Raw genomic sequence first — 72,089 nt, 5'->3', positions numbered from 1 at the left:
CATAGTGCAACTTTTATTATCGACATTAGAAATCCCCAATATAACGGTTATTTTTCGAGATACTGACCGTGAATGGTGAATGGTTAATTTTGGTCTTAGATTATGTTTTTAACGTTGCTGAAAACGAAAATGAAATTTATTTTAAATTTTAGATAGGAGAATATTGTCAAAATCGCAATTTTACCATAAATATAGAAAAAAGTGAAATTACGTTTTTTTTTTGCGTTTAACTCGCCACAACTCTGGTCGATTTTAATATTTTTGTCTAAAGTTCGTACACTATAGGTTGCTTACCTTTTTGAAGACAATGGTATCTGCTTTAAGATTTTAGTCTTATTCTAGTAAAAGTTATGAAATTTTTAAAGTACAAGGTGCAGATTCGTGAATTGCAAAGTTTAATCGCAAAAGTTAAAAGGCAAAATTTAAAATTTATCTTATTAATCACTTTTATGTTAAAACATAGAGCACAAAGAAGTTTTCTGGGAATATTTAGTTACAAATGTTTAATAGAAAAAAAATGGCGCAACTTTTAATATAGACGTTATACATCCATAAAATAACGCTTATTTTTCGAGATACTGACCATGGGAGGTGAATGGCTTTTGAAGAATTTTGGTCTTATTTTATGTTTTCGATGGTGCTGACAATTAAAAGAGGTTTATTTTGAATTTTATGTGACGGAACATTGTCAAAATCGCAATTTTAACCTAAAAATGAAAAAAAAAGTGATGTCACGAATTTTTACTTTTAACTCGCTACAACTCTGTTCCATTTTAATGTTTTTTTATAAAATTTCTACGGCATATATTTCTTACCTTTGTGAAGGCTATGAAAGTAACTGTAGTCTTTCAGTCTTTTTTTTTACAAAAGTTAAGAATAAAGGTTCAGATTCGTGAATTGCAGAGTTAAATCGCAAAAATTAAGTGACAAAATTTAAAATTTATATATTTGATTACGTTTATGTGAAACCATAGAGTTCATAGAAGTTTTATGGGGAGTTTTAGGTCTAGACGTGTTATAAAAAAAATATGGTGCAACTTTTAATTTTAAGAAAAACGTGGTTTAACTTTTTTTTATATTTTTAGGGCAAAATTGCGATTTTGACACTTTTCTCCCACCTAAAATTCAAAATAAACTTGATTTTCGTTTTCAGCACCATCAAAAACATAAAGTGAGACCAAAATTAGCCATTCACCACCAATGATCAATATCTCGAAAAATTAGCGTTATTTTGGGGATTTATAACGTAGATGTTAAACGTTGCACCATTTGTTTTCTATAAAACATTTTGATCCAAAACTTCCCAGAAAACTTCTTTGTACCCATGTTTTATTTTTGAATTTGATTTAAAATCTATATTTCAAATTCTGTCAGTCAAACTTTGCGGTTAAATTTTGCAATTCACAAATCTGCACCTTGTACTTTAAAAGATTTATAACTTTTACTAGAATCAGACTAAAAGCTTAAAGCAGAAACCATTGTCTTCAAAAAAGTGAGCGATATATATTGTACAAACTTTAGAAAAAAATATTAAAACTGACCAGAGTTGTAGCGAACTAAACGCAAAAAAACGTGATTTAATTTTTTTTATTTACAGGGTACAATTGCAATTTTGAAATATTACCCCACCTAAAATTTACAATAAATTTTATTTTCGTTTTCATCACGGTCAAAAACATAATCTAAGACCAAAATTAGCCATTCTCCACCCATGGTCAGTATCTCGAAAAATAAGCGTTATATTGGGGATTTCTAATGTCGACATTAAAAGTTGCACTATTTTTTTTTTTCTATAAAACATTTTGATCTAAAACTTACCAGAAGACTTTTTTGTACTCTCTACTTTAACTTAAACGTAATTAAGAAGATAAATTTTAAACTTCGTCACACGACTTTTGCGATTAAACTTTGCAATGCACAAATCCGCACCTTTTCCTTTGAAAAATTCATAACCTTTATCAGGATAAGAATAAAAGCTTGAAACAGGTACCGTTATCTTCAGAAATATTAGAGCTATATAGTGTAAACATTACAGAAAAAATATTAAAATCGAACAGAGTTGTAGCGAAGTAAACGCAAAAAAATGTGATTTCTTTTTTTTTATTTTTAGGATAAAATTGCGATTTTGACAATGTTCCCCCTGTTTATGCCCTCTTATTCTTTTATTTTTGCCTTTTTTATGACGTGGCAACGTGGTAGTTTTATACCAATATATCCACATGTCATCATATGATGGAGCAGTCGCCAAGCACAGGCGCCCAAGAAAAGCTTCGTAAAAGCGTTCGTCTTCAAAACCACGGCCGAGTCATATGGTGAAACAATCCATCTTAGCGTGCATATCTCTTCAAAATGGTCGTGTTTATCAAAACTTTAGACAGTTCAAAAGTGTAACGGATCTTATATTTTACTGTTTAGTTTTAGTGTCATAGAGCTAATAAAGTCAATATCTTTCACACGTTGTAATCACTTAACCAGCATCTTATCTAAGTTATTTATCGCGTTAACTCAGTCAAAGTCATGGTCCTATCGAGTCAGATTAGGTGTTCAACGTGCAAGAAGAAGATAAAGGACTTTTCGAACCGGCCTTTTAAGTGCGACAAGAACAATATAGAACTGGGCTAGTGCAGATCTTTAACTTTGCTAGCGGCTAAGACGCGGTCCAGATGTTTAAGTGTCTAGTATTTCGTATCTCAAAAAGTCGGGTGTGTAAATAAAGACTTGTTTTGTTTATCTGTTGCGGTTTTGACGAGAATTGAGCCAAAAACTGGTGAGAATTCTTTAATTTATGACCATATTTTTTCTTGCTTTGTTTGAATAGTCAACGAAGGGATTTGAATGAACGTTTGGTGGGCAATTTTGAATAAATTGCAAACATTTCATTTATTAATAATTTGCGGATTTATTTTGAATAAATTGTATTGTCATTTTGTCGAATAATCATTTTTGCGGGTTATTTTGAACAAATTACATTTAGCATTTCATTTATTAATCATTTACGGATTTATTTTGAATAAATTATATTGTCATTCTATCGAATAATCATTTTTGTGTTTTTATTTTGAATAAATTACTTTAGCAATTATTTAAATAATCATTTGCGATATGGAAGGTCTTAATCGTAGAAGAGGTTCTCAGAAGGCCAAGGTTACAATTTTTAGCAAACATAGTTCTCCATTACATGATAAAATAAAAAAGGTAACGTCATTTCCGAATTAGAAGTTTTACAGACAATAGAAATGTTAAATAGTATTGAGAGCTTAGTTGAATTTGATGAAATTCAGGATCAGATCGAAACCTCCGTCCAGGCAGATCAATTAGCTACGGAAATTCTTGAGCAGGAAGAATTTTATAACAAACATTCTTCTTTAGTAGCGATTGCGCGGAAAATCATCCGCAACTATGGAGGCGATAAAGCTAGTGAGCGCTCTAAAAATTCATATGCGAGTCACTGTATCGAGCTCAAACCGATAGAAGTCCCAAGATATAATGGAGATATGAATAATTGGCTAGAGTATGCAAATATTTTTGAGTCATTGGTCAACAAGAATGAGTACTTAGATGATGTTAGGTGCTTTCATTATTTACGAAGTTCTCTACAAGGCGGCGCGGCTCAAGTTATACGAACTTTAGAATGATAGACTATTAATATTTAATCACGTTAATGCACTATCCAATATAGAACCGATAAATAAAGAGTCATCTAGTTAAATCTAGTAGATTGCAGCAACTAGTTGACATTTTCTTAAAACATTTATACGCATTAAAGCAACTAGGCCTACCTACAGAATCTTGGGATGTTCTCCTCATTCATGTTATTTCGAGCAAATTTGACACATCTACTTTACGCGCGTGGGAGAACAGCAAAACCAGCAACGAAATACCTAGTTTCGACGATTCTAAGACGTTTTTAAAATCAAGAGCGGACCTCTTAGAATCAATTGAGGCAAATCAAGCGGAAAAACAGAATACGCGAAATGGTTCGCAAGCGGGCGCATATCCGTGGAATACAAAACATTCGCAGAATACTCGCGGTCTATACTCATCGCAGGGCACTCCAAACAATACAGATAGTGCGAGATGTTGCCCTATGTGCAAAGGGGAACATGCTATCTATCAATGCGGCGAATTTTTAAGGCTTTCATCGACGGAAAGATTCGATAAAGTACAAAAGATGAACCTTTGCACGAATTGTCTCAAGGTGGGACACTACTACAGGCGGTGTAAACAATCAACATGTAAGCGGTGCTCTTCTAAGCTCACACGTATTTGCACCCCGATAGGTCAAGCGAGCGAAACACACCTTTAATGCAACAACCTGTAATAAACGCGAGCGAAAATCAAGCGGTAGATGATATACAACGCCCTCTAAACACTACCAATTTGACGGATTTTGCTGTTAACCACAAGACCAGCCCGGAACAAAGCATATTATCTACAGTATTGGTCAATATTGTCGATGGCCAAGGCAACTCATACGCGGTACGAGCGCTGCTGGACTTCGGCTCGCAGAGTTCATTCATCACGGAAAATTTATGCGATAGACTTCAAATTAAACGAAGCAGAGTAGACATCTCTCTCTTAGGAATAAACAACGCGTCATCTCCCGTTCGTTTCAGGTGCGCAATAAACGTACAATCCCGTAGCAACACGAACTTTTGTACAATGCTAAATTGCTTCATAATTCCGGAAATTACAGGCTTCATACCAGCGGTTAAAATAGATATTAGACCTAGGAATACCCAGCCATTTGCAGTTAGCGGATGATTACTTCTATGAACCACAACGGGTCGAATTATTAATAGGAAGTGATCTGTTCTGGAAAATACTTGGTACGAACAGAATCAGTTTAGGTAAGAATAAACCATCTATGCAGGAAACTTCATTTGGTTGGATCATAGCAGGGCCGTACTCTACCCGAAATAACTCAATAGGAAACAGAACAATCAAGTGTAATTTTGCCATTACTATGGAAGTCACAGAGCAGTTAAGTAAGTTCTGGGAGCTAGAAGAGGTTTTTAGCGAAAAACCGGCCCTCTCAAGCGACGAAGTTGCGTGCGAGAAACATTTCGAGAATACCGTAAGACGCGATGCGGCGGGAAAATTCATAGTATTCTTACCGTTCAAGGAACCGATAAGTTCACTCGGATATCCTTTTCGGCAAGCGAAACATCGTTTTTTAAATCTCGAGCGAAAATTAAGTAAAGACGATTTAAGAACTCTTTATAGCACATTTATTGAGGAATATAAAGAATTAGGTCATATGAAAAATTTGTGTAAAGTTTCGGAAGCAGTAACAGACTGTAGCGAAAAGGGCACATTTTATTTTATGCCACATTATCCAGTTCTTAAGGAAAGTTCCCTGAGCACACGTTTGCGCGTCTTGTTCGATTGTAGCGCTCCAACAACAAGCGGCGTCTCATTAAATCATATTCAAATGGCTGGGCCAACCATGCAAAATGACACTCTCCATTTTATTGCGGTTCCGAACCTATCTATATATGGTGATGCCGACATAGAAAATATGTACCGCCAGGTGTTGGTTGAAGACGAGCAGAAATCTTTGCAATGCATTTTGTGGCGAAATCGTCCAGAAGAGGCTATTTCCAATTGCAAACAGTGACGTATGGGACGAAATGCTCTTCATATTTGGCGATAAAGTGTCTAATGACATTAGGTGAGGAGCTAGAAGCTAAGAATCCGGACCTTGCTAACATTATAAGGACCGATTTTTACGTGGACGATCTACTAACGGGTTTTAATTCAAAACAAAAGGCGCGCGAAACCTGTAAGCAACTTTTTGAGGTCCTCAAGAGAGGAGGATTCACATTGCGTAAATTTTATTCAAATGAACCGGAGGTATTAAGAGATATTCAGGATACTACTGCCACAGGCGAGGTTATTCAATTCGGCAAAAACGAAAACGCGAAAACTTTAGGTTTGTTATATTTACCTCAATTGGATACTTTATGGTCTAAGAGCTAGCAAGGTTTTCGAGAAACTATTTAAGACTGATTCTTTAATATATTATTCCCTATGCATCCTCGAACACATTACCGGCCATGTGGCTACTTAGATAGGTTGCGTTCATTACTGCGCAGCCCACCTGTACAGGTATATCGAATTTAAAATTATTTTAAGATGAAATTTTTTTTTCATTACTTTTTAAACATTATTAGAAACATGAATTATAATTGCCAGACATTTCGGTGGTTGCTAAATGCGCGCCAGACGCTATTTATTATAAATTAGCTCATTTCATCGTTCCCCGTTAGAGGACAGTCTAACCACACTCCGCTGCAAATATTTTATTATCTGCAGTTCCTCTTCTTTTCGTTATGGTTCAATTCAGTCTACTTGTAAAGCCTCTTTGACAAGGAATAGATTCCGAAACATCAGGTGTCAGAGGATGGCAAGAGACTCGAATTTTTTTTTTATGTAAAATTATGTGTCTCGGCAGCAATGGCCATTGACACAAACAATATTGGTTATACAATAATTAATTACAGTAAGGACTTAAAACTAATTATTATAACAGTTAATTTCTAAATCTTAAATAACATTAGGTAAAAATTATGAAGAAAAAAAATTGGATATACAATCATTGGATACTATAGAGACATACAACTAATTATAAAATTTATAAAATTGCTTCGGTCTTCCTGGGATAATTCGGACGTTGTTTAGTCATAGTAGCAGTTGCATATGAACTAGTAAGATTACTGAAAGAATTGGGTCCAGACATGGTGTTGCTAACAGTGGGGGAACATTGATTTAAATTGTTACTCCTGTAGTCAAAAGTACCTTGAATTTGTTTATATTAACGCTTTGGATGTCTGAACTAAAGTTACAGCTTCTTCTTGATGATTAACACGTAACACAATTGTTATTAGTCACTATTTGAGCGAAAACTAATTTTAATAACTTGTATTTACAGTAATAATTACAAATTTCGGCACCAATTTACAGATCGATACATACACGTTCTGACGTTAGTTTGACAGTCAGACTCGAATTGAATCAAAACGAAAACGATTATTTTCTTTTTTGAAATATGTTGGTTTGACGACTCTCAAAAATTTATTACTAACTGGTTGTTTTTTGATAATTTTCAAGACGATTATTTAAATTAGACGAAAAAATACTTGTCCTACAAAATTCAAGATTGTATCAAAGAGTTGATAGTAATCATTTTTATATCAGGTATTTTTACTACAACTTTTGAACCAGGGCCAGGATAACGTGCCATGCAATTTGTAGGACAATAAGACAATGTGGGTGTTAAATTATATAAATATTAACTACTAATCAACGGAAAAAAAATCAGATGGTTAGTATATAATTATGTATTCTTCATGACCTCGTTAATAATACATGTTGGAAATGGGAGACTCTTTGATAAGACCCAGTTAGTATTAAATTTTTGAGAATTGCCATATCAACATATTTCACCTCTGCTACCCCTGTTAGCTACCACAAACAAAAATTGTTGTAAGGACAAAAGTTAAGCGTCTCGTCATAATGAAGCTCCTCATGAAAAATTAGCTTTTTAGTAATAAATGGTAAAAATGTGCCTGGGATCCCGGACTACTTGCTTTTCAGCTTGTTTGTTTAATCTTCTTCTTCAAGTGACATCTCCGCAACGAAGGTCGGCAATCATCATAGCTATTTGGACTTTGGAGACAGCTGCTCTGTAGGTACATCCTTGCCATTCTCTCACTTTGCGCAGCCACGATATTCTGCGTCTCCATATGCTTATTTTTCCTTGAATCTTTCCCCGCATAATGAGTTGGAGCAAGTTGTATCTCTCTCCATGTGTAATATGTCCGAGATATTCGAATTTTCTGGTTTTGATTCTATTTAAGACTTCCATTTCTTTATTCATCTTTCTCAGAACCTCTTTGTTTGTGACGTGTTCTGTCACAAACAAAGCGACACTCTGACAGCGATTCGTTAACACGTACTTTTGTTCGCTGCTTATAGTATAAATTAGATCGGTGGCGCCCAAAATCCCGACAGCCAAAATCCCGACAGCCAAAATCCCGACAACCAAAATCCCGACGGCCAAAACACCGACACGCCAGAATCCCGACACGCCAGAATCCCGACAGGCCAAAATTCCGACAAGCAACAATCCTCGCATAAGTAAAAATTCCGACCACCACATTTTGAATATTTATTGTTTCCTTTTTAAATGCAATACCAAATCATATTATAGAGTATTGGAATTGAAAAATTATTACTTACTGATAAGTACGAGTACTAATTGTTATGTATTTTAAAAGAAAAAATTATTTAAATACTTCATTTTATAATATAAAAGCTATACTTACTGAAATGGAAGGTTGTAAGTGACATGATAATATCTATTATATGAAAGTAAACTTGAATGCAGGATTTGATTATACATATATTATTGGACTAATATATTGGCAAAAAAATAATAGAATAGAATAGAAATATGCTTTATTGTCATTGAAAATTTTTACAATTTTATGGACAAAGCTTACATACAGTCAAAAGAAAAACATAATATAAATAACAAATAACAACTACAATTTATTAAAATTAGAATTAGATTCATTAGATTTAATTCATATACCCATGTTAGAAATTCTATTTAGAAAATTAGTTCATATTAAATGGTAAATACTTTTGTTTAGTAACAAAAAATAAAAAACAGATGGCCATAAACAAAAAACAAGAAATAAATGTAATTATATGTTAAAAATAAACTTATCAAACCTGTCGAGATTTTGGCCTGTCGGGATTCTGGCGTGTCGAGATTTTGGCCGTCGGGATTGTGGCTGTCGGGATTTTGGGGTAGACCCAAATTAGATATGATCCTGAGGTCATTGTAGTATATCTTCTTTAATTTCAGGACATTTATTAATAATTGTTCATGTCGTACTTTATCGAAAGCTTTATTATAGTCAATAAAACAGATAGTTTGTTTAAGGGGGAAGTCTACTGTGACAAGGGAAAAAACAGGCCGATTTTCCGGATTTTTTTTCTAACAAAATATGACTTGTACATTAAATTAAATTAAACCGGTATCTTTATTATATATTCAGTATTTGTAAAAAAAATTTCAAGTCGAAATATTCAAAATTACCGTCGTGGCACTCTTCCAACCGCAGGTTCTTTTTTTTTAGGTGCCCAAACAATGTACATGAAATCTCACGTCTGGGTGATCTGAAACAAAAAACAAAATATGTTTATCATCTACAGAGTATTGACTCCCGTCTGACGGAGGATTTTGTCGATAAAAAATTTTGGCACCGAAAAAAAAATTCTTGAAATTATTTTCTATTCTTTGCCCAAATTTGATGTTGTTATTGTTTATAACAATTAAACAAAAAAACGATATCAAAAAAATTCTCCGTCAGACGAGGGTCAATACTATGTAGATCAGTGGTTCCCAACCTTTTATATCTGGCGACCCACCTTCTGATGTTTTTTCAAATTCGCGACCCATCCCTCACCTCCATCAGTTGTAAGCCCGATACATTTGGACCAATTAATTCCATTTTCGAGAAAAAAACTGTCCAAGGAATAGAAAATGTCTTGGCAAGTTGCAGTGCTGTTTAGTGTGTGACAAAATAACATTTCTTCTTCAACTGATCCATTGAAACTAAACCTTACTAAGCATAACAAATTAACTTTTTCAGCAATATCTGTACTTTCGTCTAATTGTACAGAATAAGTGATGAAATTATTTCTGCCCCAGGCAAAATCAGGTTCTCGCCTGCTGTGCGTGGAGCGCTATTTTTTGCTATTAGCAAAGATAGCTGGTAAGAGGCCATGGTAATTTTATTTATTACCTTTTCACGATGCCACATTCTCCATATTCAACCGAGTCGAAATCAGTTCTTTGAAGAACATCAAACGTTTATTTAAGGTTTCTAGATGTTTGGTTGAAATGTAGTTTTGAAGGCTTCATACTTTCGGAAGAATGAAGGTTTAGCCAAGACATTGGGTATAGGTTCTTCTTCCGTACCTATGAACGTGAAACCTTCTTTCTTCCCTTTCGTAACATTTGACAATACCTACTGGAGGCACTTTAGCGTCATTGCTAGAATATGGATCATCTTGGTCAGTAGATTGCAGTTTTCTGTTAACACAAGACCAACTTTTCAGCCAGTTTTATATCGTTAAATAGTATCAAAAGTAGTGAAAATTTCACTACTTTTAAACGAAAACAACTCTAGAAAGAGTATCAAGTCACTGTCGTATGTTATTACTCGGGCAAATACCAGAGCCAGACTGAGACTGAGTTGACTGAGAACAAGAATCAAGTGTTTGGGTCTGAGTAAGAGAGCCAGTGGGAGAAAACCGGTCTGTATGCTACTCAGCTACTGTAAGAGCCACGTCGCGACCCACCTGAAATCCGCCCGCGACCCACTAGTGGGTCGCGACCCACCGGTTGGGAAACGCTGATGTAGATGATAACCATATTTTGTTTTTTGTTTCAGATCACCCAGACGTGAGATTTCATGTACACCGTTTGGGCACCTAAAAAAACGGACCTGCGCTTGAAGGAGTGCCACGACGGCAATTTTGAATATTTCGACTTGAAATTTTTTTTGCAAATACTGAAATAAAGATGACGGTTTAATTTAATTTAATGTACCAGTCATATTTTGTTAGAAAAAAAAATCCGGAAAATCGGCCTGTTTCTTCCTTTGTCACAGTAGACTTCTCCCTGAATAGCAATATCATAATAGTATCTAAGAGCCGAATACATTATAGAATAGAATTCATTATAATTACATAGACACAAGTATTTTTTCTTGACTTTTCGTTAGTCTGAACATTTTAAAAGTGTAGCCAAGGCAAATATGCAATCTGCTTCCGTCTGCCGCCTGCCTGCTGCCGCCTCTCTGTGAGCGCCCGAAGGGTTTCAATTGATTTGCATCAATTTAGTCGCGAGTCGTATTCAAATGAATTCGTTGTAGTAAACGACGCCCGTAAAGTGAGGCAATTTTGTGGGACAGCACGCCAGAGCCGTCGTGCGGCTATGAACTCTTGTTCTAAAATGTCACTACGATTTTTCCTAGATATTTAGATTGTATTTGGTTCTTAAAATATATTGGAATATTACACAACTACAAAAATAGCAATAGAGTCAATGAATCCACTTTACCGTTAGTGTTCTGTGGGTCTTTTGTCGATATGTCTTACAGTCTATTTACTCTAAAGACTACTTCTTATCGCTTGTGATGTCTGTATATTTTTGCACGGGCCCGAAAGAATATCACCCGTCACGAGACGGTTGTAAAAAATATACATAATAAACATAAATATATACACTGCTTTTCAGATAAAACTATCCACCTTAAATAACTATTGAACCACTGATTTTTAGAAAAAACTCAAAAACACGTTAAATAATACTTGAAGGGGGAGACATTATGCCATAATTTAATCCTGCTGGGAAAGGCACCCTCTCACTCACGTATCATCCCATAATTTTTTTTTAATTAGTTCCACCTCTTTTATTTTATATTTGGATTCTCCTCTTTGTACTGATTTCAAAAATGTACACCTGATGCTTAAAGTGATTAGTTTATGAGAAAACTAAATACAAAATCAAGAAAACTGGTTTTAAAAAATTATTTTTTTACAATTTTATCACATCCAAACATTTACAATGAACATTTCACTACCAAAAATTTTAACAATAATAATTATTCAAAATGACTTTTGAAATTTTTTAATATTTTTAAAATTTTGAAAAACCATTGTTAAAATTTTTGGTAGTGATCCTAAATGTTATAAAATTGTTAAATAAATAATTTTATCTACTCTATCTCATATTATGTATAAGTTTTTAGTTTGTGAAAACTGTCACTATAGATAGCAGTGCGTGAAGGATTTAAAGTGTGCGTGAAGTAACAATGTATTTTAAATGGGATTTACTTTTTCGCACTGTTTTTGGCACACTTTCATATAATCAAATATCCTTAACTTTCGCGTGGTCATGGTGATGACATTGTCAGCAATAAATTATGACAAAAGTTTTGACAGTTTTGTGGTCTGTAAGAATTTAGAATTTTTAAATCTCAAAGTTCTAAAAATTGTAGAATAGAAATGAATTCCAGTGAACATCGCGTGCGTTCGCAAAAAGCTTACTTCACGAACTGTTTCATAAATAACTATTTATTCAATTCAGTTTTCTAGCTTTTTTATTTAGTTTTCTCATCAATTAATCACTTTAAGCATCAAGTTTTATACATTTTTGAAATCAGTACAAAGAAGACAATCCAAATATCAAATAAAAAAGGTGGAAGTAAAAAAAAGGGGTGATACGGGGGTGAGAGGGTGCCTTTGCGTTTTTTATAAAATCAGTGGTTCAAACGTTACTTAAAGTGGATAGTTTTATCTGAAAAGCACATACAGTGCACAGATTTTAAAGGTGCCAGTGGGGATGGCATCTATGGGCAGTATTATAGTAGGTGTATGAGAGATAAAGTATTCTAAATAATGAAATAACAAATAATGTAACATTTGTTCGAGGAGAGAGAGTTTGTGTTCAGAGGAGTTGCAATGTAAACAGAATAGTAATTTAGTATATGCTTTATTATTATCGTGTGTTTGACTACAATTTTTGCAACGATTTGTGGTTAATTTGCATTTCCGAGCAGTATGTCCGAACTGAAAGCAAGTAAAGCACTGAACAAGCGGGTATATATACTGTTTAACATTAAATCTAACCAATTCCAATTTAACAGTCTTAGGAATGCTATTTCCTTCACAAGTCAATATTACCATCTGGTGAGGAACAGAACTGTTTCGTTATCAGAATCGATTATTTTCCGTTTTAACCTTTTTACTTCGATAACTTTTTTATCCGAAACAATATTTTCCAAAATATACTTTTCTTCAAAAAACGTATCACATTCCCTGACTATTCCCTTTTTCTGAACAAAAAATGGTGGAATATACGCAACAAGTTTATTGCTCTTTTAATAAGCTCGTGTTCGATTACAAAATTTGCTCAAGTATAAGTTTTAAAAATTACTTTCACCTTATTCCTACCAAGAGATTTAATGTCTAGTACATCATGTTTAAAAAACTGGTTCCAAAAAAGATGATGCCCGACACAAAGTGCTGTTAAACGAGTAAGCTGTTTGTCTACCGATTCAACGAAAACGTAGTAAGGGCCTGAATCAGTTGGTTTATATATGATTTACATTGATATATGTTTTTTCTTCCGTTTCCATTGAGGATGTATTATTCTGGGGTGGTTCAGCACCACCCCCCGGGTCGCTCATAATAGTAAATAATTAGATCCTTCCTTTTATTTGAAGACTGGTTAATTTCTATATTCAAATAAAATACCCATAAATTTGTTAATGGAACTTAGTCAAGAACACTGGCACAGATATCGATATCGACACACACCTGTTCACTGTCTAACGAATACTGTGGGAATTTACTTTGTTAAAAGTAGTTGTAAGTAAAATAAGCAAAAAGTAAGCCATAACCTATTTAAACATCATTCGACTTTTCAAAATCATTTTTTCCATATTTGTAACTAAATGAATTTTGCATAAAAATTGTATTCAGATTTTTAATATATTGTGCTTAAAGAACTGATGTAGTTTTTAATTATACAGTAATCAGCCACAAGAAGTTTGGGGGTTGCATCCCTCACTCGCTGCATTCTGCTAGGACTTTCATTTTTTAAAGATCCATTGTGACGATTTAGCACAATTCCGCATTCGGGATTTTGTGCCTCGTCTTGTCCCACTTCTTATTTAATACCGTAACACCGTACCAACACCAGCTCTCTGCTGAGTCGAAGAATTAGCCACTCGTGCACGCTTACTCCGTTTTCTGCTTACACCGCTTATTTTGGCTTTCGAAAAACTCGACCTTTTTTCACGGCGGACTTGATATTCATAGACGTTGACGTAGCACATTCAAAGTATCGGAAAAAGTATTGATAAAACGACAATATGAGTGTCACGAGTTGTTACGATATTGTGATACAAAGGACGAATATACTACAGTGCGTCCATAAAGTAACGCATAAATTCGTTATTTCGTAAACCGGAGACCTTAAGGAAAAATCTAGAAACAGGTAGAAAGATTTTTATTTTTAAATTACAATTTTTTGGCATATATATCATACGAGTGACGTCATCTATCTGGACATGATGACGTAATCGATGATATTTTAAAAATGAGAGTAGATGTCACGTGATAGCTCATTTGAAAGGGTATTCAATTCTCTATTCACTAATATAAACATTATTATAATTATTTATACAAAAATATGTTAAAAAATATTTTTTTAATTAAATTAATTGACACAGAAAGATAATGTCGGAATGTATGTAATTTATTTAATTCTAAATACATTTTGCTGCTGTCATAAAACAGAAAAAAGAATGGGTGTGTACTTTGTATGCACGTAAGAAGTTATACTTCTATCATAATATAATCTTCATATATTGATATGATAAAATATTGATAATAACTTCATATTTATGATTTCAACTAAATCAATATACCTATCTACTTTAAACAGTTTTTTTTGTATTGTATATAAATATTCAACTAATTTAGAAAAACAAAAAGAATACCAAAAATTAAAATAAAAAAAAAGTATATGACTTTGTCAGGATTTGAACAGGGGACCTCTAGATCCCTAGACGAATGCTCTACCGATCAGCTACCACGGCTTTTGTATTCAGTGGATCATTTCTCGGACATAATTACAATCTCGGTGGCAGATACTTTAAATGAAAATAAACATTTTCAATAATACTTATTAGGAGGAAGACAAATCCACAGACATAAAAATTATAATAAATATATTTACTAAAAACACTAATAATATATTATTTTCACGCACACCTTATTTGCCATACATAACTTATAGAGGGAGAGGCAGCGCTGAAAAATCTATTTGAAATTACTAAAGCTAAATTTTTCACAGTTGATTACTGTGAGTGTGTAGAGAAACATACTGCGGTCGGTCAAGCAAAACGTAGAACAGGGGTTACTGAGAGGGTATTAAAGTTGCTTTCCTACGAAGGTAATTATTTCCATTTACTAAGGCTGAAAATCAGTACACACATTCTAAATTAAATATAAATAAAAGTTATTATAGTCGGTCAGCTGTACGACGCAACAGAGCCGGTCGGTCGGCCCCAATAGTCGATTGAGGAAATGAAGCATTTTGGCTCGCAATTTTTTCGTCCAGCATGGATTTACTTGAAATTTTCACAGAAGGTAGGGAATAGTCCAAGGATCATTTTCTATATCATGCCGCTATCATACGCTAAAACCTTAGGGGTGGTTGCCGCCCCATCTCGGGGGTGGGAATTTTTTTATTACATGACGGATAACGTCACTAGTACGATATATATGTCAAAAAATCATAATTTAAAAATTTAATAAGTTTTGTATTTTAAATTTTTTTTTAATTATGTAAATAAAGCAGTTTAGAGGGGAGTCAAAATATAGTGAATAACCCTGTACATTCATTGGGGCCGACCGACGGGCTCTGTCCCGTCATACAGCTGACCGACTATAATAACTTTTATTTATATTTAATTTAGAATGTGTGTACTGATTTTCAGCCTTAGTAAATGGAAATAATTAGCTTCGTAGGAAAGCAAGTTTGATACCCTCTCAGTAACCCCTGTTCTACGTTTCGCTTGACCGACCGCAGTATGTTTCTCTACACACTCACAGTAATCAACTGTGAAAAATCTAGCTTTAGTAAACTCTAAAGAGATTTTTCAGCGCTGCCTCTTGGTCTATTAAAAGATGTAGCGACTATTTAATACCATACTGTCCGTGTGTGCATGCGCCGGGGAATGTAAAAATTCACCATCGTGCCTAAAGAAGTATAACTTCAAAAAAAAAATATTTTACAAATAAACATTGATTTTCACTTAAACGAAATGTTCAAACTGCGAAGAGGCAGGTGGGTGACAGTTTTAACATTGAATTTAAGCGAAAAACAATATTTATTTGTCAAATATAATCACTTTTTTCCTGTTTTCTGACAACAGTAAGATGTATTTTGCATTAAATAAATTACATACATTCTTCTTTTTGTCTCAATTATTTTAATTAAAAAAATGTTTTATCTACTCTATTTCATATTATGTATAAGTTTTTAGTTTGTGAAAACTGTCATTATAGATAGCAGTGCGTGAAGTGTTTAAAGTGTGCGTGAAGTAACAATGTATTTTAAATGGGACTTACTTTTTCGCACTGTTTTTGATACACTTTCATATAATCGAATATCCTTAACATTCGCGTTGTCACGGTGATGACATAATGAGCAATAAATTACGACAAAAGTTTTGAGAGTTTTGTGGTTTGAAAAAAGTTAGAATTTTTAAATGTCAAAGTTCTAATTATTGTAGAATAGAAATAAATTCCAGTGACGAAGAATTACAGTTTTTTATTTGTTCATCATAGATAAAATATTGTATGAAACTGTGTGTGAAGTACTTTTTGCGAACTTACGCGATGTATAGCACTCGCTCCGTTGTCGCTCGTGCTCTAAACATCACGTGCATTCGTAAAAAGCGTACTTCACGAACTGTTTCATAAATAACTATTTTCATATATTAAAAAAAATGTTTCGACCCGGGTAGATATTATTCCAGATTTTCAGATTTCAGCACAGTGTTAGATGGTTGGGGCATATATGGAGAGCAGGTAGCGTAACAACTATAAACTCAATTTTACAATGGAAACCCGGAGTTAGAAGGAGACGCGGAGGAACTAGAATAAATGGTTACAGGAAGTAAGTACTTTTTGCGTGCATTCGCAAAAAGCATACTTCACGAACTGTTTCATAAATAACTATTTTGAACATCCTGCATAAATAATTATGTTAATGTTTATATTAGTGAATAGAGAATTGAGTACCCTTTCAAATCAGCTATCACATGTAGCCCAATCGGGATAGCATTTGACCTTACATTAGGAGCTGCCCCAAATTTTATTTTTCTAATCTTTAGGGAGAGTCAATATTAGTATAAATTTAAAATCTCGACTGAATTCCGTCGTTGCGTTAGCCGCCATCTTGATTTAAAACGAGAACGGTTTTTGCTCAATATCTCCGCCATTTTCAATGTTTTGACAAAAAGTGTAGAAACTAAAATTGTTGAAAATGCGATTTTCTATGGTTTCATTTATTATAATTTTTTTCGTGCGGTCGATATTTTCCGAGTTATGAGAAGAAAATAGTGACAGTTGTAGCATAATTATTGAATTATTGAATTATCTCGTTTATTATTAGTTTTACAACAAATATATACCTATAGAAAAATGAAGAGAATTAAATTTTGTACAATTTTGATGCCGTACTTTTTTTTGATAAAATCAATATTTAAGGTAGTACGTATGTGGTAAAGGTGAGAGCGTAAGACCTGATTGATTTTGTAGCGATTGTTTTTGTTCAATATCTCCGCCATTTTCAATTTTTCGACAAAAAGTGTAAGAACTGAAATTGTTGCAATTACGATTTACTACAATTTTTCGAGAGAACCAGTGACCGGTCTACAAGGGGGGAAATGAGAAAATTCCCCCCAACAGGGTCCAAAATTTAAAAAAAAATTGTTGAAACATCACGATATATTAGCTGACATAAAACTTAAAATATCGACAGACAAATTCAACCAATCAAACCCGCTAGTTAATAAAATTAAGTGAACTTAATGCATATAATGTGTTTTTATGTCTTTTATATACTTAGTTTGGTTCATGTTTCATTGGAAGTTTCAAAAATTGTATAAAATATAATTCTCTTTATTTTTGTTTATGTACAATTATGTCGTAAAGTTAATAATAAATGAGACAATTCAATAATTATGCTTCCCGTCCGGTTCCATTATTTTCCCCCTTAACTCGGAGAATATTGATCGTATAAAAAAATTGTGCCAAAGAAATTGTAGGAAATTGCATTTCCAACAATTTTCTTTCCCACCATTTATGTTGAAAAGTTGAAAATGGCGAAGATATTAAGCAACAACAGTTCTCATTTAAAATCAATATGGCAGCTAATGCAACCGCGGAATTCAGTCGAGATTTTAAATTTACACTACTATTGATCTCTCCTAAAGGATAGAATTATAAAATTTGGGGCAGCTCGGAAACAAAGTTCAATTCAATAATTATGCTTCCCCCACCACTTTTTACTATTTTCCCATGTAACTCGGAAAATATCAACCGCATGAAAAAAATTGTTAAAAAGAAATTGTAGGAAATTTTATTTTGAACAATTTTAGTTGAAAATGGCGTAGATATTGAACAAAAACAATTGCTATAAAATCAATCCGGTCTTACGCTCGCGCCATTACCGCATACGTACTACCTTAAATATTAATTTTAGTAAAAAAATTAAAGAGATCAAAATTGTGTAGAATTTAATTCTCTTCATTTTGGTATAGGTACATATTTGTTGTAAAACTAATAATAAACGAGATAATTCAATAATTCAATAATTATGCTCCAACTCTCACTATTTTCCCCTCATAACTCGGAAAATATCGACCGCACGAAAAAAATTATAATAAATGAAATTATAGAAAATCGCATTTTCAATCATTTCAGTTTCTACACTTTTTGTCAAAAAATTGAAAATGGCGGAGATATTGAGCAAAAACGGTTCTCGTTTAAAATCAAGATGGCGGCTAACGCAACGGTGGAATTCAGTCGAGATTTTAAATTTTTACTGATATTGACCCTCCCTAAAGATTAGAAAAATAAAATTTGGGGCAGCTCCTAATGCAGCAGCTCCTAATGCAAGGTTAGGTCTGTTATTCGTCTAACCCGACTGGACTAATGGCCCCTATTCTCATTTAAAAAAATCATCGATTACTTCATCACGCCTAGATGGATGACGTCATTAGTATGTGGTGATGTCTTGCCATCGAGAAACACGTGTTTCTAGGTCCACCCGTTATCAAAGAGGCTTTGCAAGAAGATTTAAAATCCTTTTTGAAACTGATTATTTTTATATTTTTTCTGGTCTATGGAAGATTGTTACTCCATCTACTGCCCAGTTTTTAACGACTCTTGTGTCTGCCATTCCGTTGATGTGATTGGTCCATTCTTTTTTTTATTTAGTATCCACTCGTTTATACCCTGTACATAACATTCTGTTATGAACTAAACCCAGTTTTTAAACTAGGAGGAGTAATTCAAATTTACCGAGCTGTAATGCTTCCTCAGGCAAGTTTATGAAATTTTGACACTATTGACATTTATGAAATTTATGAAATTAGCATTTCATATGTTAATTAAGTTTTAGGCGATTTTTTGTGTTTTCTTCGTTATTATCTTTAATTTTTAGATTTTTAGTCTCCTCGTCCTCTCTCTTCTCCCCTTCGTAAGGATGTAGTAAGGAGGATGTAGGTCGTTTGACTATTTCTGTCCAATTCTCTCTCTCTCCTGTGCGTGTTGTTGTGCTTCGGAGAATGAGTAACCAGTCATGTCCTTTATTTGATCCGACCATCGTAATGGAGATCTTCCTCTGGATCTTCTGCCCTTTACGTTGCCTTCAACTATCATTCGTTCCATGCCTGCTCTTCTTCTACTTATATGTCCAAAATATCTCAGTATATTTTGGTTGATAGTTGTGGCGAGTCTAGTTTTTATGTTAAGTTCGGCTAATATTGAATTATTTGTGCGATATGCGGTCCATGGTATGCGCAATATTCTCCGGTAGACCCACATTTTAAATGCCATTATACGTTTTGAATCTGCTTTTTTGATGGTCCAAGTCTCTGTAGCGTAGGTGGCGATAGGAAATATTAACGCTCGAACAAGGCGTAATTTTGTGTTTTTTGTAATGTCAGTGTTCTTCCATATTTTTGTGAGTTTGGCTGTTGCCGATCTGGCCATTATGATGCGTCTACGGATCTCGTCTTCGCATCCTCCACTGTTAGTAATAACGGAACCAAGTAATTATTAAATTCTCTGACCACTTCGTAACCTGACAAGTTTCTTATCTCCGTTTGGTTGTCTAAATTTAGTCTACTTTTATATAAAAAAGAGTTGTTTTTAGAACTCTTTAGCGACGTATTAGTAGCTGTAATATAATATTTATGAGTTACCGTCGAAGGCCGATATAATCAACCAAAAAAGAATATGTATTTGGTGATTGTTCTAGTAACATTTTTGGGTGTGAGTTTACTGTCGTCTGGGTGTGACATCTGTTTTTTAAGTTTATTTCCCCTGGTTTAAAAACAGGGTATAGTCACTCCTTATTCAGTATTTCAGCGTGTTTCCTGGTATCCTTGAATATTTTCATTTCTGCTGTTTCCAGCACTCTCTGTGTTCTGGCTGTGTCAGTTCTTGCTTCTGATGCGTACGTCATTATTGGTCCTAACTGGCCTTATAGATTACTGATTTCATAGTTAATGTGTCAGTTACGCCATACAGTATTATTAAGGCATCCTGCTAATCTATTTGCTATTTGTTCTTGACGTCTTATTTCTTTCAAACTTCTCCATAACTAGGCAGTGTAATCCCTAGGTACTTTGTTGCCATTACTTTGTCTTATACTAGCCTTATAGATTCTTGATTTCACCTCACAGTTAATGTGTCGGTTACGCCACAAAGTGTTATTAAAGCATCCTGCTAATCTGTTTGTTCTTTGTACTTGATCTCTTCTTTTTCAACGTTTCTATAGCTGGAGAGTGTAATCCCTACGTTATTTATTTACATTACTTATCCAATCCTAACTGACTTACTTTTCTGGGTTGAAATCGACTTGCAGTGGATATTCTTATTTCCACTTCCGATGACTGAGAGAGGAAACAAGTACATAATGGTCGCAAGATATTATTTTTGAGAATAGACTGAAATTGCACTCATTTCTAATCAATAAAAGACTACAGTAACATAACCATTCATAAAATCCCTCGTATTAAGACATGGACTTCCTTTAGAGTTACATGTCCCTTTCAGACCTGGTGTACCAGGTGTACCAATAAGAATGGCTCTCGGCCATATCTCTGGAACCGTCTATAGTACAGCTTTGAGAAAAAAATATTTATGACAAAAGCTGCCTCGGGAAAAGCCTGAAAATTATTTTCATTTTTGTAGGTCCTCCGCTAGAGGGCGTAATTGAATATAAAAAATTATAAAATCAAGATTTTACAAAATTTATCTAATGAAAGGGCACTGGAAATCCAATCATCGTATTCTTCATAAAATTCTGCGCATATTTAATTTCACAACTGTAAGTCTACCTTTGCAAATAAGAGGTGGGGGTGAGTGGAAACCTTCTTATGACAAAATGGCTGAAGTCCGGTTCTGCTAAATATCGAATTTTGCATACTTGGTCTTGTTGAAAACAGTTCTTTTTCATCAATGTAAGAGTCTTATTTTCGAAATAGCCTAATAAGTAATGTGCCAGCTAGGAGGCGTTATTTAATTATTTTTGAAAATCTAGTTTTCTTGGAGAATATTAAATACAAGTATGCATTTTTAATCGTGTATTACAAAATTAGACCAAATTAGCAACATAATACCGAAAACCGCATATCGATACCCTTTTTCTATCTCGACATATCTTAAGAAACGTGTAAATTTTAAACAACTGTTAATGTCACCGGTAAACGAAGTTATGGAAAGGTAGTGTGCTATGGAAAAAACAAAGAAACATTTTCCAGATGTTTTTTTTTTCTCTGATTCTGGCCTTGGTTTAGAACTAGAACCTTGAGCCACGTAATTGTATAACTTATCACTAACTCAGGTGTAATGTGTAGTGTGTGTGTTGAGTAAGTGTCTTGTTACTTTGCAAAGTCGACGTCATTGTCTTTGCAAAGAGACGGTAATTGTATCCGAACGTCTGCGGTCCCTCCGGTGAGTTTATAAACGTATATAAATAATTAAAACAACAATAAGACAAACAACACTATAAAATATATCAAAGAAATAAAAGCAATTTGTTCGACGACCTAAATGTTCAAATTGTTGCCCATCATTTTCGATGCAAGCATTTACTCTTTCAAGAGTAGATTGAACAGCAGTCTCAATTTCTGTTTTCGCAATGCTTTAAATGGCGTTTGGTATTCTCTAGATTCTAGATCATGTGGGCCTGACGGCAAAAACAAGGTCTTTAATCCGTCCCCCTAATTAAAAGTCTAAAACAGTTAAATCTGCTGCTATTCAATCTACTCTTGAAAGAGTAAATGTTTGCATCGAAAATTATGGACAACAATTTGAACATTTAGGCAATCACAAAGACTAAGTAAGTAGTTGCTTTTATTTCGTTGTTATATTTTATAATGTTGTTTGTCTTATTGTTGTTTTAATTAATTATGTACGTTTACATCTGGAAAATGTTTATTTATTTTTTTCATAGCATACTACTTTTCCGTTTACCAGTGACAGTAACAATTATGAACTTCATTCTGGTGGGGTGAAGAATAGCATTATGTTGTTTTATATGCCATTAGAGTGAAAACTTAGTCTTTTTGGTAGCAGTTGCCGCTAGGGCATCTATGCCATTTCGTTCGTTGCAATCCGGGACTGCACGCTGGGGTTTGTTTTGGTTGGATCAGGGAGAGCAGCATATGTGCCTCTTGATGAGAGACTAATAAGTTTCGAAACTGGTAGAGGTGCTCGCAGCACTCTCTGATTGGACTAGAATATGGTTCGGCTCTATTTTCGTTTTGCGACGAAATTGAAAATGGTTATTCATTTTTGATTTACATTTACTCTGTGTGGAGTATGAAGGGAACCATTCTCGTTGGAACTTTACCGCGCTGAGCAGATGGGACGTGAATTGTAAATTGTAGAATTCCCTCATCTTCCTTAGTCTCAGCATCCGTATGGCTTGCAAATTGTAGAAGCCTCGGAGGTGTAACCAGAGAAGGTTCCCATTGTTTTCATTCTGGTGGGGTGTAGAATAGCATTATGTTGTTTTATATGCCATTAGAGTGAAAACTTAGTCTTTTTAGTAACAATTATGTTTAAAATTTACACATTCCTTAAGATATCTCGAGATAGAAAAAAGGTATCAACATGCGGTTTTCGGTATTATGTTGCTAATCTAGTTTTGTAATACATGATTAAAAATGCATACTTAAATTTAATATTTTCCAAAAAAAAAACAGATTTCTGAAAATAATTAAATAACGCCTCCCAATTTGCATATTACTCATTAGGCTATTTCGAAAATAAGACACTTACATTGACGAAAAAGAGCTGTTTTTACAAGACTAATTAGCAGAACCGGACAGCCATTTTTTCATAACAAGGTTCCCACTTACCCCCACCTCTTATTTGCAAAGGTAGACTTAAACTTGTGAAATCAAATATGCGCAGAATTTTAGGAAGAATACGATGATTGGATTTCCAGTGCCCTTTCATTAGGTAAATTTTGTAAAATTTTGGTTTTTTTTTTTGATATTCAATTACGACCTCTAGCGGTGGACCTACAATTATGAAAATAATTTCCAGGCTTTTCCCGAGGCAACTTTTGTTATAAATATTTTTTTCTCAAATCTGTAATATAAACGGTTCCTGAGATATGGCCGAGAGCCATTCTTATTGGGACACCCGGTACATTGCAATGTACATTAAGTTTAGGTAATCCTATCGACTAAAATATATATTAAAAATTGTATTAATTACAATATTTGCTCATTTAAACAATTATTCAAATGTCATAATATGGACACATTATAGAAAATATGCACATATGTCAATTTTGGCTTTTATTATGACCCTTTTCTACAAATAAACTTGCGTGCATAGAAATCGGCCCACTTCTAACTTTTGAATTTAAATTATTACACGGATCAAAAAAATGGATATCCTGTTTGAAAGATAATTAAATACGCTTTAATATGAGCATAAATTTGTTGTAAATAAATGCGTAGCAACCGATAAATGTAGAAAAGTGTGTATTTGATGTTTTTAGCGATAATAATAAATTTGCTCAAATTTGTTATTATTGCCTTTACAACTAAAAATGGCATATTGTTCGTTTTCATAATTAATTAGTGTTCAAGTGTAGCTAAGTTTAACGAATACTACACCAGAGAAAGCTGCCCATGTTATAACATTAATAGAAAATGGACTTAGCCAGCGAGCTATTGCTGTACACCAGGATATGACACGCGCAGTGGTTTGAAGAATGTTCCAACGTTATGAGGAGACTGGATCCTTACGTAGATGACCTGGAACAGGTAGAAAGCGATTTACAACTGCAAGTGATCGCTGTATTGTGTCAACAATATTAAGAAATCGTCACCTTATTGTCATTCAAGTGCAATAATAGTTTCGTAAAGTAAGAGGAGTGGTTATTAGTCAGTGGAAAGGAAGACGAACACTGGAGGAAAATAATCTGACTCCTCGAGTATCTGCGATTGGTCAAAAATTTACTGCAGCTCATCATCAACCATGCTTCCGTTTTACACGGGATCATCTGAACTGGACGTTGGAACAATAGAGATCTGTCCTGTTCTCAGTGAGACCAGAATATTGCTTCATGGTAGCGATCGAAGGAAAGTGTGCCGAAGACGAGGGGAGCGATTTTCAGAATGCTGCATGAAAGAGGGTAGTCCTTATAGAGGTGGTTCCTGCATGATCTGGGCTGAAATTTCTGTGGGGCACAAACCGACTTTGTTTTCATTCGTAGGGGTAAACATATTTACGAGCGAGGAGGTTTAACGGGTGCTAGATACATCGAGGAAATTTTAGCAATGCATGTAGTATCTTACGTTGACTACATTGGAGACAAATTTATTTTTAGGCAGGACAATGCAAGAAAGCATACGTCAAGAATCGTGCAAGATTACATTACCGATGCCGGTTTTCGGGATTGAAAGTCCAGGGTGCAGTTGAGACCTCAATGTCATAGAAAATGTATGGGACGAGCTATAACAAAGAATTCGAGCTAAGCTGCATACCTCAAACTTGATCCCGCAGCTTATTGTCGTAGTAGAAGAAGAGTGGCTTAACATCTCACAAGAAACAATAGCAAAGTTAAGTAGATCTATGCCTAATTGTACAAAAGAAATTATTAATGCAAGAAGAGGTCATAGCCATTATTAAAACATTAATTGTTAAATTTTTAATTGTTAAATACCTTTTTGTGTTAGTAAGAAAAAAGTTAATTTGCTTGATGCATTAATTTTACAATGTTAAATATAAGAAGTCGAAATAAATTTTCATAAACGTATACACTCATATTTAAATTATCTTTCAAACAGTATAATATGTATCTCTTTTTTTTTATTCGAATGATAGTTTCTGAAAAAATATAGTTCAAGTCAAAAGTTTAAAGTGGGCCGATTTCTATGCACTTTAGTGTATATTACCAAATAATTTTTTGTAGCCAAATTAAAATTAAGGTCTGAACGGGATATAGCAAGAATTAATAAAAATGTGTACCTATTGAAAAACTCGCACTACGCCTTTCTATTCGTAATCAAACGTAATACAGTAGACTCCGTCTATAACGATAACTGAAATGGCGGACTAATTACCTCGTTATAAGCGGATCTCGTTATATTAGATAACAATAACATTGAAATGTTTTGATACGTAGTTTATTAGGTGTCGATGGTCGATCTGAACAATGAAACTTCGTACCATCGTAAATTGTAACTTTCCTACAATATATATTCAATATCGGTCGATAGATAAACAGAAAGAAGTTTATTGCAGGCCGTGTTTATTACACCACTGGCCTCGATAATAACAAAGATGTTGGGAATTTCTATATACAAGCAGTTGGGGTATTTATTTATAGTCATTACTTCGCTAAAAACAGGTAAAAAAACATATTCTTCGATTTCATTTTTCCTCGCTATACCCAATTATGCCTCGTTATAGAGGTGTTATAGTTCAATAGGAATTTCATGGGAAATCTAGCGTACCTCGTTATAAACGAAACCTCGTAATATCCGTGTTTGTTATAGAGGGAGTCCACTGTAGTAGAAAGATATTAAAAAATTGTTTGTCAATACATTTTAATGTTTTTCGTTGATAATCAAGAATATTGGGATACTTTAATTCCACTAGTTCTGCTAGCCTATATAGTCCAAGAGGCAGCGCTGAAAAATTTCTCTGAATTTACTAAAGCTAGTTATTTCACAGTTGATTACTGTGATTGTGTAGAGAAACATACTGCGGTCGGTCAAGAGAAACGTAGAACAGATGGTACTGACAGCTTGTCAAAGTTGCTTACCTGCGGAGAATTAAATCCTTTTACTAAGGCGGAAAATCATTACAAACATTCTAAATTGAATATAAAGAAAAGTTATTATAGTCGGTCAGCTGTATGACGGGACAGAGCCGGTCGGCCGGCCCCAATGAATGTACAGGGTGATTCACTATATTTTGACTCCCCTCTAAACTGCTTTATTTACAGAATTAGAAAAAAATTTAAAATACAAAACTTATTAAATTTTTAAATTATGATTTTTTGACATATATATCGTACTAGTGACGTTATCCATCTGGGCGTGATGACGTAATCGACTATTTTTTTAAATGAGAATAGGGGTCGTGTTCTAGCTCATTTGAAAGGTTATTCAATTCCCTATTCAGTAATATAAACATTAACATGATTGTTTATACAGGGTGTCCAAAAAATTCTTTTTTAATTAAATTAATTGTTTAATTAATAATTCAAAAAAAATTTTGGACACCCTGTATAAATCATGATATTAATGTTTATATTACTGCATAGAGAATTGAATAACCTTTAAAATGAGCTAGCACACGACCCCTATTCTCATTTAAAAAATAGTCGATTATGTCATCACGCCCAGATGGATGACGTTACTACTACGATATTTATGTCAAAAAATCATAATTTAAAAATTTTGTATTTTACATTTTTTTCTAATTCTGTAAATAAAGCAGTTTAGAGGGGGGTCAAAATATAGTGAATAACCCTGTACATTCATTGGGGCCGACCGACCGGCTCTGTCCCGTCATACAGCTGACCGACTATAATAACTTTTATTTATATTCAATTTAGAATGTGTGTACTGATTTTCAGCCTTAGTAAATGGATTTAATTACCTCCGCAGGTAAGCAACTTTGACAAGCTGTCAGTACCATCTGTTCTACGTTTCGCTTAACCGACCGCAGTATGTTTCTCTACACAATCACGGTAATCAACTGTGAAAAAACTAGTTTTAGTAAATTCAGAGAGATTTTTCGGCGCTGCCTCTCCGTCTAATAGAAGATCTGAACATGAAGCGGCCGATTATTCTCCATCGATGATTATCACAAGAAGAGAAACGAAGTTTCCTCAAAATCTGAGTTTTTGGGAGATTGCTTCCTTGCGAAGGAGATCGTTAATTCTTGACGTAGATCGAAAATTTTGAAGAAAATTTGGAAAATGCTACGAATTTGCTCAAAAAGGTTGAAGCCTCAAAGTGATAAGGCCAAGACCAGTCTCGCGAGACGATTTTCAAAAGAGATGACCCAGTATTCTTATATAATATAATCCCGAACGTAAGAAAGGACTCTGTCCGAAACTTCACCGAAACAAAGAAAACATAAGATAGTTCATATCTAAAGATTAGTTCCTTACCATGGAACTGATTCACCCTATTGGCTTCAGTCGGTCCCTGATAGATAAGTTATTCGAGGCGAATAACTATAAAGAAAGGAACAATGTTACGACAGTTCGATATCAAAAATTTCTAGATGTCATCGAAATATCTCGAAATGAAACAAAGTAAACTCAAGATAGTTCGTATCAAAAGATTAGTTCCTTACCATGGAACTGATTCAAACTATTGGCTTCAGTCGGTCCCTGATAGATCAGTCATTCGAGGCGAATAACTATAAAGAAACGAACAATGTTACGACAGTTCGATATCAAAAATTTCTAGATGTCATCGAAATGTCCTGAAATGTGTCGTAAGATCTGGTAAGCCTCAAATATGTCTGCAAATGCTGAAATTTGCTGACAGTTCAATAGTAGTAGTAATTGCCTTTTAAATATTTTTGTCAGTCAGTTAGTTTTTATCAAATAAAGTATTTTTCCGCTAATCCGAACTTCGGTAATTCGAAAATCCGCTTAATCCGAAACAGAATTTGGCAACAGATTTGAAGAAAATAAATATGCAGCTACGCTAAAAACCACTACTTTATAAAATATCTAAAAATGACAATAAAATATTAATTCAAGTACTTAGGTAATTGTAGTAAACCTTACAAATTTTATTTTTTTTTTTGAAAAATCAGTTAAATTTCTTTGCCTTAATGAAGAATTCCTCTCCCTCGAAGCTAAATTACGGCAGCGTCTCAAAAACGTGGTATCCACTGGCATGGGGGCGGAGTGTTGCTCTACGTAGCGTTCGTAGGGCTAGATCAAACGCAGCCGCAGTGTCTGTGTGAGTTACCCGCTGTTCGCTGTTGACATCTTCTTCCTCGTCACTTTCATCACAGGGTTCTGAAGTTTCTTCTGTAATCACTTCAATGACATGTTGTTCATCATATTATATCTCGTGGACAACATCATCAGCTTGCACCCACTCTTCTACATCATTATTATTCGCCTCTTCACAGCCCTTATTACAAATTGGATTTTTCAGCCTCTATATCTGGCTTTTCTTTGTAAGTTAGTAAGGCTTGGCCAAATTTTTCCCAGGAGTTTCTTATAACTTTCTCATTCACAGACTCCCAAAGCCCAAATTGTCTTTTATATTTATTTTATTGAGTTTTTCTAATAATGGCAGTAAGTTATCTTCATCACTGATTAGTCGCCTCAACTTTTCGTCCGTTTTTCCGCTATTGACTCTAACTTTTTGTCTTGAAAAACGGTGTTTGATCATACGTCTCAGCTGAATGTACATATTCTTCTATTAAAAGGTTCATTACTTACATCTTATTATCATAGGCTCTTATTGCTTTCAAAACGAAAGTACTGTACTTAATGATAGGCATATTATTTATGTCATTTTTTATTAAAAGAGTGTTTTAAGCAAATCCGAAAACTTTGGTAATCCGAAATGGGTTGGGTCCCAATTATTTCGGATTGCCGGGACTCCACGTAATGTTTAATATTGTGTGCTGTTTTCAATAAGAGTAATTTTAAAGAAGTTTAACAATACTTTATTATTTTTGAGCAGATTTGATATAATTTACACATATATGAATAAAGACCATTATTAACAAACCAAACATTATGTTGTATATGTATGTGCCACTGATTAACTCTTAAAAGACTTTACTTTTTTAGTATGTTTTTAGTATATGTATGTGCCACTGATTAACGACGTTCTACACCTTCGTTGCGGGGTATGCCTCTCAGAGGAAAGGGGGGAAACTTATATGCAAGCGAAAGTTGGTAACAATGAATTTATAGCAGAATACTCAAATCATATGTTTCAGTATTGAATACTTTATAAAAATAAATTATAATAAATTACGGAAATTACGGAACAAATTACGGAATTAATTATAATAAATAAATTAAAAATAAATGGTACGGTTAACAATCCTCATTTTTTAATATGTTATTCATTAAAAAAAACTTTAATTTAAGCACAAATAATTAAAAATCGTAAATTTGGGTCAAAAGTTATTAACTTTTTAATGTTAAAACTTAACTTTGACCCTTAATAGTAATTAAACGGCACGGTAAAACAATTTTTTAAAAATCAAGTCTTAGTTTTTTGAAGTAAACCATAACATACTAAAATTTCATGCAAATCCTTAATTCTTTGCCGAAGGTGTAGAACGTCGTTAACTCTTAAAAGACTATACAGAAGAGAATCTTTTGCATATTCTTATCGCCTTTTTCTAAGCAAATTTCTTAGACATAATTTTGTAGTAGTAAAAGTTTGTCATTCTAGTGCACAGTAATATTTTTTTGAGAAAATTTAACATACTTTAAATAAAAAAAAAATAAAAGGACCAAATACCTACCAACACTTATTTAGGAAAACCAAGATCTAAATTCATAAAAATTAAACTACACAATAACGCTCATCTAACTTGACTAACTTCACAGGATTGTCAGCTAAAGCCTTGTGATGGTCTAGACTAAATTTAAGATTGTTCAAAGCCCTTCTCTCAATCGAAGCTATTTCGTTACGTTGCAAAAGAATGATACTCATTTGTGGCAACATCCCGTTTTTTATTTTAGTAAGTTTATTGCCTTTCAAACTTAGAGTCACAAGTCCACTGATCTTTTCAAAAGCGTCTTCGTCAATATCCACGATATCATTATCATCTAGAATTAATTTGTTGATATCAGAGTCATTGAAAATATTGTTGGCGATTCTAGTTAACTTGTTGTGACTTAAATCTAATTTTAAAGCTTGTACGTCTTCAAATGCGCCTTCTTGTAGCGTAGATATTAAGTTGTAGGAAAGATCAATCTCAGGTATTGGTAAATTTATAAAAGTGCCTGCGTTTATTCGTGTAAGACTGTTGTTTTTGAGGTATAAATAGTCCAAGCAGGTACCGTTGAAGCTACCAGGTCTCAAGAGTTTGATAAAATTGTGGTTTAAATTGAGCGATCTGAGTGATGTTAAGTTGCAAAACACTTCTCCGATATTGTGGATGTGGTTACCTTCCAGATTTATGCCGTACAGGCCAGAAACATTACGGAAGGTATCTGCCTCAATGTCGTTGATAGTACCATCACCAAACCAAAAGTTGGAGATATAAGAACCGTTGAACATCTTGGAAGTGAGATTACTCAATCTATTTTCTATGATAACTAGGCTAAAAATTGAGGAGTTTTCAAAGGCACCATCTTCTATTTGGAATATGGGGTTGTTTGCAAAGTTAACAGTAATAAATTTAAGGTTATTTAAAACACCCGTTCTAATTATTCTAATTTTGTTGTTCACCAATTTCAATTCTGATATATAAGAATCTTCGAATGCTCCAGGTTCAACTTCTTTTAGTTGATTGAAACTCATGTGGAATTTCTCGATTTTATGACCAGCTAGAAATCCTTTCGGTAGAGTCTCTACTATCTGATTTTCTATTGAAACACAAGTGATGTGTTCTAAACCATTTAAAACGTACCTTAATTCTGAGATAGAATCAACAGCTGCGTGCATAATACTTTCACCATCTTCTACTTTTTTACTATGCACTATTACATTTATTGGATCACATTTTGAGTGTATAAAAATTGAAAAAAATAAGAGGAAACACAAATGATACTGCATCATGGAACAAACTTGACTAAAGCAATGATTTTTTTTAATAAGAAAATGTGTTTGAAATATATGTTACGCTACAGTGAAGGCTTGAGATATTTTCATAATACATACTTTACGTACTTTACAATTATTATAAATGAATCAAATGGAGCAGTAACGAGTTAAGTGAACCACAGACTAGGTTATACAAGTTCACCAATTTAATATTAGTTCCAGAATATAATCCAGAGTTCCAGAGTATAAGCAAATTCCAGAAAGATTATGGATCATTTTTAGTATGGCATATAAAAAATATCATCATCATCAATCAGCCCTGATTTGGTCATTGTTGAACATAGGTCTCCTCCAGACATTTCCATCTTCTTCTGTTCTGCGCCTCTGCCATCCAATTGGTCACAATTCTTTTGAGGTCGTCAGTCCATCGCGTTGGGGAGTCTTTCCTGGCATTCCTTGTCTACCCTAGGTCTCCACTCAAGCTACTTTATTGTTTTTCATTCTTGAAACATGTTCCTTCCATCTCTATTTTTGCGTTTCCTTGCCTATAAAAAGATAAGTAAGGCAAAAACTCTTGTCAAGGCTGTTTAAGACTGATTATTATTGAAAATCCGGGGTTTCTTAAAATATTGGCACTTCTTCTTTGGCGACAGGCTTTTCTAGTATTTTTTTCTTCTTCTTCTTAACGTGCCGTGAATTGCGTGAATTTCTTCTGCGTAGGCGTCAATCGTACATTGTCTCGCCAGGTGAGATGTTAGATAGTCAGATTAAATTATTCTGTTTTTAGCAGCATTGCGAAGCATTTCATAACTGTGGATTCCTGTCCATTGGCGAATATTATGCAGGTATGACACCTTTTTATATCCTAGTATTTTTTAAATTGCTAGAACTCGCCGGATGCTTGCTTTTCTTCTCTCTAGCACTAGAATTCAGATCTTCGCTGCCTTTATATTCTGTCTCAACTTGTTGCATTTCATCATTAGTACTTCAGGTCGTTGGATAATTAGGGTACACAAATCTGCCGCAATATTATGTCTCTACGGCTAGTCCAGTCGGGTTAGACGAATAACAGGCCTAACCCTGCATTAGGAGCTGCCCCAAATTGTATTTTTCGAATCTTTAGGGGGTCAATAGTAGTGTAAATTTAAAATCTCGACTGAATCCCGCCGTTGCGTTAGCCACCATCTTAATTATCTTAATTTTAAACCAGAACCGTCTTTGCTCAATATCCCTTTTCCTTTATTCCCCGACGACGAGCTGGCCAAATACCCAAGTAGGTGGAGGCCAATAAACTAAAGAAGGAGAAGAAGAATATAAATAAATATAACGCTGTGTCTAGGTACACACTAACGTGTACGCAAATTTTCAACTTTTCGACAAAAAGTATAACAACCAAAATTGTTGAAAATGTGATTTTCTATCATTTCTATTGTGACAATTTTTTCGTGCCGTCGATATTTTTCGAGTTATGGCGGAAAATAGTGACAGTTAGAGCATAATTATTGAATTATCTCGTTTATTATTAGTTTTACTACAAAAATGTTCCTATACAAAACTAGAGAGAATTAAATTCTACACAATTTTAATCTGTTTCATTTTTTTGCTAAAGTTAATATTTAAGGTAGTACGTATGCAATAATGGCGCGAGCGTAAGACCGGATTGATTTTGTAGCATTTGTTTTTGTTCAATATCTACGCCATTTTCAACTAAAATTGTTCCAAATATGATTTCCTATAATTTCTTTTCAACAATTTTTTTCATGCGGTTGATATTTTCAGAGTTAAGTGAGAAAATAGTAAAAAGTGGTGGGGGAGCATAATCACTTCATTTAATCGTGTTTCCGAGCTGCCCCAAATTATATAATTATATCCTTTAGGGGAGATCAATAGTAGTGTAAATTTAAAATATTGACTGAATTTCGCGGTTGCATTAGCCGCCATATTGATCTTAAAGGAGAACCGTTGTTGCTTAATATCTCCGCCATTTTCAACTTTTCGACAAAAACGATAGGAACTAAAATTGTTGGAAACACAATTTCCTACAATTTATTTTCCACAAGTTTTTTATGCGATCAATATCCTCCGAGTAAAGGGGGGAAATAGTGGAAGCGGAGGGGAAGCATAATTATTGAATTGTCTCATTTATTATTAACTTTACGACCTAATTGTACATAAATAAAAATAAAGAAAATTATATTTTATACAATTTTTTAAACTTCCAATGAAACACCAACCAAACTAAGTACATAAAAGACCTAAATATAATAACTTATACGAGTATGCATAAAGTTCACTTAATTTTATTAACTAGCGGGTTTTATTGGTTGAATTTGGCTGTCGATAATTATGTTTCATGTCAGCTAACATATTTTAATCTTTCAACATTTTTTTTTTTAATTTTGGACCCTGTTGAAGGGAATTTTACCATTCCTTCCCCCCCCTCTCGTAGACTCGCCACTGGTTCTCTCAAAAAAATTTAGTAAATCGTAATTGCGACAATTTCAGTCCTTACACTTATTGTCGAAAAGTTGAAAAGGAAATTTTATTTTGAACAATTTTAGTTGAAAATGGCGTAGATATTGAACAAAAGCAATTGCTATAAAATCAATCAGGTTTTACGCTCGCGCCTTTACCGCATACGTACTACCTTAAATATTGATTTTATCAAAAAAATGAAAGAGATTAAAATTGTACAAAATTTAATTCTGTTAATTTTTGTATGGGTTCAAATTTGTTTTAAAATTAATAAGAAACAAGATAATTCTATAAATAAATAATTATGCTCTAACTGTCACTATTTTTCCCCATAACTCGGAAAATATCGATTGTACGAAAAAAATTATAATAAACGAAATTATAGAAAATCGCATTTTCAATAATTTCAGTTTGTACACTTTTTGTCGAAAAGTTGAAAATGGCGGAGATATTGAGCAAAACGGTTCTCATTTAAAATCAAGATGGCGGCTAACGCAACGGTCAACTTCAGTCGAGATTTTAATTTTGTTACTATTGACCCCCCCCCTAAAGAATAGAAACATAAAATTTGGGGCAGCTCGTAATGCAAGGTCAAATGCTATCCCGACTGGGATAAACATACTTGATCTTTCCCGCAGTTATTTTCCTTTCGTAGTTTCTTCTCGCACCATCTCGACGAATCTCCGATCTTGACATCAGCAGCAAATCTCAATATTTTTGACTGACATACTATCTTTTTCAAATCTCTCTTAAATTACGTTCTGGACAATTTCTAATTCATTTTAATGATTTTTTAAAGTTTTTTTTTAAATAAAATATATCATTTTACACACAAAGCTTTTACGTCTTTGTAAGTTGTTTTAAACTATGTTATAGGTACAGTACAGATATTATGGTATATGGTATACTGGGAATTTTACTTTTAATTTTTTAGTTTTGTATAGATGAGCTCCCTTATAACTAACAATTGCAATAGCTCCTCAAAAATAAAGCGTAGACTAGCAATGACCCGAACCGCAACAGCCAACTTAATTAAAATATGGTAGGATGGAACAATAACAAGAAATACTAACTTCTGGTTGGTCAATGACCTTATTCTTCCCACTGGTAGCTGAAGCAGCTGAAACATGGACTCAAAAATTCGGTAAAATTAAGATCGAAAGACATATACGCGTATACTGAACAGAATACAGAACCAATCTGTCAATTCTGGAAGGTCTTAGCATAAAAGATAAGCTATTAAAAAATAAAACGGTCGTACCGAAATTACTTTGGTCACCTCCATAATAATGGAAGACTATGGAACTATTGGTAGTAGAAGAAAAGGTAAACGGCCGCAGACAGGGAGAAAGATCTCGAACACGATGTAAAGACCAAGTAAAGACTCTGGTGGGAACATACCTACATGAAGCAGTCTATCTGGCATAGCATCGCAGCCAATGGAGGCATCAAGCTAACAATATTTAGAGTGTAACACTGACAAGGCTCATAAATGAGGAAGATAGAGAATCCTTCATTGGAGCTTGACGATTACCATTGCAATTCTCCATATATCATTTGTAATTTTAAAGGGTTCAATTGATTCTAATTCTCTCCATTTCCTAATCTTTCCATGCCAGGACATTTTTCGTTTTCCAACTTTGATCTTACATTCAATGTTGTCTTCATCACCAACTGGGCAGATTCGCATGAGCGAATATTGTCTATACAGCATCTTACCAGCTGTTTTTTAATTGACCTTTAGTCCCTCTTTTATTAGGATAATTTTAAAACAGACTTTTCAATAGACATATACCAGAACCATACAATAAAAGTAAAAGTAGAAGATCAACTAACTGACCCAAATTGAAGCTGGCAATGGGATAAGACTCAATATTTGAGTCTTTTGACTTAAGTCAATCCTTGACTTAATAAGAACTTAAAATGATACCAAATGGGAGAAAAAAAACTTAAAATAATCTGCTATGCAGACGATGCAATACCTACTAATATTTCAAAGTTAAGATGATTTACAACGTATGCTGATGCGTTACATAACAGCAAATTAGTACATTCTTTCACGGATTTTGCTGTAAATTTTAAAGAACCGCATGGATTGACATGAAATTTGCATACGCATAGCTAAGATGTCAAAGATAAAAAGTGATATGGTTCCGATGTGTGCTTTTGCCCTGGGGTGAACGTCACCCCATCTCGGGGTGAAAAAATATATGTCCAAGATATAAGTCCCGAAACGGATAAACTGACTAATTTTAAGTAACTTTGGTTCTATAGAGTTTTTTCACCAAATCAATACTTTTTGAGTTATTTGCAAGTGAGTATGTTCATTTTTCAACAAAATAACCACGTTTTTAGACGGTTTTTCGCAAATAACTCAAAACGTAAGCCTTTTGTCGAAAAAAATATTCTTAGCAAAACTATAGCCTATAAAAAAGTGAAAAAAACGGTGTATACAGGGTGGTTCATCTTATCCGCCTCGGTCTCTGTACGGAAAACCACTTGATATTTAAAAAAAATTTCTTCGCAGAAATATACAATATACAGGGCCTTTAATACTACAATCTAAAAATAATGTGAATTATACAGGGTGCTCCAAAAAAGAGTGGTATATCAAAGTTATATTTTTTCTTATGGAATGCCCTATATCTGATAACATTACTGAATTAGCCTTAAAAAATAAGCTATTATTTCATAAGGGTCCCTATACCTAAATACAGGGTGTTTTGAGTTATTTCGATTTTTATGAAAATGTAAGGTTTTAGACAAAAATAAATATCTACGAATTTAAGAATCATTAACAGATTATTTCTGGAATCTTAATAATAGACTATTTAGTTTACTTGAACAAATGCCTATTCCAACAAAAATTTTTACAGTGTGGTCAAAATATGAGATTGTTCTATTAACAAATTCAGGCTGTAATAACTTACTTATTTTAAATAGAATACCCTGTATCTTACTAGTCTATCGCGTAGAAAACTTACTTAGCTTTCAATTTATATTAGGGTTTCCTATACCTATCTTTTTACAGGGTGGTCAAAATATTAGATTGTTCTATTAACAAATTCAAGCTGTAATAACTTACTTATTTTAAATGAAACACCCTGTATCTTACTAGTCTATCGCGTATAAAATTTACTTAGCTTTTAATTCTTATTAGGGTTTCCTATACCTATCTCCCTTCATTTTTCAAATATTTAAAGATTTCTTAATTTGTAAGCTTTAAAAATTAGAATTGAGTAGGTATGTCGTGGTTATGTACAACAAATCACCAACACCGGCAATATATACCCTATTCCACGAAAATACGCCTGTTTTGGATTACTTCGACAACGAATATTTTACTGTGCAAAATAAGAAGAACGAAAGTAAATTGCAAATTACATTGTTGTTTATTGGAATAATTATTAGCGCCATTTACTTTCGTACTTCTTATGTTGCACAGTAAAATATTCGTTGTCGAAGTAATCCAAAACAGGCGTATGTTCGTGGAATGGCCCATACTTAAATATCTTAGTCAAGATACTTTCGTTAATAAAATTCACATTTTTATCATTTAATCACATAGAGTGTTCTTATTTTAAATGACATACTCGATATTCTATTCTTTATAATGGAAGATATTTAAAATCTCTTCAATTCCATGTAAACATTCTCAATTCACATGTTATACTACTCTAAATATAAATTCCCATGTTATTCTGTAAATATCCATTTTTACATATTTTTGTACAATAGGCTCGTTTTCGCCATGTTAGCCATTGCATTTAATTGTTTGTAATTGCGATTCAAAGATTCAAACAAAAAGTGGTGTTCTTAAATTTACTTAATAACCGTTGGTCTAAGATATGGAAAATACTTATACGGAATGAAATATAATTTAAATTTCCTCCTGAATACGGCATCTAATATAGGGTGTGCAGTTTATTATAAACATATTATTCAATGTCACCTGTAGGTAGGCCAAAATCAACTAAAATAATATAACACTCTGTGTGATTACATGATATCAATGAAAATTTTATTAATGACAGTATCTTGTCTAAGTATATTGCCGGTGTTGGTGATGTGTTGTACATAACCACGACATAGGTACTTAATTCTAATTTTTAAAGCTTACAAATTAGGAAATCTTTAAATATTTAAAAAATAAAGGGAGTTCGATATAGGAAACCCTAATAAGAATTACGCGATAGACTAGTAAGATACAGGGTGTTCCATTTAAAATAAGTAAGTTATTACGGCTTGAATTTGTTAATAGAACAATCTAATATTTTGACCATCCTGCAAAAAGATAAGTATAGAAAACCCTAATACAAATTGAAAGCTAAGTAAATTTTCTACGCGATAAACTAGTAAGATACAGGGTCTTCTATTTAAAATAAGTAAGTTATTACAGCTTGAATTTGTTAATAGAACAATCTCATATTTTGACCACCTTGTAAGAAACTTTGTTGCAGTAAGCATCAGTTTAAGTATGCTAAATAGTCTATTATTATGATCCAAGAAAGAATTTGTTAATGATTCTTAGATTCGTAGATATTTATTTTTTTCTAAAACCTTACATTTTTATAAAAATCCTAATAAATCAAAACACCCTGTATTTAGGTATAGGGAACCCTTATGAAAGTATAGCTTATTTTTTAAGGTCAATTGAATAATGTCATCAGATATAGGGCATTCCAAAAGAAAAAAATATAACTTTGATATACCACTCTTTTTTTGGAGCACCTTGTATAATTCACATTATTTTTAGATTGTAGTATTAATAGCTCTGTATATTTCTGTGAAGAAATTTTTTTAAAATATCAAGTGGTTTTCCGTACAGACAGCGAGGCGAATAATATGAACCACCCTGTATATTAGGTCTCTATACCTAGCAAAAACAGAGTTATAGCTTATGAAAATAAGTTCATATTCGAAAAATTCCAAATACAATAATTCAATGTGAAATATCCAAATAATGAAGAATTCTTGGGGAAAACACATTACAGCTTTTTTAAAATGTTTAAAAAAAGCTTTATTTTTGTTTTTGTAAAAAAAATTTCTAGCATCAAATGTAAGCAAGTTACGCTCAAAATAAAGTTGTTGGCAAAGTTGTTTTGGCAAAGAAAATCAGGAAGCTCACCCCCCAATTAGCAACTTAAATGAAATTAATCGTTACGGCTTCACAAGTTACTTTACTTATATTGTGTTTATATGATCTGTAAGTTTCATCGATTCAAAGTGCTTAGTTTTGGAAAAATTTGGTTTTAAAGTCAAATTTTAAAAAATTTTAATTTTGAAAAAAATGCCTTTTTTAAAAATAACTTAAAAATTATTAGAGATACTAAAAATCTTAAACAATAAAAAAGTGAACATTGCTTTTCTGAATATATTGTATTTTTTTGCATACACTCGTGATAAGTGACTCGTTCAAGCCCTTTTAACTACAGCTCTTTCAAAAATATGGAGTTTGAACCGATGAAACTTACAGATCATATGACCAATACATATCCGAGTAAAAAACTTGTGAAGTGGTAACAATTCGGTTCATTTGAAATGCTAATTAGGGGGTGATTTTCCCGATTTCTTGCCAAAAAAAGGGACTAACTTTATTTTGAGCGTAACTTGTTTACTTTTGATGCAAAATTTTTTTTGAAAAACAAAAATAAGCATTTCTTAAACACTTTAACAAAGTTAAAATGAGTTTTCCCCAAAAAAAGTGCTTCGTTTTTTGGTTATGGCTCGTTAAAATATTCGATTTGGAATTTGACGAATATTAACCTATTTTTCATTAGCTATAACTCTGCTTCTACTAGGTATAGTGACCTATTATATACACCATGTTTTTTACACCAAATACTTACCTTTTGAGTTATTTGCGAAAAACCGTCTGAAAACGTGGTTATTTTTTAGAAAAATTAACATATTCACTCGCAAATAACTCGAAAAGTATTAACTTGGTGAAAAAACTTTATAGAACAAAAGTTGCTTAGAATCCATAATTTTATCCATTTACGGATTTATTTCAAACATATATTTTTCACCCCCGAAAGGGGGTGAAATTCACACCTAGGGCAAGAGCACACAACGGCACAATATCACTTTTTTTCTTTGACTTGTTAGCTATGCGTATGCTAAATTTCATGTCAATCCAAGCGACTCTTTAAAATTTAGAGGTTTTGCAATATTTTACCTTTAAAGAACGTACTAAATCCAATAAGATGTGAATTGGAGCTGGATCTGGATAGTCAGATAATAGAACAAGTGAGTTCAATATCGAGGCATCACATTAAACTGGAAGCTCGAAACAGAAGCGAAGAGAGCTAACAGAGCCGCAGGTTGTCTGAATGAAACACTATGCAGAAATAAAAATATCGGACATGAATTGCAAGGCAGAATGTACAAGATAGTCATCAAGACACAGAGAGGACAAAAAAATTGCTAGAAACGGGGTTGATGAAAACCATTCGAAAAATCGATGGTAAGACACTATGGAACAGAGCTAGAAGGACAGATATGCGACAGAGATGCAAGGTGGAGAACATTAATAACTGGGTAAGAAACAGAAGAGTAGAATGGAATGACCACATAAGCCGAATGACAACAAATAGAGTAGTAAGGACAGAGAGAGACGGTTCCCCAGTAGAAAGACGATCAGTGGGAAGACCAAAAAACGATGGAATGACAACTTACTGGAGGCACATTGAAAAACAGGCAGGGTCATGTCTATGCAAAAAGAAGAAGGCTTTTCAATAAATATGCTAAAGCCGGACGGTGAAAAATTATATGCCGAATAATGCTCCAAATAATTTGTCTTTTCGGAAATTATCTCTTGTTTGTATTTTTTATTTGACCTTTTTTAAATTATATATTTTAACAAATATATTAATAATGTTTAGAAATATAAGAAGATAATGAATGATTTAGCGACTTTTAAAAACTTAAATGTGTTTATTTGTTTATTTAAAAAATATAAAAATAATAATATTTTGCCAAAACACTTACCAGGATACTTCTCCTTGTGTTCGGTGGCGACGATGCGAGCCTTCTCAAAATATTTGTTCTTCTCATCCGTAGTCAGACCCTTCCAATTGCTTCCCAACTTCTTGCTGATAATCTTGTTGGAATCCGCTGGATATTTGTGGGAGAATAACTTCCGATTGTCTGTCGCGTATATCATAAAAGCGTTCGGTGGCCGCGGGATTTTAGGCACGAGGCACATCGTCTGGTTATACGGAATGTCCACATTTTCTACAAAGAGACGAATTAATTAGGACGATATAAGTCTTTGAACACGCGTAAAATCTGTAAAAAATCATGATATGAGAAAACTGAAATGTAGCGAAATAAAAGAAATAGTCAGCAAAACATTAAATACAAAACTCAAAGTAATCGAGAATACAACGGAAAGCACAGAAGAGAAGATAGAATCCGTTAATAAAACGATAGACGACATTAAAGACAGTTTTATGAAGAACGAGGAAGGTAAGAATAAGACATAGATGACGACAGAGATTCTTCAGCTGATGGAAGAAAGAAGATAAACAGAAAGAACTGGGGGAAAAGTGTCAAGATATCCAAATTATTTAAAGTAAATATGACGACTTCAACATGGATATGAAGCTAAAAGAAATTACAGGCAAATGTAAAAACAGAAGGGTAAGTAACTTGGTAATGGCAATGGAGAAGTAATCGTGGACAAAGAGAATATTGATAATATCGGGAAAAATTGCATACAAAATATATTTTTTGATGAAAGGACAACCAGTCTCCAATACCTATGGAAACACGTCTACCTATAATAGTGGCAGAAATAAGAGCAGTCATATCACTAAAATAAGTGAGAACGCCAGGACCAGACGAAGTACAGTCTGAATTTCCTAAATATTTTGATGATGAATCTATAAAAATACTATGTAAAATTTTCAATAATGTCTATGACATAGGCGATATTACAAAAGATTGGCTAGTTTCAGAATTTATTACGTTACCAAAGAAACAGGGAGTGAAAAACCACGGAGAATAGGCTAATAAGTCTAATAAGACATGCATTAAATATACGAGTTATGCGAAGAGAGAATACAAGACACACAGTTTGGATTCATGAACTACCAAAAATACAGTTCAACACCGAAAAATGATGGTTTTTCAAACAAAAGCCCAAATGATGATAAAGACCGGCGTGTAATACAAAATTTATACTGGAACTAATCAGCCACGATAAGAACAAATCTTGGAAATGAACCGAAGGAAGCGATTCAGATTCTGCGAGGCGTTAGACAAGGATGTATACTGTCACCTATATTTTAACCTACATTCACAGGATATATTTAGTGAAGTCTTGAAAAATTGCGAACATGGAATACTCCTAAATAGAGAACACCTAAACAGCATCCGCTATGCTGATGACACACACCGTTATTTTTGCAAAGAGTTTAAACAGTTTACAGCAACTAATAAACAAAGTAAATGAAGTCATTGAAAGATTCTAACTACAAATAACATATCAAAAACTAAATTTATGGTCATCAGCAAAAATAAAACTAGAGACGTCCAACTGTTTATCAAGAATACACCAGTGTACCGAGTAAAACAGTTTACCTATCTTGGAACAATAGTAAACGGACAATGGGATCACTCACAAGAAGTAAAATGTAAAATAGAGAAGGCTAGGAGTACATTCAACCCCATGGCCAAACTCTTTAAAAGCCACAACTTTAGTCTGAACATAAAAGTAAGGCACCTACGATTTTATATCTTCTAAATATTATACAACGAAGTTGAATCCTGGACACTCACTATAGCGATGGAGAAACAACTTAAAGCCTTCGAGATGTGGCTATACAGGCGCATCCTAAGGATGTCATGGACGGACAAGATAACCAAGAAGACCGTACTACGAAGAATGTGGAAAGAAATAGAAGTGATGTATCCGATTAAAAGAAGAAAGTTAGAAATAATACCTACTTCAAGGCAAAGTATTCGTAAAGCGAGGAATTGGGAGAAGAAGAATATCATCGTTAAAAAATCTTCACAACAACAACTAATCTATTTAAAGCATCAGTTAATAAAATAACTATAGCCAGAATGATCGCCAATACTCGAAAGGAATAGGCACCAAAGAAGTCTTTCAAACAACAGAAACATTTGTAATCTTCGAGGATATCTATAAAGCAAGCACTTGGATTTCGTTAAGTCCTAGGTTTTCACCCATCGTGACCGGAAGTATAGCCGGAAATAGATCTTTGAATTTTTCGGGTAACTTTGGATGCGTTCGGACGACCACAGCGGTTGGACAGCTGAGCCAGTAGCGTTTAGACGACACCGCTGGAAGTCAGCCGCTGAGAGATTTACTAAGCTTTCCCTATCAGCGCTGGATACAACCACTTCAGCCGATTTCTGCTGACAGTCAGCCGCTGTGGTCGTCCGAACGCAACCTTTGTGTCGATTGATATACGATTTGGCTAATTTTGAGTAAATGTTGCCCAACTTCCAGTCATAACTTTTTAACCGGAAATGATACCAAAACCGGAGCTAAATATTCGAGCTCGACTTCATTTGTCGAGCATTTCAATTTCTTCATTTCTGTATCTATCTATTTTCATATTTTCAGCAATTCTTCTGGAATAGTTATTTTATTTCATTAGCTATTATTTTTGTTTCTTGGTTTTCTGTGATGTCCATGCTTCACTCGCATATACAGTAGATGATAAAAGTTTAAATGTTCTATTATTTTCACTCATTTGGAAAAATGTGAAAACCTTGAATTATCCATGTCTGTCTGTCCGCCTGTAAATACAACTCCTTCGTCATTAGACAAAATCGGATAACACAAGAGATGTCGAATGAAAGCCTACAACACAAGGTTGGTATTAAAGGTGAAAAATTTGACCTCGTACTTCCGGTTTTATAGTAGTACAAGCGATATATTACTCGGCGCGCTTTAGTAAGACTAAAACAAATATATACTTCCTGTTCCATGTCTGTCTGTCCGCGAATATAACTCATCCGTTTTTAAAACAGTAGATAGAATAGTACATTCATTCAAGTAATTCCCCTCGCAATTCTAAAGGCCTTCATGGATTTGTTTGAAATTTTGAGAGTAGCTCAAAAATGATGCAAATAACAAACCTGCCTTAATGCCAATGTATGCTTCCATCCCGGGGGTGAATGCCACCCTTTCTCGGGGGTGGAAATTTAAAATTTCAAAATGACACCGGGAATCGGTATAGAATTGAATTTTATGAATAAAATATAGAATATTTTTTTTTACTTTACTTAATAATTTCTGAGTTATTCGCGATTGAAGATTCCAAAAAAAACACGTTTTATCATCCTTATTAAAATTTAAACTTATAAAAAACAACGAAAATAGTCAGTTTTAATTAAATTTTTTAGATAATATTAAGCAACTTATAAGTCATTGAGAACGAATTTATTGTTTTTCGTAAATGTATGCAAAGATTTGAGCTCAAATAACGGAAAAAATATTAATTTTTCATAGGAAATGTTACTATACATTTTTAAAGTACTTTTTTATACCTTCAAAATAAGCTTTGATAAAAGTCTCTAGCATGAAAATTAAGCAAGTCGTGATGAAAATTAGTCAAATATCTCGAATTTATGAAAGAAAAAATGACGGTAAAATGTATGGCATGTGCGTCAAAATTAATATTAATCGTTTCCGTAGCCCATGTAAAATTAACTTTATTTATGTTTCGACAACACGTTTCAAAAGTTGCAATTATTTAGAACAATTACATTTTTAAAAAACTTGTTTTTATATACATTGCTGTATTTTTATATAAAATACAACTAGGTACATTGTTTTTTTTTCGATTTTTCAAAAAATACGTTATTTTTTTAAAATATCTCAAAAACCATTGGATTTATGAAAAAGTATTATGACCAAAAATTTAGCCTTTTTACTGAAAATTTTCCTTTTTTATACCTCACGTAGCATATAAATTAAGCGAGATATAAGCGTTTCAATTATTGATTTCAATGCAAAGGAAGCCGCTTTTTAGCCATTTAACATTAAAATTGGTCGATTGTAGGGATCTACGAAAAAAGGTCGCCAACAATTGGTCGAGCGAAAAAATGTCGCGCACATTTGAGCGCGTATCAAAAGGTCGCCGGCGAAAAAACAGCGCCGACGAAATAAGGTCGCGTGCAATTGATCGCGCGAAAAAAGATCGCGTCAGAAAATATGTTTTCATTTGCATACTTTAACTTTCCTTCACACTTAATCCAGGCTTAGGTCAGATTTAGATGATGCAATAGAACTAAAGGCTTGCTGTTAAATAATGACCCAAACAGTTAAATATTTTCTTATTAGTCATTTTAACCTATTGGTAAAAAATATTTCGTCAACCCAATATTGACTTCTAAATGACTTTAGTTTTATTTTCCACTTTAAATAATAGGAAAATAATTGGAAGTAAATAATCCTATTTGAAATTGATCATGTAAAATGTTCGACCAATTTAATGGTCGAATTAAGGTAATTTTAACTGTAAATGTTGTAGGGAAAGTACCTAGAGGTATTATTTCACGACTTGGCAGTGTCGCAAAATTTACCCTTGGTTATTTAAGAGTAAGTTTTAATATAAGCTTAATATATTTTACAGGGTATATACTACATATAGATAGGGTAGGTTAAGGGCTACCATCTTTATTAAAATAAAATTTCCCAAATAAAATAATGATATTGTGGTTAAAAATTATATAACAGGCACAATTTCATTAATACATTGTCACTGGTGAGTACTTATTGAAGATATCATAGTTAAAGAATACATTTATATTAATAACAGATTTGCATACTTTAACTTTCCTTCACACTTTATCCAGGCTTAGGACTGGCAGTTAGTAACTGGCGTGTTTAAAAGTTTTTTTAATTTTAATTTTTTTATTTTTTTCTAATTTTTATTTTTTTTTTTTTATTTTTATTTTTATTTTTTTGTGTTTTTTTTATTTTTATTTTTTTTTTTGTTTTTTTTAAATTTTTTTTTAATTGTTTTTTAGTTTTTTATACTTGCAGTTGAAAATTTTGGGCAATTCCTCTTAAATATTCTAGATTTGGCCGGTTCCCTTATTGCAAACAAATCGTTTTTATTCGCCGCGCTGTATCTTTATAAATTTTTTTTTGAGGTTGTTGGTTTCCAGCTATGTATTGCTCCACTTTTAATCGATTTAAACTCTCTTCTTTCTTTAGCCCCGTAATAAACTTCCATAGATTTGGGTGTGCTGCATTTAATATCGAGGAGAAGCTGTTGTGCCAACCTTCGACAGCATTATTAGTACGCGGTAGATCTTCCTCTATAAATTCGAAGCAATTCCAAAGATTCCTTGGAAACATTGGCGGTCTTCTTTGTTGTCGTCGATCCAATCTGCCTATCCATACATCCTCAAAGTAGTTTATTAAAGGTGTTAGTAAATTTTCATTTTGAGTGTAAAACTCGCTGTCCAGTAGCTCTCCGAATGTTGCAACAACATCTACTTCAGGTACGAAGACTAGGGCTGCCAATTGTCGCAGATGTAGAGCAAAATTCGCGTCTTCTGTATAAACTTGTTGCAGTCCTGTACCTTGCATGTTTCTCCACAAACATTGTGTGAAATGAAAGAAACATCCACGGATTCTGACTTCAGGAAACTCTTGTTGTAAAGCATTAATTGCTGCTTTTTCATAATCCACCATTATTGTTGTAGGACGTAAACCTGGTCGTAACGTTTTTAATTCATGGAAGAGTCGAGTATATGTTGCCTGAGTTTTATTAGGAAGTAGAGCAAAAACAGTTGGAATAACGTTGCTATACTGTACGCCATGTATTGTATACAGCTGACCAAACAATAGAGGCGTACATGTGAATGTTCCATCGGCATACCAGTGTTCACAGCTCGCCATCAAAGTTAAATTTCTTTCAGTGGAAAATATTAAAATTCTCTGTTCGTTTGGACCACTGTCAAATAAAAGAAACGGTTCGCCGTTATTGTTTCTGGTGTGTTCTTCCGGAATAATAAGCTCTGTTAAGCTTCTTGGATTTGCCGGAATAGCTTCCACTCTTTGGCGTGTGTTCTGAATAGTTCGCTTTAGGGATGAAATAGAAGGTAGCTGCCCAGTTGCACCCACAGACACTTCTTGTGAAACGGTAGCTATGATTCCTTGTGTTGTTAGTTCAACTTGATGAGCCAGTTCTTTTATTCTGTTACAAGCCTTTTTTGCTTCTAATATTGACGCATCGGCAACGTGGTTTTGACTTGTACTTTTCACTACTTCATCTCCCACTGTGTGAACTCTCCCGGTACATTTATGCTTATTGTACTGAGCGCACTTCCAAATTGTCTTTTGATCAATCGTTTTTTCCTTTCTATGGATATATCCATTATACACCAACATATTGGCACCTTTTTGACTCTTTACGTAAGTTAAGACCATCTTGACAAATCGACAAGCTAATGAATAATGAGATATACGATATTTTTCCCATCTTCTTATACATCCAAAATACATTAAAAAGTAATAAAAGTACGGTTCACGAATATGGAATAATAATTACCACATTAGTGAATAACGCACAATTAGACAAAGAACTTTTGTACAATATTTATTTTAGCATTTCCAATAATGTCTTATCGTAATGACTTCATGGAATTCCTAATAAATACCTACACAATAAGGTGCCCTTATCTAAACTACTTATTCTTCACTAATCTGCATAACGACTTTCTACTAAGAACCAATTATGCTAATTACCGGTCTCTGAAAATACCAAAAATAGGTAAACTGGTACCTGGTATTCGTTTGTATGTAATATATACTGTAAATAGAACTATTATTACTGTACATTTTTAACGATATCCGATTAGGAAGAGCAAACACTTTTAAACACGCCAGTTTTTTGCTGACAGTCCTAAGCCTGTAAAAAGTGTGAAGGAAAGTACCTTTCTGAATTTAGATCCATATATTAAAATTATTCACGTAGAACAAAAAAAATACTTTCTTCATGTTAAAAATTGTTCAATTTTCAAGTATATTCACTTGAATAACCTGAAAATACCATATGAAATAATTTCCCATTCTCCTATATTTCCCATCTTCCTACACATCCAAAATACATTAAAAAGTATTTAGATATACGTTATTTTTCCCATCTTCTTATACATCCAAAATACATTAAAAAGTAATTAGATGGAATTCCAAGACTAATCGGCTCATAATGCATAAAGTTAAAGTATGCAAATAGAATTTCTTTAGAACCTTTTTGAAAACCAATTGAATGGTTTTAATAATGTAAAACATGACGCGATCTTTTTTCGCGCGATCAATTGCACGCGACCTTATTTCGTCGGCGCTGTTTTTTCGCCGGCGACCTTTTGATACGCGCTCAAATGTGCGCGACATTTTTTCGCTCGACCAATTGTTGGCGACCTTTTTTCGCGACACCCGATTGTAGTACCTCAACGTGTAAGCACCGACGACGATCGCTGCTGTGTTTATTAATATCGGTGAAATACGAGTTTACCAGTGTGAGTGATAACAATAATTATAACGTACGTATTTCAACATTTTAAATTAGATTTGTTTAGTTTATTCGGAACTATAATTAGATCCAGTTTTTTGCTTTTTACATTAATTAGAAACATCAATAATCGGTCTGGATCCCGCGTATGAAAAAAGTTAGCAAGCTGAAAATTTGTTAATAGCTTAAGGGTGTCTAGTCGAACAAACTTTGATATATGGGAACACTGGAACAGGGGAAGTTTTAATTGTGGAACAGGTTAAAAATTTGGAACGGCCAGACCACGAAAATGTCACATGTATTTTGTCTGACAGAACAGACTTAAACTCTCCGAACAGAGATTAAACTCTCATGCAAAAATCAGACTGCTATTTATCACCAAATGGGCATTATAATGAGTGGAACACGTAGAACATGTCAAATGACAGGAATTATGACAGGTGATAAATAGCAGTCTGATTTTTGTATGAGAGTTTAATGAAAGGGTAACAAATCAATTGGAAGTTCTGTCGGAAAAAATACATGTGACGTTTTTGTGGTCTGACGGTTCCAAATTTTTAACCTGTTCCACAATAATTAAAACTTCCCCTGTTCCAGTGTTCCCATATATCAAAGTTTGTCCGACTAGACACCCTTAAGCAATTAACAAATTTTCAACTTGCTATTAATCAACTTTTTTTCATACCCGGATCCAGACCTATAATATTAATGGACTAGCCTAAACATTGAAAAGTGATCTAGCCGGCTACCTGAGGTGCCGGAAAAATGTTTAAATATCATCAATATTCTAAATAAATAAATAATTATTATATTTCATAATATTGTTTCTGCTTCTGACTACATGGACAGCAACGTACAAAACAGTTCAGCTTCAAAGATGTCTCAAACTACAGATAATGCAACTTCTATACAAACAACTTCGTATGTATCCATAGTTAAATCCATAGTTAAACCTTCGTTTCCAAAGCGCAACAAAACGGTAGTATCAAGGCCGCGTCCCACCATCAAATAATTTTATCAAACTGGTTTGAGCAAACTGAAAGTGACAGTTAGTGACGTCACATCCTGAGTGTTCATTGTGGATAATAATGAAAAATTTTAATTTTAAATAAAGTACAAATAAGTTAGACAACTCATTACAAAAAATTTGATCAAACTAGACTGATAGTGAGGGCACAGATTTTTAGAATTTCAAAAAAACTGCAATTGTGACGTCACTTTGACGTACTTCCGGAGTTTGCTCAAACTGTTTGATCAAATTATTTGATGGTGAGACGCGGCCTTTACATGCTGATGAAAACCTTAAATTACATGACTATGTTAGAACTATAGGCGATATTATCGGTTCCAAACAAACTTCTTTTGCTTCTAGGATATCCCATAATAGGATATGTATTTATCTTGCCAATTCCAATCTAGTCGAACAGTTATTACCATAGCATCGCATTGAAATATTCAGATAGGGAAAATTACCCTAAATATTCGCAGACTGGTTTCCCCCACGAAAAGAATTGTCATATCAAATATTTCCCCAACCGTTCAACACGATTTAGTAGAAAGTGCAATTAAAAATCTTGGGCTTGAGTTAGCCTCCCCGATTTACTTTTTAAGAGCTCTCAGTGATGAGTACTCTCAGATCCTTAGCTTTAGACGCCAAGTATATGTTTTTTCCAATACAGATAATTTTGAATTACAAACGTCAATTGTAATACCTTTTGAAGGTATTTAAAACAATATCTTTTTATCTACAGATAAAATTGAGTTTTTTATCTGTAAACAATCAGGACACATTGCTTCTAAATGCCCTAATCCTACAACTGTTAATGTATCCCAAACTCCTAATTCAAATCCCGAATCATCCATGAACACAACCCTTTTACTAGATAACACGCAGCCGACAGACACTTTCAGCATGACCCCTATTACATATACTGCACAACAGGACACAACTACCGCCCTAAAACCAGCCCTCAAACGAGGTCGCTCAGAAATATCGACGGCCACGAATGAAAACAGTTCCCTTGATGACACTGTTAGCATGCCTCCACCCGTTTCACCTGCCAGTCACATACAGCAGGATAAAACCATTAAGCAAAAAAGAAAGAAACAAAGGACAAACCGACCAATAGAAATCGGACTAACTGAACAAACTAAAGAGGATATAAAAGAGGCCTACAAGCAAACACCAGAAGCATTCATACTTCCTCAAGATAATTTGATAGCTTTCCTTGAAAACACCTTTGGAAATAACGATCCTTACACTGTAGCATTGAAATCTGTAAGCGATATTAAATCTTTGATCTTAAATTTACAATTTCTGTACCCATCTCTCCAAGAACGGGCAATTAGATATCGTATAACACGTATAAATAAAAAAATTAAACTCCACCTGGAACCTGATGAAGCCGAAAGTGTATGTAGTATTGATATATCTCATGACATAAGCGATGAAATCCGCAACTCTGACGTATCTGAATTATCTCAACAGTCTCAAAAGTCCTTACAGTAATTAGTAATTATATTCACATTAGTTCAGTGGAATTAATTGTGACGGGTTTTTCCCGTCTTGAACCCTTACAACAATTAATCTCAGATCACGTCCCTGACTTTCTCTGCTTACAAGAGACTAACTTTAACACAACACACAATCCGTATCTTAAAAACTATTCTAGCTATCATTTTATTAGGACAACACATTTAAAGGCCAGCGGTGGATACTTCATTTTTATTTCAAATGATAGTTTTCACCAAGAATTTTTGTTAAACACAACGCTAGAAGCTGTAGCAGTAACTGCATGGTACCCGAACAAAATTGTCATATGCAATGTTTACATTCCACCTAACTAAAATCTTGCCAGTGCTGAACTTTTGAATCTCAGTAACCAACTTCCAGCTCCATTCATTCTTGTTGGAGATTTTAACGCTCATAGTATTATATGGGGATCTAAAAATACGTTTGGTAGAGGTAATATTATTAAGGATATTATCATTAACCATGATGTTAATCTTTTAAACACAGGAAGTAGCACGTATTTTCATATACAGTCTGGCTCCTTTTCTTCAATTGACCTGAGTATTAGTGATCCTAAAACAGCTCCTCTTCTTACCTGGTACACGCGATAGTCTCTATGACAGCAATCACTTTCCTATCTTCATCTATAATAATGAAGCTAAACCGTCTTATGTTAAGAGCAAATGGAATATCTTAAAAGCTAATTGGGAGCTTTTCAGCGCATCTGTGAAGGATCGAGTTAACGAAATTGTTTATCAAACAATTCTGATATGGATGTTGAAGATCTTAATACATGCATACTGCAAGCAGCAGAAGAACACATAGGAAAGTGCACCATTAATTCATCAAAAAAATCTGTATCATGGTACAGATCTTACAGCTATCTTGCAAGCTAGCAGTTAAAGCTAGCAAAAAGCCTTAAACAAATTTCGCAGAATACGATCAGAAGAGGACATAATTAATTTCAAGAGGCTAATGGCCAAATCAAAACGAGTAATAAAGAAAGGAAACGAGAATCTTTGATTAAATTTTCCAGTACTATAACCGCTGGCACATCTCACACATCTCCAACGCAAGTATGGAACAAAATAAAACAAATTAATGGACGCAACACAACGTATAAAATACCCGCTCTTATCCACGAAAATAATATTATCACAGACGACCAGAAAATCTCTGATACCTTTGCACAATATTTTTTAGACAAATACAAAAACAGAATTACCCATTTATTGACACGAGACGAACAGCACCCTCCTCAGTCCTCCTCATCTAACCCCGATCCACTTAGCCTACCGTTTACTCTGGACGAACTCTATGATGTTGTTAGCTCCCTAAAAAATTCTGCTGCCGGTCCAGATGATATTCCCCCAATATTTATTAAAAAACTACATTCGGATACATTAAGAAAATTATTAGATCTGTACAATATTTTATGGACAGATCAACTGTTTCCCAGGCTATGGAGGAAATCTATTATGATACCAATTAAAAAGAATGACTGCCCCTCAGCATTACCCAGTTCATTTCGATCCATTTCTTTAACTTGCTCGTTATGTAAAGTCTTAGAAAAAATGATAAATAATCGTCTAAACTGGTACTGAGAACGACATAAGTTACTTAATCCATTTCAGTCAGGATTTAGATCAAATAGATGCACTATGGACAATTTGGTTTCACTTCAGTCTGAAATTGCGTACGCCATGCAAAAAAAGAATGAGGTAATAGCCGTTGCTCTAGACATAGAGAGTGCTTTCGAAACCATTGCAAAATCAATCATTCTTGCAAAACTTATGCCTGGTTGCACCAACAGATCTTAAGTTCCAGATTAGCTAAGCTCTACTTATAAATAGGGCCTCCTTGAGTATCACTTACGTTGCACCATAATTTTAGATTCTTACATTATTATCAATTATATCTATTATTATATTATGGTATTCTTATTGTAATATATTATAATTATATTATATTAATTCTTATGATATTCTCGACTTAAGCTTAAGATCTGTTGGTGCAACCGGGCATAAGTGACCTAAAATTAGAAGGTAATAAATATAACAACCTTTATTAATCACTTTTTAACGGATAGAACGTTTCAAGTGTCCATAAATGGTAAAGTGTATGCACGACAAGCTGTAGAGGATGGACTTCCTCAAGATTGTATACTTAGCACCACACTATTCTTAATCTGTATTAATGACATGTGCTCTATGACAAAAGCACCAGTTCAACACGCTATTTACGCTGATGATATCATTCTATTTTGTCAAGGTAGGACCACATCCAGTACATGTGCGTTACTCCAAAACACCCTAGAGTATATAACCAATTGGTCAGAAAGTACAGGATTCAAATTTTCACCACCTACATCTGTAGTAATCCAATTTAGTAAAAAATACAGGTCTCCCAACCTAATTTACAACTACATGGAACTTCGCTTCGTGTAGTAGATAACCATAAAATCTTAGGTATGCAGTTTGATAAAAGACTGTCTCGGAGAAATCATATAAAAACCACTAAAGCTAATTGTTTAAAAAGAATAAACATCTTTAAATCCCTTGCTCACTATCACTGGGGATCTGAAGAGAAATTATTACTCAGAATTTACCAAGCTCTAATTAGGTCCAAACTTGATTACGGTAGCATACTCTATATGTCTGCATGCCCTCCCTGGGATTGTATTTCTACCTCGACGACGGTGGGACGGTGGGCCGAGTAACCGGTCGTGGTCCCTAAAATTGTGAGGGGAGCACGTCCGGTGAAACCAAGAACCGTCCCAGCGTCCAGCGACTGTGCACCGGGTGAGCGCCGGACACCGCCGCTGGATGCTAAAAGGCGTCGCAACTGAGGCGAGCAGTTGCGACGCAAGCTGCGAGCAAGTAATCTAGCCTTAGCGCGGTAAGGGCGCACTGCCGCGCCAGACACGGAGCACGTCCCGACTCGTGGGACTTACATGGACTCTACAAAAACAAAAAAAGGAACAGAAAAACATGAAGACGACTACAGGCAAGGGAATAAGGAGGATGAAAAAACTAAGAAAAATGAGAATGGGGAAGAACGGCCGCAAGACGGCAGACTAGAAGAGGAAGAACAAAGAAGATTCGAAGAAGAAATGTTGGATTGGCACAGTAGGCAGCCAAAGATGAACAGGTCGGGTACTCAAAAACACTCGACACTGGTAGGGGATGATGTGTTAAAAGAAATTAACAGAGCAGAAGATGATAAAGAAGAAGGAGATACAGGGGAAGAAGATCCATTGGTGGAAAGAGTAGAAGTGGAGGAGATAGAAGCTGAAGGGGAAAAAAAAGACAAAGAAATACACAGTGGCAAGACATAGAAGAGAGCATTTTGTCAGCTCTTCTGTTTGATGAGGAGAACAGAGAAGAAATGAAACAAAATAAAAAAAGGAAAGGGGATAGCCTCGAAATAAACGAAAAATTTAAGAAAAGAAGAAATTTAAGAGAAGAAAGCGTAAAATATTCCGAGGAAACGGAAATGAGTGGATTCAAAGGAACCTAAAGGAGGTACTACACATACTAAATGCCAAAGGATCCATAGAGGGAGAACAAGAGGCCAAAGCGAGAAAGCTAATAGGTGAAATAACCGCCATACAAAACAAAACTAGCCAAAACCAAAACCAAACGACACAAGGTGAGGAGGAAGACATTAAATGCGAACAATGTAAACTTAAAATAGAACAGGAAAGGCAGAAAAAAGAAACCGAAAAAATAATAAGAGTCTTAAACAAAGGGGGGGATATTAATTACTTTAGTCAAATATACAGGGTGTTTCATTGGGAAAGTAACATACGTTAACTGTAGAAAGAGGACACTTAGGCGATCTCAAAAATACCATACTTAATGGATCTTACTCCATTAATAACAAAGATACTGGGTGTTTTATGTATTCTGCCATTTTCTTAATTGGTTCATAACTTTTTAATCACACTGTATATTTATTTTATATTTGGCACGCAAATATCATTTAAGGTTTGTAATAAATTAATTTATTTAGGTCCGGTTTCACCAACAACAAATAAATCAATGAATAGCTATTAGTCGAATAACATTTATTAGACGTTTAAATTTATATTTTGTTTCAATATAATTTTGGTAATTTAAAGTTAAACTCGCGAATTTACTTTCTTCTAAATATTTACAGCCAGATTAACTTGCCAATTTACTTGAAGAGTAAGTATTTTTTTGATAAATTAATACAATAAGTCTTATTTGACGTAAGTATAATGGAGAAATGTCAGTTTAATGGTCGAATGACTTATTCAATCATAGAATAAAGTACTATTTGTCGTTGGTGAAACCGGCCCTTACAATTGTAAAAAATCCAGATTCGGATTAAAAAATATTGGAAAAATTTTCCGACCCCAAAACAACACCCTGTACATTACATTTTTTTAAAATGGATTTCTCAGTTGAAAAGAGGATGAAAAACCAAATTCAATGGTATAATTTGAATTTTCGACAAAATGATTTTTCTGGTGAAATTTTGAATTTGAATTCGGAAATTACGTGAATTGCGAGAGTTCTGAGTAGAAAAAAATTGAAATACAGCTTACAACATGTCAACCGCACTGTATATTGATTTTATATTTAACACGCGAATATTGTTTTAGGTGTCCAATCAATTAATTTATTTACAATTATAAAAAATCCAGGTCCGGTTTAAAAAATATTGTGTAAATATTCCGACCCAAAAAAACACCTTGTATATTAATTTTCTTTAAAATGGATTTCGCATTTGAAAAGAGGATGAAAAACAAAATTAGTGGTATACTTTGAATTTTCGACAAAATGATTTTTCTGGTAAAAATTTTGAATTTGAATTCTGAAATTATGTCAATTGCGAGAGCTCTTGTAGAAAAAAATAAAATGCGACTTAATTTTAATTATTTAATCTAAATTGGTAAAATGTTAATATTTTAGTATTTTTTTATTATGTGTGAAAAATAGTTTTTGGCGAATATTCATCTTTAAATAATGAATAAATAATAAAAGGTCAATAAAGAATACATCACTTTAATCAACAAAATAGCTAAAAATTATAACAAAACAGCGAAAAATTGCAGCATAATCACTATTCAAAACTAAAGTACTGTGTACTGTGTGTGTTGAGTAAGTGTCTTGTTACATTGCGAAGTCGACGTCATTGTCTTTGCAAAGAGACGCTACTTGTATCCGAACGTCTGCAGTCCCTCCGGTGAGTACCGATCCCACAAGGGCAGAAACTGTTTTCATTTATTAATTTATAATAAACGAAAAATTTCTGACCATGGTGAGATTCGAACTCAGGACCAGTCGGACCTTTCGATCCAAAGGTAGGCGCTCTTACCACTGAGCCACAGAGGGGGTCATCAAAAATTATTGTTATGTGTGCAAATGTTAATATTTTACCAATTTAGATTAAATAATGGTATTAATTAAAATTAAGTCATATTTTAATTTATTTTACTTTGAGCTTCGCAATTCACATAATTTCAGAATTCAAATTCAAATTTTTACCAGAAAAATAATTTTGCCGAAAATTCAAAGTATACCACTAATTTTGTTTTTCATCCTGTTTTCAAATGCAAAATCCATTTTAAAAAAATTTAATATACAAGGTGTTTTTTTGGGTTTCAACATTTATACAATATTTTTTAATCCGGACCTGGATTTCTTATAATTGTGATTAAATTAATTGACTGTACACCTAAAATAATATTAGCGTGTTAAATATAAAATCAATATACAGTGTGGTTGACAAGTTGTAAGCTGTATTTCAATTTTTTTCTACTTAGAGCTCTCGCAATTCACTTAATTTCAGAATTCAAATTCCAAATTTCACCAGAAAAATCATTTTGCCGAAAATTCAAAGTATACCACTGAATTTAGTTTTTTATCCTCTTTTCAACTGAAAAATCCATTTTAAAAAAATTTAATGTATAAAGTACAGTACAGTACATAATGTATAATCATACAGGGTGTTGTTGGGGTCGGAACATTTTTCCAATATTTTTTAAGCCGGACCTGGATTTTTTACAATTGTAAATAAATTAATTTATTGTACGCCTTAAATGATATTTGCGTGCCAAATATAAAATGAATATACCGTGTGGTCAAAAAGTTATGAACCAATTTAGAAAATGGCAAAATAGATAAAACACCCAGTATCTTTGTTATTAATGGAGTAAGACCCATTAAGTATGGTATTTTTGAGACCGCCTAAGTATTCTCTTTCTACAGTTAACGTATGTTACTTTACCAATGAAACACCCTGTATAAAAAGAAATGGGAAGGAAAAGTTTACGAAAAAACGAAATGGGAACAGGGGGTCTACAAGAGACAATAGAAAAGAAGGAATACCTGATAGTAACGAGGAACAATATAAAAGAGGGAGGGGTAGAAAGTGTTATACGCACAATTAGGGAAGAAGTCTATGAAATTATTGAGGGTTGCAATGAGGGAAATGTAGAATATATAGAAAATGTGAAGAAAATCTCCATGGCCAGTCAAAGAAGGCAATGGTATACGTATGTAATAAAAATTAAAAAGCAAGGGATGTATGAAATGGCCGAGAGAGCCTTGAAGCAAATCAAAGAGAGGGAGGAGCTGCCGGAAACCATCCGCGTAGTAGTAAATAACGAAGTAAATAAAGAAGAGGTGCGGAAGGCCCTAGAATTTGTGGGTCGGGGAGAGAACATAACGTGGGAAATCGTAATAAGAGGGAAGGAAATGGATAAAGGGGCTAGACACGAACAAGAGGAAGCCCTCCTAATCAAAACGGGAGGGAAGTCATACACTGATGTCCTGAAAGAAATGAATCAGAAGATAGACATCGGAAAAGTAGGAGTCAAAGTAGACAGGATGAAGAAAACAGAAGGGGGGGACATCCTGGTTAAACTAAAGGGGAAGGGAGCCACAGAAAAGTTAAGGAAGGAAATGGACATGAGGATGTCCGGGATCAATATGGCAATAAGAAAGAAGGAAACTCACTTCACGATAACTGGACTGGATCCCGGTGTCACGGAGAAAATATTACACAACGCCATAAAGGCTTATACAGGGATATCTAAAGATGAGATCGACATAAAAATGCTTAGGACGAACAGACACGGGGAGCAGGTTGCAACCAGAGTCGTGCGCCCTACAAAAGCGGAAGAATTACGTAAATATGATACGATAGCGATAGGCTGGGTGGCGTGTCCCATAAGGGAAAGGTATACCCCTACAAGGTGTTACAAGTGTCTCCACTATGGACACAACACCTACGAGTGCAAGAGGGAAAGCAGGGTAGCGTGCTGCTACAACTGCTTCAATACGGGACACACAGCGGCGCAGTGTAGCAGCGCCTCATACTGTCTAACTTGTAAAGAGGAGGGACACAGAATGGACCGTATGCAATGCCCAGCCTACAGAGCGTGGGTGTACGGCAGGGGAGGAGAAAGGGAACCCCAAAGGGGTGCGTAAAAAGAAAAAAAAGTGAAAAGGTGAGAGGTGGTTTCCTGGAGAACGGGAGTGGGCCCATATACAGCCCACCAGCGAAACAGGAAGCCACCTCTCACAGGGTTTTACGAGAGATATGTTATATTACGAATCAAGCACCTAATTATTTTATTTATACAAATTTTATTTATATATTTTATTTATTTATTTTATTTATTCTATTTCATTTATTATATTTATTTATTTATATATTTTACTTATTGAATAATTTTATTTACACAATTTTTATCTATTTTATCTATTTATTTATTTTATTTATACCTACTTACTTACTTATTTTAGTTTGTAGGAATTTGAATCTATCGAAAAGACGCGAATCCCTTGCAGATACTACCTCAGGGAACTGAACCAAAGTGAACCTCAAGGATCAACCTGGTATACGGATATTGCAGGTGAACGTGGGCAGAGCGCGCCGAGCGCACGATCTTGTCCACGCAAAAGCCTGCAAGCTAGATACAGACCTGCTCATCGTCCCTGAGCCAAACAAAAAGATCACGTCAGGCGATGGTTGGGTTCAAGATAATGGAAAGAACGTGGCAGTGCTCATTAGAAACAGGGATGTGGGAGTGCAGAGCATTGTCAGGGGAGGAAATCATATCCTCATTAAGCTGAGGGGTTTCAGCCTACTGGCATGCTATATATCTCCGAACATCCCTATGATGAGATACGAGACCATCGTTGATGAAATAATGAGCGCCGCCATAAACGAAAAAGAAATACTGATCGCCGGGGACATCAACGCGAAATCTAGATTATGGGGTTCCCCTATAAATGACAGAAAGGGGGAACTCTGGAACGAATGGATAGCCCAGGCTGGCCTCCAAGTATTAAATAACGACAAGCCAACCTTCGTAAGGGGGGCCAGCCAAACACATATTGATATCACATTCGCGAGTGAAGGGCTATCCAGAAAAGTACATGGATGGGATGTCCTTGACGATCAGTTGTTCACCTACCACCGTTACATAAAGTTCGAAATAGAGACAAAAGGGGGGTAAGACGGCCGATAGGTCATACGGAAACTTACTTCAACAAAAATAAGTATAGTCTGTTCGCTAAACTCAGACGCAACTTTCTAGATATTTTAGTCGGTAATTTTGCCAATTTTAGTAAAATTTGCAAAAAATAATTACTAAATAGTTAATAATCACTAAATAGTTAGTAATTTTGCAAATTTTTGCAAAATTGGCAAAAAACAAAAAAATTATCGACTAAAATATCTAGCCAGTTGCGTCTGAGTTTAGCGAACCGACTATACCTATCGGAGGTCAGAAAGATAAACGAAGAAGAGATTTCTGACCTTGGCCAACTGAGAAGAGCTCTAGAAAAAGCAACAAAGTTGGCTACCGTGAAGAGGAAGAACAATAAAAATCCCCCTATTGGTGGACGGATGAGATAGAAAGTCTACGGGAAAGATGCCTCCGAGCTCGAAGGAATTACACAAGAAGCCAGGGCAACCTCGAGCTCAAAGAAATATACAAAGAAATCAAGAGAACGCTAAATAAAAAATAGAACAAGAGAAAAAGGAGAAGTGGTAGACCCTCATAAAAGCATTGGACGAGGATATATGGGGCGATGCGTACAAGATCACAATGAAGACGTTGAAGATAATCGCCCCATATAGACTCGACGAAGACCAGCGGATGGAATTACCTGAACTCCTCTTCCCCACTAAGGAAATACAAAACTTTATCAAGATATTCCCAACGATGGTCGAGGAGTTCACGGAAGAAGAAATAAAAACCGCTGGTCAGGAGATGAAGACAGGGAAAGCTCCCGGCCCTAACGGGCTGCCACCAGAGGCAATAAAGATTATAGCAACAGAGAAACCAGGTTTGATAAGAAGAATATGTAAGGATCTATTGCAGAAGCAAGAGTTTCCCAGGGACTTAAAGGAAGCGAACTTGGTTCTACTTCTAACGCCTGGGAAACCCCCCGATTCAGCAGCCTCTTATCGGCCAATATGCCTCCTGGACTGTCTTGGTAAGTTCTATGAAAGACTTATCAAGAAGAGACTAGAGGGCATGTTGGACGACGAGAGATTGTTATCAAATCAACAATATGGATTTCGCAAAGGCAGATCGACAGTCGATGCCGCGACCTGGATAAGGGACGCGGCTAAGGCAAGCAAGAAAAGATGGGTGGTCCTTGTTCTGTTGGACATAAAAAATGCTTTTAACTCGGCTAACTGGGGCCTCATAGTAGACCGAATCGTCGAATTTGGGGCTCCAGAGTATGTGTCCAACATAATAAAGGACTATCTATCTGAAAGATCCGTATGCATATCAAAGAAGAAAAAGAAAGAAATGACCGCGGGAGTACCCCAGGGGACCTGGGACCCTTACTTTGGAACATACTATATAACGAGGTGCTAGAAATACACAGGAAGAGAGGAGTGAGAGCGATAGCATACGCGGACGATCTAGCCCTACTGGTCGAATACGATACGAATTGGGGAATAACAGAAAAAGTAAATGAAGCGATACGAACGACTGCGGCGTGGATAGAAAAGAACGACCTAAGACTAGCAGTAGAAAAGACAGAAGCAATAATCTTAAGGGGACCAAGAAAGAGAAACGAGATAACTTTTAAATATCAAGGCTCCGAAATAAGACCCCAAAGGACAGTTAGGTACCTGGGAATAACGTTAGATGACAGACTCTCTTTCGGACAACATGTGCAAGAAGCATGTCGGAAGGCGGAAAAGAGGACCTCAACACTGAACAAATTAATGCCCAACATCGGGGGGCCCGGATCCCAAAAGAGAACAGTAATGCTACAATCAATATTATCTATAATACTATACGGGGCCCCAGTGTGGCACGAGGTCCTTCGGATGAAAAAATACAGACATGCTTCTCAGGGCCCAAAGAAAACCCCTGATCAGGATGTGCAGTGCGTACAGTACTGTATCAACCATTGCCTTACAAGTGGTGGCTGGTTCTGTACCGGTGCACATCCTGGCCAGGGAGAGAGTCCGAATGCACCGGAGGGGCAACGGGGCGATAGGTTCAGGGCCACAGGAAAGAGCTACAAGTCTAGAGATGTGGCAGAGGTAATGGGCAGCAGAAGTCGGAAAGGCGGACTGGACGAGATCCCTGATCCCGGACGTAGTGAGGTGGTACGGGTGTTGGCATCGACGCGTCAACTATTACTTCACACAGTTTTTGACGGGACATGGATCGTTCAGAAAATATACCCATCGTATAGGGAAAACCGAGAGCGATCTATGTCCTGAGTGTGGGGTGGTGGATGATGCGCAGCATGTCGTGTTCGTATGCCCCGCATATGATGGGGGGCGTGCCGAGCTGCGGCTGGGCTTGGGATCCCCTCTAAGTGAGCCTGGCGAGCTAATCGATAAAGCTATAGACATCAAGCGAGATTTCGACCTCATCATTGCTTTTGTCACAAAGACCATAAAGCATAAAAAAGAAAAAGAGAGGCGACTGCAGGCGGGATGAGCGTTTATTTATTTTATAACGGTGTCTTGTGTCGTAGAAGGCAGCCAGCGGAGGGAGGACACTTTACATCCAAACTTCGCTGTCTGCCTACTTTATTTATTTATTTATATTAATTATTTATTAACTTAATCAATATTTTTATAATTTTTTTATCGCTTCTTTTTTAACAAATTTTATTAATTTATTTATTTGGTGCACGTCGTAACAGATAGCCAGTATGGGGAAGACTCTCTACATCTGGTCCATGCCGACTGTCTTGGGTATTGTTTTCGTTCTGTCTATTTTCTGTTTATTTGTTATTTCTTTGTTTGTTCTGTCCTGGGGTAGCTAGTGGGGGAGGACATTTTACATCCAACCTCGCTGACTGTCCCCCTTTTTAACCTGGAGTAAAAGGATATGAGTTCGAGTGTGAATCGATGAATGATTGGTGTTACTCGTAATTTCCAACTGGTTCTGTTTTGCTAGTTCCATCGTAGATGGGGGGCACACTGGTCGCCCAGCCCGCACATGGGTTGCGCGTGGACGGTCGCTTCACCGGCTGGTCTGGCGCAAGGCTTGTGTGGGAGGAGGGAGCGGGAGGCCACCCAATCCATGGAATGCACGCGAAGAGTGCCAGAGGGGAGTTAGGAGTAAGGCCGACGGGTCATACATGCTCGCTAAGAGCGGTTCCAGACTCGTCGGCTGGAGAAAGAGGGGGTGGGTTTAGTCGGTAGGCAGCCCGTCAAGATGAAGTAGGACGGACTGAATCCGACACACCTGCGACACCTTCCCAGACGGTTTTGCGAAGATTCCCACCTCCCAAAAAAAGATATGTCTGCATGCAAGTCTCTCTTGAATTCTCTTAACGTCGTTCAGAAAACATCTCTTCGTATTTTTCTTGGTGCTTTTAGATCTAGTCCATCTGAAAGCATTCATGTCGAAGCCTCTGAACCTCCACTGACCGATAGGAGACAAAGACTCCTTCTGAATTACTTTGCAAAGGTCTCTGCCAACCCCTCAAATCCAGCTGCCAATCTTGTTGCTAGCCACACAGTAATAGATCCAACAGAAGAACCTGTCTGTATACCCAATTGACCGCAAATTACACCAGTTAATTAACAACATTTAACAGGTCTTTAACACAGCAGGTTTTTAACACGAACTGTACGGGAGACGCGGAACTTGTGGAAACTCTCACTAAGAAGAAATGGAGGAATTTATAAAGGAACTGCGGGAAAAACTAGATAGAATGGAAGAAAGAGAAATGAGAATAGAAGAAAAATTAGATGGGATCCAAAGTGAGCTTGAACAACTAAAAAATACGAATCAGGAACTTAAAAATGAAAACGAAATTCTAAAACAAGAGCTGCATCAACAAAAAAATAGAATAGAACAAATTGAAAGGGATATGAAGAGAAAAAACCTGATAATACACGGCATTGAAGAAACAAGCGAGGAGGACACACAAATACTGGTAAACAAAGTACAAGACATCATTAACAAAATGGAAATATCTTGCAAAGCCAACCAAGAGGTCACAGAAATTAGAAGAATAGGAGACAAAACTAGAAATTCTGAAAGACCAGTCCTGGTAGAGCTAAGAAGTGGGAATAAAAGAACGGAAATTCTTAAAGCCACATGGAAATTAAAAGGCTCGAAATGGTTTGTTAATGAAGACTATCCAAAAACCATAATCGAACAACGCAAAACACTTATAAAACACATGAAAGAGGCAAGGATGAAAAGGTACAACGCAAAGATAAAATGTAATAAGTTAATAATTAACGGAGACGAGTACGATATAGACCAGGTCAAAAGATGGAATAGCGATTCCGAGGATTTTAGAGAAGATAATATGGCAGAAACTACAAAGAATAAAACTGGAACGAGAACAGTGAGTGAAAGATCACCAAACGGAGACACAGAACTAGATCCAAGAGAAAAAATAAAGAAAGTAAACGAAAATCAAACATTAAAAAACTAGAATTGGAACGGAAACACATTATGACGACAACAGCAAGAAAAATGGACGAGGCAATGATACAAAAGGATATGAGAACAAGCAAGATTAGCAAAAAGAAAGAAAGAAAGGGAAATACAAAAAAGAAAAAAAGAGAGGGTGGTTTTATAAGAATAGCGTCATGGAATATAAGAACATTACTTAGAGCAGGAAAGCTGGAAGAAATTACATCAGTTCTGATACAGTATAAGGTGGAAATAGCAGCACTGCAGGAAATTAGATGGAAAGGGAAAGGACAAATAGATCAACAGAATGATACCTTCATATACTCAGGGGAAGAAAAGCAAGGACAACATGGGTAGGATTCATAGTAATTGGAAATATGAGAGACAAAATAATGGAAGTCAGACTAATAAACAAAAGAATAGCCTACCTAAGGATTGAAGCTAAACCGGCAAACATATTCCTACTAAATGTTTATGCACCGACAGAAAATGCGAAAGAGGAGGAAAAAGATCATTTCTACGACACTATGGAAGAAGAGCTAGAAAAAATACCAAAAGAAGATGTGATATTAATATTGGGCAATTTTAATGCACACATAGGAAAGGAAGATTATATACAGTAAATAGCAGGCAAGCATACAATACATGAGAAAACGAATGACAACGGGCACAGAATATGCAACATGGCGACAGGAAATAATATGTCTATCAGCAGTACAATGTTCAAGCATCAAAGAAAACACAAAATCACATGGGTTTCTCCAGACCAAAAAACAGAGTCACAAATAGACCACATATTAATATCGGAAAGAAGACAATCAAGTATAATGGATGTGAGAAGCTACAGGGGTGCATGCGGAGATTCAGACTATTTCCTGGTGGTAGCAAGGCTGAGACAAAAGATGAAAGTAATGAGAAGGCAGAAAGAGAGGAATAAGAGGTGGAATATCGAAAAATTGAAGGAAGCAAAAGAGATACAAAAGTATGAAGATGAAATAGGTAAAAGAATTGCCGCATTTCCTAAGGAAAGAGATGATGTTGAAGAAATATAGGGTGATATTAAAAAAGCAATTAACCACACGGCTGAGACTACATTAGGGACGAAGCAAGTTACAAGAAAGAAGGACTGGTTCAATACAGAATGCAAAGAAGCAGTGGAAGAAAAAGTAAAAGCACGAAATCAGTGGATGCGGACTCATAAAACTGAACTTAGAGACATGTACGAGCAAAAAATAAAGGAAAGCAACAAAGTAATAAGACAACATAAGAGAAAATTCATGGAAAGTCAGTTGGAGGAAATTGAGGCGGAAAGTAAGACTCAGAGCACCAAGAAATTCCACACAAAAATCAGAGAATAGAACAGAGGTTTCAAACCAAAAGTAAATGGAGTTAAAAATAAACAAGGGCAAATAGTAACACAAGATCAACCATATATGGAAGTCTGGATGGAACACTTCAAGGAGTTACTGGCAGAAAATCAAACAGAAGAGTTTACAGAAATGGAGGAAGGGTGGGAAAATAATGGAACGAATGAGCCAACACTCGAAGAAGTAATCGAAATAATTAAAAATAACAAAAATGGAAGAGCACCCGGGAAAGATAATATAAACAGCGAACTCATAAAACTAGGAGGGAAACCGTTGCATAGGGAATTACACAAACTGATACTTAACATCTGGAAAGAAGAAAAAATGCCAACCAGGCATTTATTATTTCCAAATTACAGGAAGCAGCGGACAATAACATAGGTCAATATCAATGTGGATTCAGGAAAGGAAAATCCACAATAGATGCGATATACATACTGAAACAAATAATGGAGAAGGCGAACGAAGCTAACATAAACTTAGAAATACTTTTCGTAGATTTTAGACAAGCTTTTGATTCCATCAAACGAAACCAACTATTGGAAATATTAAAAACGCTACAGGTACCGCTTAAATTAAAAAAACTTATAAAAATGACGATGAGCCATACCAGAGCGAGTGTAAAAACGCAAATAGGGGAAACAGAAGAGTTCGAAACAAATAAAGGAGTGAGGCAGGGTGATAGTTTATCCACAACACTATTCAACATGGCAATAGAATGTATTACCAGAAAAATGAACAAAGGTACACTCAGAAATAGAGGAGGTCAAATTGTAGCATATGCCGATAACGTTGTGATAATGGCAAAGAGAAGAGATATACTAACGCAAATGGTAGAGGAACTCATTCAAGAAGGAAAAACAGTGGGTCTGAGTATTAACGAAAACAAAACAAAAATGTTAAGATTAGGAAAAAATCCTACTAATAGAGAGGTCAAAGTGGGAAGATACAAATTTGAAGAAGTAAGTAAATATAAGTACTTAGGGGTCATGCTGTCAAGTGATGGAACAAGAGAAAATGAAATAAAAGAAAAGACATTGGCAATAAATAAAGCATTCCAAGCCAACAAAAAAATGATAAAAAGCAAAATATTAACAAAAACAACTAAATTAAGGCTCTATGAAACGTTAGTTAGACCGACGTTAATGTATGGAGCAGAAGTGATGACAATGACCAAGACAGACGAAGAAAATTTGAGAAGAACTGAGAGAAAAATAATTCGGGCAATAGTAGGACCAATAAAAACAGCAGAGGGTGAATACAGGAGTCGAAGAAATAATGAAATAAATGAGGAATTGAAGGGGCAAGATATAGTCAGGAGAATAAAGAGACAAAGATTGAGATGGCTTGGGCATGTATGGAGAGCAGGAGAAGAAGCGATAATAAACATAGTGACAAAGTGGTCTCCGGCCGGAAGGAGACGAAGAGGAAGACCGAGGTCCAAATGGCTGGAAGAGGTGAAGCGAGATCTAGAGGACATGGGAATTAGAAATGCAGAAGAAAAAGCAAGAGACAGAAGGAGCTGGAACCGGATATGTAGTGCAGTTTAAGAAAGAGAAGAATGGAGGACTGATCCACCTCGAAAACATGGATCTAGAGAGCCTGTAAAGGCGGCGCTACCCCCACGGGATTGTTTTAGCCACTATATATATATATATATATATATATATATATATATATATATATATATATATATATATATATATAGATATATATAACAAGGTTTATTATTGGGGAATCCAGCAAGTTCTAGGTGAAAGAAAATATTTAAAAAAAAATATATATATATATATATATATATATATATATATATATATATATATATATATATATATATATATATATATATATATATATTTTTTTACAGATGTTTTCGACCGTACTGTGTTAAATTGTAGTTTTATATATCGGCAATTCGGTCTTCGGGAAATGAAACTCTATTTGTTATATCTCAATATTTCGTCACTCTTTTTGTGATTTCGTCAGGAGAAACTGTAAATTTATTATGATTAGAAACTAACAAAAGATTAAATATTTCGGTACTTACAACTATAAGAGAAATAATTTAGGTTTGGAACATATCATTACATTGAATTATAAAATTATTATGTCTTATTTTGGCATATTTGGGAGTTATGGTAACTGCAATAAATTTTATTTTAATAGAATGTTGTCTAATATTGTACATTTTTTAGTGAATTTATTTTGTAAATCAATTTATCATCATTCATGTCCTTTCTAATTTTTCTACTATTAATATTACCATTCAACCGTAAAATTTCGAAAATATTTCTTTCTCTTATTTACTTTGACCAATTCACTAAAAAATATACAATATTAGACAACATTCTATTAAAATAAAATTTATTGCAGTTACCATAACTCCCAAATATGCCAAAATAAGATATAATAATTTTATAAGTCAATGTAATGATATGTTCCAAACCTAAATTATTTCTCTTATAGTTGTAAGTACCGAAATATTTAATCTTTTGTTAGTTTCTAATCATAATAAATTTACAGTTTCTCCTGAGTGACGAAATATTGAGATATAACAAATAGAGTTTCATTTCCCGAAGACCGAATTGCCGATATATAAAACTACAATATATATATATATATATATATATATATATATATATATATATATATATATATATATATATATATATATATATATATATATATATAACAAGGAGAGGTTAGCGCGAGTTAATAAATATCGGCATGGCTCGCAATAAGTATGAAAAACAAAATATGCACAAGATGGAATGCAACCATAGACACGTGTTTCTGACTTATTAGTCGTCATCAGTATGATATAGCTAAACAGGAGCAATGCAACCAATTTACGCTAACCTCTCCTTGTTTGATTGTTTAAAACGTTCTAAACGTTTGGCATTCCTTGCCTCAGGTAGCTGTAGCTTCCTACGTGGATTTGTTAGTTGTTGCTCTCGAATCCTGAGGGTCTTCTAACATTATAGCCACAAATTGGTTGCATTGCTCCTGTTTAGCTATATCATACTGATGACGACTAATAAGTCAGAAACACGTGTCTATGGTTGCATTCCATCTTGTGCATATTTTGTTTTATATATATATATATATATATATATATATATATATATATATATATATATATATATATATATAACAGGTATATAATATTTGCTGAACAGTTAGGAAACAAGGCTGAAATATTGGGGTAGCAGCAATCTCAAAGAAAACTCTTTATAATAGTTCCAAGCTTTCGAAAATGTTTATTTTCATCATCAGGGAAACTACAATCATAAATAGACAGTATTTAACAAATAGGCTAACTGAAATCAATAATAATTGCTATCTTTGTGTTACCAAAAATCCAGAATACCATAGTTTCCTCTCACTAAACCAGGTGTCGAGGATCCCCAAAAACACAAAAACAACAAAAAATTGTTCTGAGAAATGCAGAGTCAATACTTTCACTAAAAACACTGCACATCACAAAACAATCTTACTAAAGAGTTACTTATATGTTTGTTCTTACATTATTTGAGGATGTTGAGCCTAGTTGTTAAACACTGACATATAAAATGAAATTTTGTCCTGGTACAAATCGTAAATAAAAATTAAAATTAAAAACTATATATAAAAAATTGTTCTAAAAATCGAGTATAAATTGAAAAATGGTAAAGTATTTTAAAAAATGATGTATGTCAAATGGCATTTTTGAAAATGTCTAACAAATGTTATATCGATTTTTATTAAATTTTGTTTGAATTTATACGGAAACGTCACCACCACTGAACCAATTATAATTATTTAATAAATGTTTTTTAAATTTTGAAGTAGGAAAATTCCGAAATGAGAATAAAACAGTTTTAATCAATGCAAAGTTTTTTTAATAGTAGATGTCTTTTTTATTATGTGATTTATATTGAAAAAATCTATAAATTATATATTAAATGAAAGAAGAATTTGAATTATTAAATTTAAATTGGTTATTTTTATCTAAAGTGAGTAAATAAGAATAAATTTCACTGAGATGTCTTACATCTGATTTTTTGTTTATTGAATTTTCTTCTTGAAAGATAAAAGCCATTTCAAAAAGAGTCTTTTGTTATATGAGTTCTCAGAAGCTAGTACTTTAGTATATTGATAATCCATTGTATGACCCTCTTTGGAAACGTGTTCTGCTAAAGCACAACGTTCAGGATGTAGTCTAGAATCACTTTTATGTGATATTATTCGAGATGATAAAGTTCTCGAGGTGATACCTATATAGTTCATATTACAACTATGACAAGGTATACTATAAACTACATTGGAACAAGATAATGCAGGAGTTTTATCTTTCAGTCTAGTAAAAATTGAGTTTATAGATAATGTGATACTATTAGCTATTTTTATGCCACTAATTTGATTAAAGATTCTGCATAGCTTTGGTGTGATGTTCTTAATGTAAGGGAGTGAAAAATATTTAAAGTTAATGGGTTCCTGGTTTTCTGTAACATTAGTAAGATTATTTAAATTTTGGTTGTTAATACTATTATTATTTGTGTATGAGATGTCAGATGTGTTAAAAAGTAATTTCTTTATAAGGGTTTTTGGATAGGAATTGTCAGTGAATATATTAAATAATATTTTTAGATTTGTATTATGAAATGAGCTGTCTGATATTTTTAAAACCCTTGATTTCATTTGTTTTATTAAATTAACTTTTTGAGAAAATTTATGGTACGACCAATAATTCATATACCTACCTGAGCTTATTGGTTTTTGGTACCAGTCAATCATTAAGGTGTTTGTAGTAGTATTACGAATAAATTTAGTATCTAAGAAGGGTAGAGTACCATTTTCATCTTCTCTTTCTAAGGTAAATTGAATGTAAGGATCATAACTGTTGAAGATGAATAAGATTTCATCCAAGGCATTGGAAGGTACGCTAAGTATTATGTCATCAACATATTTCTTAATAAAACAAAGGTCAAAAGGTAGTACTGGTATTACTACGTCTAACAAATCGTCCATCACATAACATGCAATAATAGGTGAAATTGTCGCTCCCATAGGAATACCAAATTTTTGTGAATAATATTGATTATTAAAAGAAAAATATGTGTTATTAAATAAAAAGCTAATTAAATTTAAGAAGGTGTCTTTCTCAATGTTACAGAAGTTACGAATAGAAGACCATTTTTTATTAATAGCTCTTAGAGCTGCATCTAAGTAAACATTACTAAAAAGGGACACGACATCTAAGCTTGCAATAACATAATTAGGTGGAAGTTTAAAGTTATTGAATTTGTTAGTAACTTCAAAAGAATCTTTTACGTAGTAATCATTATTAGTGTCATAAGCTTTAGTCAATATATCAGTTAAAAAAGAAGCCAAAAACTGTGTAGGAGCATTAATACAAGCTACTATAGGACGTACTGATAGTGTAGGTTTATGTATTTTAGGGAGAGCATAAAATTTTGGTGAAATACCACTATAACACATAAGTTTCTTTTTTGTATTAGGATCTATTTGGTTTGTATCTACTAGTGATTTTATTAATTTATTACATTTCTGTTGAATAGAAGAAGTTGGGTCCTTTGGTAAAATAGAATAGGCCTCTCTATTATTTAGTATATTTGAAGATAATTCTAAATATTGTTCTTTATATAAAATTACTGTTACATTACCTTTATCAGATTTTGTAACAACAATATTAGGATTATTTTTTAGAAAAGATTTAGTTTTAACTAGTAGTTTATGGTAAAAGACAGATGTGTTACTTTGGTACCTCCCATAATTGTGAATTTGATTAGTAATAATATTTGTAGATTTAGATATATATATATTCTTCATAAAAAGCTCTGCATGGTTCAAAATCTAAGATTTAACCATCAAATATAAAAATTTTTGAATATTATACGAGTTATATCAAAAAGTTTGAATTTCACTCAAGTTTATTTTTCACAATATTGAAAATTGCTATTATGAAAAGTTGTTTGGAATTAAAAACTATATTCTAATATGCAATTACATCCTTCTAATTGAAAATATTTTTTTTGAAAAATTATGGATAACTAACATTATTTTCAGTTATTTCAATTCTGATAACTCTTTTATTATTAATTTTACGAAAAAAGTGATTCTTAATAAAAAGTTCTGCATGGTCTGAAACCTAAAATACAACCATCTTACGTCAAATTTTATTAATTTTATACAAGGTATGTCAAAAAATATGTTGGCTCAAGAGTAAAATACCTTTATTTTTCACAATATCGAAAATTGTTATTATGAAAAGTTATTAAGAATTAAAAACCATATATCAGTATCTAATTACTTTCTTCTAATTGAAATATTTTAAACTATAAAGGTACTTTACTTTTGATCTAAATTTATCTTTTTTGACATACCTCGTATAAAATTGACATAAGATGGTTGTATTTTAGGTTTTAGAGTATTTTAGACCATGCAGAACTTTTTATTAAGAATCACTTTTTTCCTAAAATTAATAATAAAAGAGTTATTAGAATTAAAATTACTGAAAATAATGTTAGTTATCCATAATTTTTCAAAAAAATTTCTTTTTCGATTAGAAGGATATAATTGCATATTAGAATATAGTTTTTAATTCCAAACAACTTTTCATAATAGTAATTTTCAATATTGTGAAAAATAAAGCTACTTTACTCTTGAGTGAAATTCAAACTTTTTGACATACCTCGTATAATATTCATAAAATTTGATATCTGATGGTTGAATCTTAGGTTTTGGACCATGCAGAGCTTTTTATGAAGAATAACTTTTTTTCGTAAAATTAATAATAAAAAAGTTTTCCATATGGATACAACTTACAGGGACATACTGTATATATATATATATATATATATATATATATATATATATATAATAAAGGATGTTAAGTAAGCGAGTACAACTATAAACATAGAAAAGAAAAATCATTGGCAAATAACTCGCAATGTGAATGTGAATACAAAATTAACAATATAAAAAGATGGAATGCAACTGCAGACACGTGTTTCTGACTCATTAGTCGTCATCAGTACAGTATAGCCAAGTTAGAAGAATAATAGTTTAACTTGGAAAAAGATCACTACAGGAGCAATATTACCATTTGTGACAACAATGTCAGAAGACCCTGCCTTTCAGGGCGACGACCAACACAGTCACGGAGGTAAAGCTACCTGAGGA

General features: G+C 34.0%; 2 protein-coding genes across 2 annotated transcripts; one reads left to right on the top strand and one right to left on the bottom strand.

Moving 5' to 3' along the window:
* Window positions 1-29,114: 29,114 nt before the first annotated feature.
* On the bottom strand, window positions 29,115-31,150 carry LOC114343420 (carboxypeptidase N subunit 2-like). Its single transcript, XM_028294243.2, has one exon. The coding sequence runs from the start codon at window positions 31,038-31,040 to the stop codon at window positions 29,934-29,936; it is 1,107 nt and encodes a 368-aa protein (XP_028150044.2). The 5' UTR covers window positions 31,041-31,150; the 3' UTR covers window positions 29,115-29,933.
* A 25,797-nt stretch (window positions 31,151-56,947) lies between these two features.
* Window positions 56,948-58,096, top strand: LOC126883675 (uncharacterized). Its single transcript, XM_050649335.1, has one exon. The coding sequence runs from the start codon at window positions 56,948-56,950 to the stop codon at window positions 58,094-58,096; it is 1,149 nt and encodes a 382-aa protein (XP_050505292.1).
* Window positions 58,097-72,089: the final 13,993 nt, after the last annotated feature.

Source organism: Diabrotica virgifera, chromosome 4, assembly GCF_917563875.1.
Source record: "Diabrotica virgifera virgifera chromosome 4, PGI_DIABVI_V3a".
Lineage (NCBI taxonomy): Eukaryota > Metazoa > Arthropoda > Insecta > Coleoptera > Chrysomelidae > Diabrotica > Diabrotica virgifera.
The sequence above is the reverse complement of the archived record's forward strand: the minus strand, read 5'-3'. Positions and strand labels throughout refer to the sequence as shown.

Coding starts and splice junctions, on each gene's coding strand:
- LOC114343420 (XM_028294243.2), bottom strand. CDS start 31,040: ATGCACGCAGCTGTTGATTCTATCTCAGAATTAAGGTACGTTTTAAAT.
- LOC126883675 (XM_050649335.1), top strand. CDS start 56,948: ATGGGAACAGGGGGTCTACAAGAGACAATAGAAAAGAAGGAATACCTG.